Source organism: Podarcis bocagei (assembly GCF_964188305.1).
Source record: "Podarcis bocagei genome assembly, chromosome: 6".
Lineage (NCBI taxonomy): Eukaryota > Metazoa > Chordata > Lepidosauria > Squamata > Lacertidae > Podarcis > Podarcis bocagei.
Genome location: NC_138130.1, coordinates 29,920,106 through 29,981,053, shown reverse-complemented (window position 1 = coordinate 29,981,053; position 60,948 = coordinate 29,920,106). Strand labels below are relative to the sequence as shown.

General features: G+C 45.1%; 1 protein-coding gene and 2 long non-coding RNA genes across 4 annotated transcripts; 1 reads left to right on the top strand and 2 right to left on the bottom strand.

Moving 5' to 3' along the window:
• Positions 1-402: 402 nt before the first annotated feature.
• On the bottom strand, positions 403-29,845 carry LOC308589453. 2 transcript variants are annotated; one of them, XR_014009266.1, is made up of 3 exons: positions 29,184-29,845; positions 28,856-29,025; positions 403-3,078 (listed from the first exon to the last, which is right to left on the bottom strand). It is a non-coding gene; the product is annotated as an uncharacterized lncRNA (long non-coding RNA). The 2 variants fall into 2 exon arrangements; XR_014009267.1 differs by having other exon boundaries at positions 28,856-28,934.
• A 13,383-nt stretch (positions 29,846-43,228) lies between these two features.
• POU3F3 (POU class 3 homeobox 3) lies at positions 43,229-44,868 on the top strand. The gene has a single exon (XM_081199196.1). It carries the CDS (start codon positions 43,316-43,318, stop codon positions 44,675-44,677), a length of 1,362 nt encoding a protein of 453 aa, XP_081055322.1. The 5' UTR covers positions 43,229-43,315; the 3' UTR covers positions 44,678-44,868.
• Positions 44,869-53,258: 8,390 nt separating this feature from the next.
• LOC308589972 lies at positions 53,259-55,815 on the bottom strand. The gene is made up of 3 exons (XR_014009587.1): positions 55,520-55,815; positions 54,690-54,852; positions 53,259-53,646 (listed from the first exon to the last, which is right to left on the bottom strand). It is a non-coding gene; the product is annotated as an uncharacterized lncRNA (long non-coding RNA).
• Positions 55,816-60,948: the final 5,133 nt, after the last annotated feature.

The following is a 60,948-nucleotide window of genomic DNA, read 5'->3' as shown; positions in this document are numbered from 1 at the left end:
CATGCGCACAATCTTATATTCAGCTTGGAATTTCTCTGTTGTAATCACTGTGAGTAGGCAGAAGCAAATCTGTGACAACTCCTCCTTCGCTCATCATTCTTGCTAAGTTTTCCACCTCTGTGGATTTGAAATATTGTTTCTTACCTGGTCCACAGTTTCTTTTCTATTGATTCTACTTAATTTTAATTTGATTTATTAGACTTTATATCACTTTATACATTCAAAAGTCTCAGAGAGTCTTACTGCCCTGAGACCCCCAGGTATAGGGGGGTATATTAATTCAATAAATAATAATAACACAATAATCAACTTTTCAGCTGGGGAGTTAGAATCATAGAATCATAGAATCATAGAGTTGGAAGAGACCACAAGGGCCATCGAGTCCAACCCCCTGCCCTGTTCCAGTTTCACAGGTGTACGCAATAGTGTCACACTTTTGTGACAGTCTAAAAATAAGAGACTTACTTGGTAGCCCAATTCATCTAGCACAGTAAGGCTGCACTTAACCATGCACACATTTGATTTTGTGGTTTTTTTCCCCCAAAAAATTATTGATTTTCACAAAATTATAAACACACAAACAAACATAAATCATAACCTTATTAAAACTAATCTTATTAACATTGTTAAGTGACTTCCTCGTATCCCCCTAATTGGATTTCAGTGCAAATCATTTGGAAGTCATTTCCAAATCAAAATTCTTATAAACTTAACATTTGATTTTGTTGATATTTATGGGGTGCTTGTTTGTAGTATTATATGGATCTGTTGTTTTTTTATTGGTTTTAAACTTACAAAATGTATAAGTTTATAATTTTTATTTTAAAATATTTCTTTTATACATTTTCTATTTCTGCAAGATGCCTTGGGGTTTTTTGAAAAAGGTGACCAAAATTTTTAAATAACAATAATGTAATCCCCATTGAACACAAGAGGACCTGCACATAGGAATATACTGTAGAAACATGAATTAAGCTTATCCCTGTGTTATGTAATGGAGCTGTTCCAGGTGATTAATGGGTTCTTGCCCTGAAGATTAAAGCATCTTCATACACACAATGAGTGGTATTTAAATCCATTTTACTCAGAATGGACCCATTGTAACTAGTGAGCCTAACTTAGTCATGTTCAATGAGTCTACTCCGAGTAAAACTTAATTGATTATTCCCCAGTATGTTTGACAGACATGTTGTGAGCACAATTACTCATACGCCTTCTACAAGGCTTTCCATACAATTTTCCAAAACACATTTGGGATATTGCTACCCCCCCAAAAAAGTACTTTATTAAATTGCATAGAAAGAATTCGGGCTGGAAGACTGAAACGCTGGCAGATTGAAATGACAAATATGAAGAAGAAAGACAAGAGTTAGGTAGGAGTTCAGAACACTTGGCTAAAATTCAGGATTGGCCAATTATTTCCTCTTAATGCTGCATTCCAAAAATACTCAGGCCATCGCCAAAAATGATGCAACTTTGTGACAAGGAGGAGACGACTCATCACACAAGTGTGCCTATGAAAGGCCTTCTGGCTTCCGGCATCTAGTTTCATGCAAACATTTCTTGGATCTGCTTAAGACAGATAGTTGGAATCAGTTCTAGGTTTCCCAGAAGGCACAGCTCTTTTGAAAAACGAAGCATACATATTATAGTGGAATTTAAGAATAAATTGCCCAGTTCCAGTTAGACTGAAAGTATATTCTCGATTAAGATTTTAATAATGCTTAAATGGAAATCATTGACAATGGGACAGATCATCATTCTAATTACACCACAGGTAGCCTTACTTTTCCCCGTTCTTCTATTTCTGCAAGTCCATGAAGTTCATTGACACCAGGAACCTAAACATGTAACAACGAAGTTAGTTTTTATTATCTTGGACCACAAGTGCATCGTTATAATCCTGTACTAGACTGGGCACACACAGACATTTATTTTCAGGTACATGGGTTTACAATTGCAGTCAAAGTCTAGGTATTACTTCTAGGTATGTCATTAGGTGTTATTTGCAACATTGCTGGACACAATGGCCAAGCTAGACATAACACCAAGAATTTATTCCCCTTCTTTGCTTATTTGTTTTTCTGAAAAGGAGTCTTGGGGTTGGCTACAGACTAGAATGGAAGAGTTACCAGAGAATAGAAGATTACTGTTTGATTTCCTTCCATCCTGCCATTTTTACCCTCAAAATTGCACACACACAGTTATTTTTCCACATGTGGGGGAAATGACATATTCAAAGTCACAAGAGAATACATAACCTATTTTCACATGCATCCATAGGAACAGTAATAACTGCTCTCTCTCCCACTGAAGCAAAATGTATCTTTAACAGTGAATCACATTTTGTAAGCTAATAGAAATTTTAGTATATATGCCCTGTATTTCGTTTTGCCACTAGTTTCTGTTGTTATTGATGTAACCCATCCTTTACCCTTTGGGGACAAGATGGGATATAAATCCTGAAAATTAATTAGTTAGTTAGTTAGTTAAGATGTGTATCAAGTTTATCCACACACTGGCAACAATACAGTCTGCTTTTTGTTGCCACTTTCATACAAAAGGTTTCATTTGAACTTGCTGGCTTTTGGCTCAGCATAAATTCTTTGGCCCCGTGCAATAAATCATATACTACTTTCTGGACCTCAGTTACTCTGTACAATGTAAACACCAGTATTCTCCCAGACAATGTTAGACTTAAAAACCTTCACCTACTGCACAGAAGCTTATCTGAACTTCAAGGACACCGGTGATGATCTGGTTATCTGTGTCAGTTTCTTATCAAAGGACCAGTACTTTGGTTTAGCTTTGATAAGTAGAAGTGAATTTCCTTCTAATTTCTTAGTTATGTAACATATTCTGCTCTATAAAGAAAGCTCCCTTAATACATTTAACAGGGTCTTCTACACTTTGCCAAATATTCATATCCCCACATGTTTAGGCAAATTCATCTTTCAAAAACAGAACAACTTAAAAAGAAAACATGTCTTAGAGAATGATCAAGATGCTCATGCATAATGGATCCACCAATGAGGATGCGAATGTTGAATAACTTTGGAACACACAGGACTTCTGAAACTTCAAAGACCCCATGATCAGAAAACCTGGAAAGAGTTTACAAGGAAACCATAGATCATTAACAGCTTTGATTGGAAGATTTGGGTATTATAGGCAGAACTTATCAATTTTGTAGGTCAAATATCAAACTAAAATGGCCTTGATTTTAAAATGGTGTCTTGTTTTAACCATTTACAAGTGAGAACATTAATATCTGAAAAGCGAAATCACCGTTCAATAAACATCCCGAAGTGTTGTGTGCCATATTTCTATTTGGGAGGCAGTAGTTATCTGAGAGCGGCATTCAGATGCAATCAAGGGGGATCTCAGCTTCACTGAGCTCTCACATGACAGCTTGGATCATTTCGGATCCCTTCCAGCAGAGACAAAACAGCATCAAAAGCAGGAAGGCTTTTTCCCACCCTCTTATTTCCAAGGATGAAAACACAACATCATTAGTCAAATTTACTCTGAACTTCTGCCTCCTCCTGTTGATTTGTACTCAGGTTGAGTAAACATATATTTTCATCATGGTAAATAATGTAAAAAGCCTGTCAGTAACTTAATTGCTTAACGAATACTGTATTGTAGGGTGTAACCACTTTTTTTTAACTATAGTGCCGAAGTGAAGAGTCTCTCTTAATTTTATATATATATATATATATATATATATATATATATATATATATATATATATATGAAAGAAAAGAAAAACACCCATTATATCTTGGCAATAAAGAAATCTGTTCCTTGTGGAAACTTTCATTATTAGAAAATGTCAATCGAGTCTTCCCTCCCAGTTTTTGAAAAGCAAAGAAGAAAAGCCATCAAACAATTCCAAAGACAGACAAACATGAATTCTTTTTGTTGGTTGAAGATACTTTTGCTCATGCTTATGCATTTTTGGAAAATTCAGTCTATGACAAGTGATGACTCCATAATAGGAATGAAGGGCATATGATAGGCTTGGAAGCCCTGACAGTGAAAACAGCAGGTGGCCTCAAAAAGTAAGAAACAAATTTTCATCTGCAGGAGGAAGTATTTTGCATTGCATGTACAAAGAATCTCCTGTAAAGATGACTTTTTTGGCGGTGGGGATAGTCTTTGCACATGTAAGGACTTGACTTGGGAAAGCCTTGAGGGGAAAGTTTTCTTCTTGAACATATATTCTTGTTACTGGTGAAAAGACTGTGAGAGGCAGGGCTGCATGCAATTCAAGTTGTTTCTGTTCTGAGGCAAAAAAAACCTGTCTACAGTGGTGCCTCAGGTTAAGTATTTAATTCGTTCCGGAGGTCCGTACTTAACCTGAAACTGTTCTTAACCTGAAGCACCACTTTAGCTAATGGGGCCTCCTGCTGCCGCCGCACTGCCGGAGCACGATTTCTGTTCTCATCCTGAAGCAAAGTTCTTAACCTGAGGTACTATTTCTAGGTTAGCGGAGTATGTAACCTGAAGCATATGTAACCTGAACCTGAAGCGCATGTAACCCGAGGTACCACTGTAATTGGATAAGAACCTAAACTACTGAGACAAAAAAAAAGTGGAAGAGAGATTGTGGCCCAGCGGCAGAACACATATGGCACATGCAGAGCATATCAGATTCATTTCCTGGCTTCCTTTGATTTAAAAGGTATCTCAGGTAAGAGGGCGGGGGGGGTAGCTGGAAAGCTAAAATTGTGACATAATTTGTGTCTCTGATCGCCCTGGGACAAAATCTAAGAAGAGTGGATCCTTTGGGCATCTAAACAAAAAGTTTCATGCAACCTCCGCAAGATGATGAGCCAAAGAATATGGGGACCCAAAAGCAAATCTGCAAGATTAGATCTTCAGGGAGAAAAATACATAAGAGGCCAGGAGAAAACATCTGCCTGGTGCCTTGGGAAGTTACTGCCAGCCAAATTCAACATGCCTGGGCTATGTGGAATAGTGACCTGACTTGTACTAAGGACAGATGTTCATGTGGTACAATAGGTCAGCTACCTTTAAAATCTGTACGTACTGATATTAGTTCTCGCAACTACAAATATCAGGATATGTATTATTGGCTCAATAAACCCTTGTAAGATAGGCATGTATAGATTAAACTACCAATCATTATTCCTGTTTATCACAGCATTCATTCACTATGACTGCCCAACATCATTTCCAATTCAAATGGCATTTATTACCTACCCACCAGAGCCATAGCAATGCTTTACAACAGTGTGAAATTCAGCAAAAAACAAACAAACCATATATCAAATTTTAATTTGTTTTAATTTGACTTAGCATATGATGTGGCACCACTATAAGCCATAGTTCCCTAATAAATAAACCTAAATGAAATAATTGTATCCTCACACACAGAAGGAAATGGACCCATCCTAACTTTCTCCCTCACATGTTAGTTATCTATTTGCAATGACTGCTTCTCTCAGTGCAAGTTCCCTCCAGCATTTTGAGGACGTACAGTCAATGCAGATTTAATCCCTTGGGTGAAAGTAAATGTTTAGTGGGAGAGATCCCTGACTGGAGATCTCTCTTTCCTTAAGTGAAAAGCAGTCATAGTGGACGGCCAATTTGATCAACACAGCAGCAGGGTAAGGGGATGTCTAACCTTTTCCCCTGCATTGTTTTCCCAATCAAAATCTCTGTCTTTCTCTCTCCCTCTCTGTCTCTTTTATACACATAGCTACTACCTCCCCAAGTTCTTTCCTTACAACAGAGAGAGGCATTTTGATCAGGAAAATCATGCATGAAAAGGGGTTAAACACCATCTCTCTCTCAAACTATATGAAAATGATGTATAGATGGTATGCCACACCAGTAAGGATGGCAAAAATGTATAAACTGGGTCAAATACTTGTTGGTAATGTAAAGAAAAAGAAGGTACCGTATTTTTTGCTCTATAAGACGCACCAGACCACAAGACGCACCTAGTTTTTGGAGGAGGAAAACAAGAAAAAAAATATTCTGAATCTCAGAAGCCAGAACAGCAAGAGGGATCGCTGTGCAGTGAAAGAAGCAATCCCTCTTGCTGTTCTGGCTACTGGGATAGCTGCGCAGCCTGCATTCGCTCCATAAGACACACACACATTTCCCCTTACTTTTTAGGAGTCTTATAGAGCAAAAAATACGGTACTTTGTATCATATGTGGTGGGAATGTAGAGAAGTTTTTAAATTTTGGGAGATGATATATAATGAGTTAAAAAGATGTTTAAAATGACATTTGGGGGGAAAACCAGAAGCATTTTTGTCAGGGATTTTAGGACAAGATCTGCCAAGAAAAACAAAGAACTTATTTATGTATGCTACAACAGCGGCAAGAGTCTTGTTAGCACAAGGATGGAAGAATGAGGAAATCCCAACGAAAGAACAATGGCAAGAAAAACTGAGGAGCTATGCGGAATTGGCAAAGCTGACATACAAACTACGTGAGAAGGACAACAGTGACTTCAAGGAAGAATGGGGACTTTTAACAAATTATTTAAAAAGACAACAAAATGATTTGGATTCCTTGGCAGGTTTTGAATAAACACCCACAAATTTATTAGTAGAACATACGATGGATAAGGCAACGATATGTACAATTTTATAATATGCAGAGAAAATTATGTATAAACAAATCAGAGAAGGGAGTTGAGGGAAGTCTCTGGGGGGTGGGAGAGAGAGGGAGGGAGGGGAGGGAATAAAAAGAGGGGGGAAATGTAATTGGTGATGTTGATTGATAATTTGTGTTGTTAAAAGTTTTCAATAAATTTTTTTTTAAAAAAAGACACCCTCTCTCTCTCTCTCTCTCTCTCACACACACACACACACACACACCAATCAAGCTGCAACCATAAGAAGCTGCATAGTTTTTTAAGGAAGGAGGGAAGGGCGGGCAAGTGTGGGTGTAATAGGTAGCTTCACCATCTGTAAGGACTAGGCCATAGCATCCCTCTCTTAAAGCAATAGCATTACTTCCCAGCAGTCTTCAAATATAGATGTTCTTGCCTCACTTCACAGCATTCCCACCAAAATTCTGCATCCAAAATGAAATACAAAACCCAATAAATCCTACAAAGAGAAACTCCATTTTTTCAAAGTGGAGCAGACTGGGCAAATGCTAGACCCTTCACTCTACTTTTCAGGATTTGGAATTTGGTGTTCTCGCCTACTAGAATGAGTTGGAATTTAAGGGAAGGAATCTGAGTGGAAAAGGTGTATAAACGCAGGGATCCCTGAACTGATGGCTTTGGTTAAGAGCCCTGCTGGGTTAAAAAGCTGCACCCGCAACTTATGGAAGATCTTTCACAGCTTCAGTGTGTATCTTTAAAACTACTAAAGCACTCACAAAAGCACATAAATTTATTTGAATTAGCTCTACTTATTGTGCATATTTTCTTTCTTGCAATCTGCTACACCAAAGGACATAGTCAGTGCCTGCCTTCAGTAGTATGGCAGTGGTACTGCTAGCTATGTCTTGTCTTCTATCCAATGTAAATAAAAAATAAAAATTGTGGTCTCTTTCAATAATTGTTGCCCTGGATTTATTTGTGCACTGTCAACAGTGGTATGTATAAATTAAAGGTTCAAGAATCAGGCTAATGGCTAAAGGTTCTGGATAAGATATCAGACTTGGACTAATGGAAGTTGCAGCCCAAAGCATATTGAGGGCACCAACTTGGGAAAGGCTGTTCTTGCCATTGTGCTTTGCTTCAGATCTATGAAAGCCTGTCAGTGGAATGAACAGGTTTAACTTGAAATCCACAGAGTAACATCCAGACCTACACCTGTACATTGCATGCTCTCCATCCACACACTATACAAATTAGCTTGTTATTACATGGAAGCAAGCCCTATTTACCTCCTCAGAACATTCATCTGAGCAAAGTGTTTACAGCGCCAGCTTTCTTTCTCCCTTGCCCACTCTAAACCCAGATTTATGTTTGCATATTTCACACACACACACAAAGATGCTCTTTGTGTGCCATTCTGCACGTGCGTAAATTGGGTGTGCATCTTTTGTAAGCTTCTAATGCAAGCATCGAACACAAAATGAAAAGCCTTTGGCAACTATTCCCTGGAGAGGAACCACAGAAATAAATTATTAAAAATCCATCCATGTTTAAGCAGCACAGGGAAGTGAGGAAACACACAATGCTTTAGGCTGATTTTTGCTTTCATTATTTTAGCGCCCAGATGATGGGTTTTAAAAAGTATACTAGATCTCATTAGCTATTAAGTCAGATTCATTTGGGTGCTCACAAATCCAAATAAGCTATGATGCAATAGGCTTAACAGAGGCATATATGGACAGAAAAAAATATGTGTTAAACCACAAATTTCCTGTCTCAATCTGCTGTTACTAATTAAAATATGATTTCCCATTTATTTATTTATTTCAAGTACTACATGACTTTACGGGAATGTGATGAGGTAAGGACCTTTTTTAAAAATAAAAAAGGGAAGAAAGAAAAAGGAGTCATATATATCAGCTTGCTACATTTATATCCCACCTTTCCATCCAAAATGCAGCTAACAACAATAAAATCAACAATTAAATACATTAAAAAGCAGATCGCTTTGTCATCGTGCTCTGCTGCTAAATTTAACTGATCATCTGTATTACAATTCCTGCCCTCCCTCTCTTCCTTTGGGGTGTTGGTAGTGCTTCAATCTGAGCATGTGAACGTGATCACAACATAACCTTCCTTGCAAACAACAGCAATCACTACCTGCTGGCATTGCAAGAGCGAAGTTTAGCCCTCCCAGACAACTTCCTTCCATACAAGTGAACAGAGTGTTGAACTGTAAGATAATACAGCAACAGCAACTACTCTCCTGAGAGGATGCTCCATCCTCCACTCACAGGCAGTGGCATAGCACGGGTTGTCAGCACCCGGGGCTGCCTGGAGGGGTGGAAGTGAGGGAAGGACCTCATTCCATGGAGGGAGAGGTCACATCCTGGTTTGCATGGAGAAGCTGTTTTCAACAGAGCCCAGCAACAGAATCATGCAGCTGTACTGAGACAGCACCCAGAGTTGAAATTTTGTGCCCCAACAATTTTGCACCCAGGGCAACCATCTGTGTGGGCTCCATACACCACTGCTCACAGGGAGCCTATAGAGTTGCTATGTGCCCCACAGCAGAGATCACTATAATACACAGGTCTTCTTTCAGCATGACTGCTGAACGTAGCAAAATGTGACACACACATAGACACGCCATCTGTTATTTACTAATGATAAAGCAACTCTGACTGGATGGTGGCTTGAGGGACTTAACAGTGCTGTTTCATGACCCATCTCCATAGGCTTAAAACTTACGGTGAATGTTCCACCCTACCTATGTGCATGCAACATTTCTTGAGCACTGACTTCATAGTTGGAAGTTACAGTAAAGGCCATTGCCCATAGCCCATCTGCTCTGTGTGTGTGCCTGTGCGCGCGCACACATGTGCATGTACACATGTTCTTTAAATGAGTAGAGTGATTCCAGCTCATCCTACCCAGCTGGCACATGTGGAACTTGGAATTCTGTGTGCCACCCTTAGAGTCCCATGGACTGCAAGAAGATCAAACCTATCCATTCTTAGGGAAATCAGCCCTGAGTGCTCACTGGAAGGACAGATCCTGAAGCTGAGACTCCTTAGTGTGCTTTGGGTGTGATGATCAGTAGGCCTCCAAGTTCTGCTTGTACAGAGTGAGTTGGAAAGCATTCACACATGAGGAAGAGGAGCCAAGGAAAACTGCCACAGAACAAAATGCCCTGTATCTAACATCACTTTCTTATGAACCACCATCACCACCAAGGGAGATTCTGTTGCAAGGGAGACTCATTGCACCACTGACCACTCACAGATGCCACACGCCAAAAGTAGGAGCGATGGTCCAGAAAGTACACAATATTTTTTCCCCCAAGCAGAGATATTTTCCCCCACATGAATTCGGAGCCACAGTATCTGTTTCCTTTGTTATTCCTGCTAAGCCATCTGAGCCAGCAGCATTAACATCCAGAACCTGTGAGTTACAGATCTCCAAATGTCATGATTCAGAGTGCTTAACAGGCACATCTGGAAGTGTCCAGAATGTTTCTGTAATATTTCATCTAAATCTGCCATTTAAATCCACTGCTTTTTCACCCTATCCTCACTGGAGATGGGGAACGTTTTTCTGCCTCCCCTTGGTGACACCTTTCTAAGTATTTCAAAAGATGTCAACATAAACTCCTTTAATCATCCTCCTTTCTTTCTTTTTCCCCATGCTAAACATACCTAATTCCTTCAACTTTCTTTTCTATTTCACTACCCTCACAGACCTTTTATCATGTTTGTGATCCCGCTCTGAATATTCTTCCATTTTTCATCATTGTTTTTGAACTGTTGTGCAGAGAGATGAATATATTACACGATGCCAGGGACTACCAGCCGTGCTTGCGTCTTATGAACTCTTCCTGAGCCCTGGACTTACCCTTCCCAGGACTAAAATTGACCTTTAATACAAACCTCCCCATAACCTGTTTGGGATGCTGGAAACATTTGGAGCAATAAGTAGAGGGTTCCTCTGAGCCTCTGCAGACTGCACTTTCCTCACCACTCAGTTAAATGCAGCCACAATGATTTTATAAATAGTGCTATATTTTTAATATATGCACTGTAGCTGCTATCATATAACTATAATACACCCTATTCGCCAAAGAATTGATGCTTTTGAATTATGGTGCTGGAGGAGACTCCTGAGAGTCCCATGGACTGCAAGAAGATCAAACCTATCCATTCTTAAGGAAATCAGCCCTGAGTACTGAAAGGAAGGACAGATCCTGAAGCTGAGGCTCCAATACTTTGGCCCCCTCATGAGAAGACTCCCTGGAAAAGACCCTGATGTTGGGAAAGATGGAGGGCACAAGGAGAAGGGGACGACAGCATGAGATGGTTGGACAGTGTTCTCGAAGCTACTAACATGAGTTTGACCAAACTGCTAGAGGCAGTGGGAGACAGGAGTGCCTGGAGTGCTCTGGTCCATGGGGTCACGAAGAGTCAGACACGACTAAATGATTAAACAACAACAACAACAACACACCCTAAGGATCAAAAACAGTATTTTGAACTGTGCTCAGAATCAACAGCCAATTTATAACCTTGGCAAGGTATGTTTCAGTCTGCCTGCTCCAAGGATGGGCTGATGTGCATAGCTAGATGCTTATGTAGATAGAAATATGATTTTAAAAGTCTGATAGATTAAGAAATTGGCACCATACTTACACAAGCAGCTCCCCAAAATATTTTTCTGACAGAGTTTATTCACTCTTGTTTTCATTGTAGTTTTATGTTTGGCTTGCAAATTGGAAAAGTGTATCTTATTAAACGCAAGACTTGGTTCCGCCTATGTTAATAAATAAATAAAAAGTTGTTGAAAACAAAATGAAAAATCCTGACTTCCCCTGTTTATGATGATCAAATGAGTCTTTCATATTGCATCTTATACTTCACCATTTTGAAAGCTAGTTACAGATACCACAACGTAGTAAGTAATCAAAGACTTACTTCATATTTATTTTACTAAAAAAAAAAAAGTCATGCCACTTATCTTGTATTAACAGTTCTCTTAGGTAGCATAAGCTTACTTAATTACTACTGAAGAAGATTATGGATGAAATAAAGAAAAGATTTTCTCTTTTACCCCTCCCTCTAAAAAACAAAACAAAGGACAAACCTACACGCTCTTCCAACAGAAAACAGGACGTTCTGATCCCTTTTGCACATGCAAAAATGGAATAGTTAATTTTGCAAATTTGATAGGAACTGATTACCTGGAATTACTCTAAGTATCCATTTCAGGCCCTAAAAAGGGAATTATTTGGGGCGGGGAGCTTAGGACTGAAAAGAAATGCTGGATTCTTATTATTCCTTAAAATCAGCTATGCACGCACAACATCATTAACAAGTGTACAAAGTATGCATGCATGTATTTCGACTGATGTGATAGACAATAGTAGTTGTGGCCTGTCATACCATCCGTCTGCATATTAAACAGTCCCCAAGTACACATTGACACAGCAGACCTTAATAGCTTGGAAGCCGTAACAATCTATTGAGTCAATAATTGGCATGTTAAAGAGCATCTTGTACTCCATCAGTGTTTTAGCTAATTTGCTTATCTATCTATCTATCTCCTCACCTACCTAAATACATCGTATAGCTAATTTAGAGCTTATACTTCAGCTCCATCCTTTTACACGTTGCACTTTTTGCTTTCGTGGGATATTTCTGAATAACAGGAGTACGCTGCATGAGGGTTTATATATAAAAGGGGGCCTGTTCTAACAACTTATATCACACCTACCTTGCTAGTAGTCACATTTGAGCTTTGTCTAGGCATGCATCCAGGCCATTTCTATTTTGTGGGTGGGATTCAGTTGCATAAAAGAAAATTCAGGTTGCGCTGTTAAAATGGATTTGGTGTTCTTGCACAACATAGCTGCTTCCCCCCCACACACAAAAAAACCACAACCTGATGTTTTACAGAAATTAAAATGATGGGGAAATGCACTGAAAAGTGTGGGGAAATAGTTGCATGGTGTGACATGGTATAATCTCTGTGCAAGCAAATCAGAGTTGATGCTTAATAAACAGCCAACATCATACAGCCTTCCTGCAAACTTTGTGCAAACAGAAACCAAGATGAATTCTCAATAAACAGGTTGTATGGAAACGGGCAAGGAAAAGGTTTCCTTTTATCATTTTCCTCACTCACAGCTGGCCACTTGGCCTGATTTAAATCTCTTGAAATCAATAAGACATATCCTGTTCACATACATAGAAAGCAAATGTGCTGCTGTGGCTACATGTATTGATTTAGCGGGTGGCAACCTCATTCAGACCCCAGATCAACCATGAAACTTGATCCGTAGCAAGTCCTTTCTCAGCCTAACCTACGGAAATGAGCAGCCTAACTTACCTCGCAGGCTTAGTGTAAAGCAGAAATGAACTCTTGGAGGAAAGGAAGGATGAAATTGGGTAAATGAAGCTCGTCTTGGATCAGTCTTGGAGGACTGTGGCTCGCTAATTATTAAATATACATCCCGATAAGAAGGTTAAGCAAATGAATTTTGTTTATCCTTTCTAAATATAACAAACAAGAGCTAAGCTATTTCTGAAATATTCAAATGTAAGGGGAAATAGAAGTATGATTTAAAAGGAAAGATAACTAAACAGAGAAACTATATAGCATTAATATTAAAAAGAAAGAGTGTCATTCCCCAACACTGCACCATGTTCAAACTAGCACTTATTGTAATCACAAAACATATATATCCTGCTTGCCGGTTGCAGAAAAACACGCACGCACCCTTCTCCTTTGCATTGCTTATAATAAGAGCAGCAATAATATGGGTACTGCACAAATAGACACTATCACTTTTCACACATACATTTCAAATTGCTTTTTTAGGTGCATAGTCAACCCTATTATGCACATTTTGCCAACAGGAAAATAATAATAATCTCGGATACATTTTGTGACTTGTCTGAAGCTGGGAGAAGTGTTATAAGGGTCCTTCATATCTTGCTTGTGTTGATTTATATTTTGTGTGTGTGTGCAAAACGTTTATGTACATTTCCCCCAATTTACACCACCCTTTATGAGGAAATAATCAGATGTAAATGCTTAAATCTTTCCCAAAAAAAAAGAAGTTCACACCTTTCTCTCTCTCTCTCTCTCATTCAAAGTAAAGGTAAAGGTACCCCTGACCATTAGGTCCAGTCGCGGACGACTCTGGGGTTGCACGCTCATCTCGCTCTATAGACCGAGAAGCCGGTGTTTGTCCGCAGACAGCTTCCGGGTCATGTGGCCATCATGACTAAGCCGCTTCTGGCGAACCAGAGCAGCACACAGAAATCCTGTTTACCATCCCGCTGGAGTGGTACCTATTTATCTACTTGCACTTGACGTGCTTTCAAACTGCTAGGTGGGCAGGAGCTGGGACTGAACAACGGGAGCTTGCCCCGTCGTGGGGATTCAAAGCACCGACATTCTGATCGGCAAGCCCTAGGCTCTGTGGTTTAGACTACAGCACCACCCGCATCCCATTCGCTCTCATTAAAGCTACCCACAAAAACTTTGCCCAAACATGAATCTTGCCAATACTCCAACTTTCCGGCTGTGTTTTTGGGCACAGTTGACTCCAAGTTTCTAATTTTGTCTGTTTTGAAAACTCCTGTCTTGAATCCCTTCACTGGACCCTCCACCTTAGCCTCCTTTGCTCATCATAGTGGTTTGTTAACCTAGCAGCAGGGATGGCAATACGATTCTCTTGGTATTGAGCTCTGGGCAAGGGTGACCTCAGAAGCCTGAGCAGGTTGGAAGTAGCAAGTGTTGTTTTTAACCTGGCTGATGTCCTGCCTGAAATGAGAACATACTCCAGGGTCTCTTGGCCACAACATAGGGCTCTCTTCCTCTTCCTCTTCTTCTCTCTCTCTCCCTCCCACCCAGTGGCTTAGTCAGGTTAGAGGCAGCTTGCAAAGATGGTGACACTCTTGGCCAACTGGGTGCCAGTCAGTGTTGAGCAAGAATCCTGGCCTTGCTACTGCCAGTAATACAATTTTCCTCCAGGCCCAGATACTGAACTTTAGAATGGCATGAATAAACGACTGCTATTGTGCTGAACTGAAGATGACCACATTCTCAAGAATAATGATAGTTGTTTGGGGAGGGAGTGTAAAACTTGCTCTAACCTAAGGGATGAGTTGACTCAGGATTACTGCATTCATAACCCACCGCCCATACTTGGACATCTGCCATTATTTTATTTATTTAAGTTTATTCATATTTCTGTACATTTGTACAACCTCATCCTGCTTGCCCTGTGAAGACAGTGGCTTGTGGTACATTTTAAATGAAACAATAGGCAGTCTGCAGGATGTTGAGTCTGCATTTAAATGCAGGAGAAAAGTAGTATGCATGGGAGACAGCCTGGGGTGGAGGGCTACAAGGCCAATTTGTCCTTGTTGTGTCAGAAGCTGATGGGGATCCATGCAATCTACTTTTCCATGGAGGAATCCTTGCAGTTCTATTTTTCTACAGGGCTTCATCATGCCTTTGATATTGCAAACTAAGCACAGGCCATACCTATGAATGCAAAAAAAAGTATTAAAAATTAACATATTGTCTGCTTAATCTACCCTGTGCTTTACATGCCCAAAATACCAGAGAGAAAGAATTCAGTGAATCCATAATGCAAATAAAAAATAAAAAATACTCCTTTTTCCCATTTCCCCATTGGGCTAAGTCTGGACTTCACTCATCATTGAAGCGATATATGGCAGAAGCTTCCTGTATGAAGGAGGCAGGCAGGTGGAGGGTGTTTCAATTAAGGGCCAAACTAGGCATGGAGCAGAAGACACATGATTCGGTTCTCCCATGGTTTGTTTCTTTAAGGACCATTGCTCAGTGTAAGACCTTTTGGATCTTTAATTCAGCCTCTGGTACTGCCAGCTAGGACTGGGAAACACTTATGTCTGAGCCTCTGTAAGTCAATATAGACAGTACTGAGCCACATAGAACCATGTTGTGACTAGGAATAAGGCAGCTTACTGTACCTATGTTTTTAAAATGTAATAGAAGCTGCTTGGGGGAGGGGGGCTGAATCCAATCAGGTCTATGATATGCCTGTGCTGTTAAAAAAATTCATTCAGGAAGCATTATCACTTATTTGCGCCATTTTGTCCAGTAAACACCCTCTGCTTCCAAGCTGTTTGCCCTAAGGAGAGAAACTAGGATGTGCTCATGTGGTCCAGAAGGCAGATCAAGAATGCAGCCAGGTTTTATGTTTTATGGATAGCTATACCCATTGATAATAGATGTGAAGGCAGCTAGATTATGATACCCGCCACCACTTTTCCCCCCAAACCTTTCTGAAATGTTATTGTCTGCCATTAACATCAATAATCCCTCTTGTAGTAATATTATGGCAATTCCCCACCAACCAAATTAAGGGAAAGCTAAGTATAATGATTTTTTTTCACTGGTGCATTTTAAGATTGATCGTGTGAGATATCAAAAGTCAAAGTTCTTCAGACACCTATTAATATGAAAATTGGCGCTGCATATATTATGGTAAAGATGACAGATTATTTCTGGTCGGTATCTCTAATGCTATATAATACCTGGTCAGTATTTAACCGGTCAGGGGGGTTCCTCTGGCTCACAGGCACAACAAGACCCAGAAGGGATCCTAATTTGGCCAAAGGTCATTATTCCCCAGTCACACCCAGCTGCCCTACACGTGACATCATATGACCCCAGGTAAAGTGGGTATAGCCACTGCTCCAAAGGAGCAATCAAGAGCCTTAAATGCTCCTCTTTTCAGCCTATCTTGAATTCAAGCAGGTCTGCAAATGGCAAAGTTCCACTGCAATCATGATGCTGCCAAGTGATTGACAGGTACAGGTGCCCCCACCCAGCTGTGTAAGTGGACCATGGGGCTGGGTAAAATCAGCATCCAAACTGCTGCCTCAGTCCTGTTCCCGTCATCTAAAGGTAAAGGCAAACAGTTATGTCTGCAGTTATCATGCCCAAGTGTCAAGCACATGCAGTCTCCCATACTTTCTCCTCTGGCTTGACGAAGAGAAGATCAGATGCTTTTACTTCTTCTTTTTTTAAAAAAATATATAATAATAATAATAATGGAGTATTATGTTTAAATACAGGCCTTTTGTTAACTATTGTTTAGGGAAACAAGTCAGGACCAGCAACCGAGGTTTGAAGTTAGCTTAAATTTGCACAGCTTTTGGACTTTGTGGCTATGTTTGTACATAGCACTAAACCATGATTTAGGTGGGTAACTTAGAATCATAGAATTGTAGAGTTGAGAGAGACTACTTGTGGCCTTTGGGACTTCAACTGGTTGCTCTTCCCTAGTTTAAGGTTACACACACAAACATGAAGCAGATGATGTGAGTCTCAGGCTCGTGAACTATCCTCTCCCCTTTCCTTCTCCCACAAAGCTGAGAGAAGGCTTTTGACAGAATTCATTTCAAAATCCAAAAAAAACCCACCTTGATTTGTCATTGCCTATGAACCAGCGATGGTGGTTTAAAACAAATTCTGATTAATTAAACAAGCCAGACAGCCACAAATCTCTGTTCTGATCTCTGGTTCAGGTGTAATGACAAGCCAGCTTTCATGGGAAGTGAAATGAACTTTTTCCTTCCCGCTCATGCTTAGTGTCACATGAGAAGTGGGGCAACAAGTAACTGTGGTTAGTTGGAAATGGAAACAAAAGCTTCTGATCTCCTCACAGCCACACAGGAGGAGGACAGAAAGAGCCTGATGTTCATGTATGCAATAGGTAAAGGTAAAGGTACCCCTGCCCGTACGGGCCAGTCTTGACAGACTCTAGGATTGTGCGCTCATCTCACTCTAGAGGCCGGGAGCCAGCGCTGTCTGCAGACACTTCCGGGTCACGTGGCCAGCATGACAAAGCTGCTCTGGCGAACCGGCACCAGAGCAGCACACGGAAACGCCGTTTACCTTCCCGCTATAAAGCGGTACCTATTTATTTACTTGCACTTAAGGGTGCTTTTGAACTGCTAGGTGGGCAGGAGCTGGGACCGAATGACGGGAGCTCACCCCGCCGCGGGGATTCGAACCGCCGACCATGCGATTGGCAAGTCCTAGGCGCTGAGGTTTTACCCACAGCGCCACCCGCATCCCCATGTATGCAATGCTAAACCTCAATTCAGTGATACATCCAAACAGAGTCATTGCTAAATGTGCTAAGAGTGGTTTCAACACACATTCCATTCATTCTGAGGCTCCCACCCCCAAAGAAAGACAATGTGTGCTCATACCACTTCTAACATGCTGGGAATGTCTGTTCTCCCACTAATCTAGACTAATTTGGCAAATTTCTCAATTTCTCTTTCTGAAAAATGGAAATTCAAAATTACCTTACCCACGAAACTGTTGAGGATGGAAATGATAAAGAATACGAAATACTTTGCAATTAAAAGGGCTCAATGAATTAATAACTTGGATTCAACAACAAAAATATCCTTCGCTATAAGAATTAAATGTGAGTTTTGGACCATGGCATAGCTATATGCTCTACAGAAAGCTTAACCAGACCTTTCTCTTTTGTACGAAATATTGTTTATTGGTCTGCATTGTTTTCCATATCATGCTAAAACAGCTTTCATATTTCACCCTTCATTACAGTTTTCCATTGCATGTATTAGATAAGGCAAGGACAATTTTTGCTGCTGTTTATCTGTCGATCTATCTATCCATCCATCCATGATCCAACTGTCCATTCTGTACTAATAATCATGGTCACTGAACATCCAGTCTGCTTCACAGGGTGATGAAAATGAGTTCTCTAGCATTACTGTAAAACGTACGTTTTAAGTGGGTTAATAAGGACCGGGAGACAGTTTCAACCAGCAGGTTATTTGCCTTCAATAAATTGATTCCTTCTTCCTTTACACACCCTGTGCATTGGGCAAGTGTAATTGAAGGCATCTGTTTCGTTACTAGATATACATTTGCCAAGAAGCTGGACAGCAATATCCATTTGGTATTCACAGAAAGTACTTGCAGAACAATAATGACAATAATTGCCTCTGATTCTTGTGTTTACAACATTGCCAAAGAATCATTAGGGCCTTATTTATAGATAATGCTTATTAATCACATGGATTTGAATTCTGGAATGTATTAGATTAATATTCTTTTGTAGCCTAGTTCTGCCCTGATGCTGTGAAAAGCATTTGCTGAAGGCAATTCACCAGAATAACTTATGGGGGGGAAGTTAAATACAGCTGGTAATCTGCAGGTGACAGATAAAGAGCATAGGTGTGTGTGAGAGAGTGTGTGTGTGTCTCAGTTAGTACTACATCAAATGGTTGGTGTGGAATTGTCTTTACAAAGGCCTTCCTCACAGAAGTTTTCAGAAATAGCAACTGGTGCATAACACTGTGGCCAAACTGCTTTAAGCCCCTGCCATGGCTTTTGGTTTTTTAGAGTACAATTAAAATTGCTGCTCGTGGCTTTTAAAAGCCCTATAACATTTGGGATCGGGATATTGAAAGGATAGCTTTATGCCACATGAACTCGTCTACCCACTGAGATTGTCAGTGGAGGTCTTAGTGGAGGTCCTATTCAGAGTGCGTCTCTCAGAGACACCAATGGAAGTATGATGGGAAAGGTAGTGGGTACTCAAACCCAATCTGGACTTTGGCCATGTTTGGGTAAAGGTAAAGGTAAAGGGACCCCTGACCATTAGGTCCAGTCGTGGCCGACTCTGGGGTTGCGGCGCTCATCTCGCTTTACTGGCCGAGGGAGCCGGCATACAGCTTCCAGGTCATGTGGCCAGCATGACTAAGCCGCTTCTGGCGAACCAGAGCAGCACACAGAAACGCCGTTTACCTTCCCGCCAGAGTGGTATCTATTTATCTACTTGCACTTTGACGTGCTTTCGAACTGCTAGGTTGGCAGGAGCAGGGACCGAGCAACGGGAGCTCACCCCGTCACGGGGATTCAAACCACCGACCTTCTGATCGGCAAGCCCTAGGCCCTGTGGTTTAACCCATAGCGCCACCCGTGGTACCCCGTCTCATTTAAAGAAACAGTAGCATAAGAAACTGTCACAAAGGTTAAGGATGCAGCCCCTCCCCACCCCCATTGCTCAGAGGGGTGCAGCTGGCAGTGGTATGAGATGGGGGGCTGTGGCAGCAGCTAGGTTTTGGAAATCCATCCCCCAGGAGATTCTCCCTCCCACTTTACAGGCTTTCTGATATTCAGTGGAAACTTACGTTTCATCAGTAGGGCTGCTTCTCCATTATTCATAGGTGGCCCAAGCTGGGAGGAAGCATCCCCCTAACTAGCCTGCTGTCCTCAGATGCTGTGGAGGATACTATCCCAATGCCAGCGTTGAAGTAACTGGCAGTCCAGTTAGCATATATACGTATGTAGAATGGGAGAGTACCTTCTTGTCCTTTCCCTCAGGCAGCAAAATGTCTTGAGCCAGTCCTGCTCATGAGGACTTTGATTGGCAGGGAATTTCTCCTCATTCATTATTTTGATATTTGAGTTTGTTTGGTATTTGTGTGTGCGTGCATTGTTTTTTTGTTTGTTATGTTAATTTATTTTTGTTACTTTTTGATTGATTATTGTACTGCCTCTGTGTGTGTTTTAATTTAATGTTTGCATGCTGCTTTGAAGGCCTTCGGTGGGGGAAAAGCTGTCAAACATATTTTTTTATATATGAACTGTTCTAAAAGCTAAATACTCCTTCACACATTTCATTCTTCCTAATCAGAGGGAGAGATTATAATGCAACATCATGAATCAAGTCTGCACCGGCACATAGAATGGACTGCTAACCCGTGCATCAGTTAAAGAAGTTCTTGTGGTGCTTCTTTTTTGAACGTAGAACTTATCTCTGTGTTGGAAAAATATTACGTATAAAGCTGCTCTAACCACATTGGACTGGATTCAACTAACAAATCCAACTAGCAGAAGCCAGAACACAGACTTCCGCTAGTGCATTGGGGCTTACCTCACTTTCCTTCCCCCCACCATTTGCCACATACACACACCTAATTTTCTCGGGGGGGGGCATCCAGGAGAACCCCCCCCCCCCGAATAGTTTACCCAGAGAGGAGACAGAGTCTTGTTCCATCTGGCAAGCTGAAAATCTTGTGCTCATGAAACAATTGTCATAGCACTATGGTGAATTCCTCTCCTTATTAATTTCAAAGTCGCATTGCGTCGCATTGAACTTACTCCCTTGTAAAGTGTGCATTATGGCCCTAAAAGCCCAAACCAAGACTATATTCCATGAAATAAAAGCAGTCCAAGAAGCCTTAGATCATTTATGCAAGTGAAGCCCCACCGACTGCTACTCTGGGACTTCCCTATTTAGAACGATATGACTATTTTATTGTTGTGGACTGAACAACTCTATATATCTCTAGCCATGGGTAGGCAAAGTAAGGCCCGGGGGCTGGATCTGGCCCAATCACCTTCTAAATCCAGCCTGCAGACAGTCCGGCAATCAGTGTGTGTTTACATGAGCAGAATGTGTCCTTTTTATTTAAAATGCATCTCTGGGTTATTTGTGGGGCATAGAAATTCATTCTTCTTTTTTCAAAATATAGTCTGGCCCCCCACAAGATCTGAGGGACAGTGGACTGGCCCCTGTTGAAAAAGTTTGCTAGCCCCTGCTCTAAGCAATCCCTGTTGAATTAAAGCATTGTATAGGATTGAAGTCTTAATTGTTCTCTTATAGCCTGATCCTATACGTGTTGACCTGGGAGTAAGCCTCACTGCATTCCATGAAACTTATCCCTGATATTGTTTACTTGGGGGAGTAAGTGCCATTCAACTCAATAACATTTGCTGATAAGTAAACATGCACACAAACTCATTCTGAAAGAGAAGTGGAAAGATCATGTTATTTGTGCATGTTATATTAGGATCTACTTTGATGTTAGATGTGTAAATGTTAGACAGTCAATGAGGTGTGGTGGTTAGAGTGTTAGACTAGGACCTGGGAGATGAATTCAAGTCCCGACAGGAACATGAAACTCACTGGGTGAGTCCCCAGCTCTCAGCCTAAACTCTCAGACAAAGTTGTTGTGATGATAATATAGAGAGGGGGAGAGAGCCGTGTATGCCAGCTACCATGAGCTACTTGGAGCACAGGTGAGCTACAAATCCAAGAAAAAATAAATATATTGAAGCAAGCTATTATTTTAAGGATGACTTATCTAATATGTTTATACTTTTATAGGGTAGATAGATTATAGATATATAAATTATCCTGCATATATTATGGACTGTTTTGTTTTTAAAGAGGTCCCTGGCAGATATGTCAGAAGTTTCCAAACATAGAAGCATGCGGTGTCACAGGTCATAGGCTCTACTTGTTAAAAGTCCCAAACATTTTTTTTTTAAAAAAAAGAAATAAGCATTACAAATTATGCTCGAATAATCTGTTGAAGTGGATACAGGATCAGAATTTATATATATATATATATATATATATGGGCTTGAATTTGAAAACAGCCATGGTAACCGAGTGGCATTGGGCAAGTCAAGGCCTCTCAGAGAAATGGACATAGTAAAGCTCTGTTTCACAGTTTTGCTGTTAGGATAAGGTTTTTGCATACAAAAAGTGCTTGTTAAACTACTAGCCATAATGAGTAAGGGAAAAGAAATAAGGAGGAATTAAAGCTGCAACATGCAACAAGCAATCTGAATATCAGCTGTGTGAATTTAAATTTTCCTTTGTCACTGGTTCTTAATATGCTGGGGGGGGGTCTCTAACCCCAAGGCTACTGCAGAACCTGCCGTGCTTTTTTGCTTTTTTTGGTGTGCAGTCAGCGCCTGAAATTTGCATTTAAACAAATGACATAGAGAACAATGTACCATGTCTTCTTTTTTTCCTCCCCCGTGAGACTGTTCTTCAAGTATAATGTAAAGAACTGCTAACTTTAAAATTACATTTCTGTCTGCCTTTTTAACCTACTGTTGTGACAAGTAATAACTGACTTCTTTAACCAAAAGAATTTGGGAAGGGGAAAAAAATTATTCTAGACCTGATTCATCTTGTTTACAGTGAGCGCTTTATAATGAATGTTTCACCTGAGTAGTCAGTCACATGCCTTAAAAAAGAATAAAAATGCAAATCTTTCAAAATACAAACATTGAGGAGAAAAAGAAAATGTTGTTCAATGCTTTCCTTTTTAAACGCATGATGTCTGCGGGGGATATTTGTTATTTACCATATACCCTAAACTACATTAACTTATACCATACACCTGGTTTAAAATATGTTGACATGAACGTAAGATCGATTAATTGCGTATAACTTGCTCACTGATAGTCTAAATGCCTATGGCCAGAATAGCTCCGTTGCCCCAAGGGAAAGTTCAGTTGGCAGAACATGAGACTCTTGATCTCAGGGCTGTGAGTTTGAACCCCACATTGAGCAAAGGAACCCCACATTGCAGGGAGTTGGTCTAGATAATTCTCAGCATCCCTTCCAACTCTATGATTCAGAATGGGGAGCCAGAGACCCTCCAAACATTATTGGACTCCATCTGGCTGTATCCCTGAACACTGGAGAAGCTGGCTGAGGCTGATGAGAGCTGGGAGGACCATCGCTTCCCAATCCCTGACATACGACATGGTGATCTGCTATCCAAACTGGAGGTGCCCACTGGGGAAGTACAAGGCCCTGGCGCCCCAGTAGCTCTTTAGGTTCTAGTCTCAGGATGTAGTTTCATGAATGCATTCAGGCTTCCTAGGAATCCCAGCCATTTTGCTTAGAACAAAAATGAGTTTGATGAAGACCTAGAGCACACAACTCAGAGTCAACTCTAGAAAACAACAGTGTGTAAATATTGTTTCTTGATTACTTTCACACTTCTGATGAAGGTGAACAGGTCTGAAATTTTAGCCATCCTTCAGGTCTGGGTCTGTATTTTCATATATCTAAGCAAAACTCCATAATGTCAGTAAATTTGATTAATTCACATATTGCATGTGGCACTGCCTCCCCCCCCCCCAAACCTTGTTTTTGGCTATTAGCTTCCCACCCCTAAAACACACTGACACAACTGGTAACTAAAATTAACTAAAAATAAAAAATCCCGCACAGTTGGAAGTTCCACTAGCAAGCGTTCTGTATTCATTTCTATGTATGTCACCAACATCATACAAATGAGATTGACCTTGCAATCAAAAAGAAGTGTTCAGGAGATAGGATGATATTAGCAATGCTCTTTCATTATGTGTAATGTTAGCTTTTTATTCTGAAATTGTTCAGACCAAATTGGTATCCCAGACCAAACAAACATTTACTTGAAAATCAGTGGAACTTGCTTCATGTCTTAGGCTGATCATCACTTGTTATATTCTTCCATAAGTTCCATCAATATGTACTTTCATTATTTAGAAGACAGGAACAAATTCTGACCTGTGTGTTTTTAGCTTTGCCATGTGAGTACATGTACATTACATTACAACATCCAGGTTTAAGGCCCTATGTAAGGTTTGCCTGCCTTTTGCAGAAATTTTAAACTGCTTTGCACCCCATCAAGATTGAAATCTTGTATCTACTTATTTGGGAGTGAGTTCCATTGAACTGAATGCCTTACTTTTGAGTAAACATAGATAGTATCCATGGGGGAAGGGGAAGTCAAATCTTACATGTGAATCCTTGAAAACAGACTTGTTCTTAAATGCAATATTAGAAAGTGATCTCAAAAATAAAATACTTTCATGTATGCTGATTTTGAGTCATTCAAATTGCTAAAATTGGTGCTAGATGGGTTCTAAACGGTTTCTGCTTGCATGCATGAGATGAGCACTGGAATAAACAGCAAACCAATTTGTTTAAGTGAACCCACAATGATGTTGCTACACTTCATTTTATATATAGGGAGTCTGAAAAATTAAGCAAATTCTCTGTAACTGGACAGCCTGACATAAAGCATACATCTACCGATTTATCTATCCTAAAATCCCAGGTTGTCAAAATTGTTGCAGTAACATTACAACCACAAAATAGAGGCCACGGTAAAAGCTAGAGAAAGTTAACCATAGCAAAATCAAATGGAATGCATTTTCAAATGAAAACTCTTTCTCTGAATATTGGTAACACTAGGCTCTGAAGGCTTCCCAAAGTAGAGAACTTCAAAGAGCTGGGCCTAAATAGAGAACACACTATGGAATTATGGGACCTGCAGTTGTCCTCTTTCCCAAATCTCAGTGGTCAGGAGGAAAAACAGGCCTTAAGATAAACAGGTTTGAAACCGTTATAGGTTAAAACAAATACTTCGAAATGAATGCAGCTTGAAGACTCTGGCATAAAACAGAATGGGCTTCAAATAAATGATTTATTTCCTCATAGTGATATTTTAGTTTCTGACAGTGCAAAGAAGACTAATTCAGCATGGATTTGTATGTGTTATGTGAGACAGAGTATTACTTTTCAGAATCAAATTTTCCCCCATTTAAAAAAAAATACACAATATTTCAGTTACTGGGGGGAATGTAAATACGACTGCTAAATTGATGTTTTATCTGTAAAAGGGCAAAATAATTGTGGTTTTAATCTCCTAAATGTATAAAGTGATTGCTTAATTTCTTTCTGTGTGTGTGTATTCTAGATGCTAAAATGTTATAATTTGTGCCTTCTTTTATTTAATAGGTTTAGCATAAATGTCTCTTTTTGTTGTTCCTTAATAGGATTTCCCCTGAATATAATATTATATAATTTTACCATTTATAAGAATTTAAATAACTTTTTAAAATCACAAATAAGGTTCATATTCCAAACAGATATTATGTTTTGCTAATGGATGTAATTGTATTTATACACACACACACATATAGATGCTGAGAAGCTACAGATATGATACTGCAAAGAGTTTGTTTTCTCTTCCCTCATGGCCCTCCACTTTAATTCCAAATCTGGTGAACAGGACATTTGTGAAAGTTAGTGAGCATACTCTTTGACAGAACCAATAAATGTTTAAATACAGAATGTGTTTACATCCTGCATGTAGGTTTAAAAATATAAAGAACACTTTTACTGTATAGAAAATATAATCTGCACTAACAAGCAAGAAAATGTGATGTCGCTAAAGAGAATACACACACACACACACACACACACACACACACACACAGTTCTGTTTCCCAATCTACAAGCTAAAACAAACCTTGTCCAAATGAATGGGATTAAATTAGTTTAAACCCAAATACACTATTTTAACTATGCTGTGGATCTGGCTGTATGTATTGGTGAAATGCAATATAAACCACTAAAATGCTTTTCTTTTTTTGTCTTTTTCTTTTTGTTCATCCAAATCCGATCATGTTTTTGCAGAAGCAAATATTTCTTACAGTGTGCCACATCATGTGATACTATCTTGTTAGATTTGAGCCCTCTGCCTCCTTGCAGCAGGTCTTTGCACGTGTTCCCCTTTCTATTGTCGTTTCTGCTTGCTTCCTAAATAAAACCTTTACGTAAAGGAGACGAGTGCCCAGGGCCACTCTTGTAAATACTTTCTGTGAGCTTAACACCATGACACTGAGTTCCTAATGCTTTGACTAAACACACTCACTGACAAGGAAGACAAACCTCAAGTGAAATTCTATGCACACATACGTGGAATAAAAAAAAATCTGCAGTGTTTATTTTCCAGAAAATATGTTTAGGTCTGAGAAGCCAGATCATCAAGGCATGATTCTCTTAGATTTCAGCAGGATAAAGATAAGGCCCCAACTGTGACCCTATTGAAACACTGTGGCTGGAGTGCTGAGTGGAACCAAAAGTTTCTCTTCCAGCTCAAAGAAGTATCATGTTGCTTTTAACAGTTAAGTCCAGAGGAAACTAGTCCTACCTAATGAATACATACATAAAGGAGCTAGGCTTAAATCTACAAGACCAATAAAGGCCAGAAAGTGATGCAAATGAACAGTGATATCATGAGTACACCTAATAAGAACACAAGGCCATCCCACTGGAATCAATGGCAAAATTCTGATTGTCAGCGTTCTGGATTTAACCTTTGAGCCATTTTGCTGGAAGCTCTTGCTGCGATCACTTTGCTACTATAAGGAGCATTAAACTTAAAAATAATAATCATAATTGCAAATGCACTTTTTTTAAACCTCATAACCTAGATCCACATTTTGCTGTGAAATACATTAACAAAAAAGTGTTCTCTTCCTTTGTGGTGGTTGCAACATATGACAGCATATTAAGCAATGTATCGTATTGAGGCCACTACTTACTGATGAATTTCAGTTAATTGGTTTATAGCCGTAATGTACAAAAATAATGTGCTGCACTATAAATATATTACATATAGGGAGCGGGGGAATATTGGATATTACACATAATAAGGTGTATCTATATACAGTATGTAAGATAACATGCCATCCCTTTCTACATAAGTCTAATTATAAAATACATTCTATAATATTTGTTACATTATGGATAGTATAAGAATGGATTGGAGTGTGGTGTTTGTGTTCATTGACTCCTCCAAATTCTTTTCCTTCTAGTGAAGTGTAAAATAAAATTAAGCATCACCATCCAACACATATTTAGACATGCTTTTGGCTTAAGGACCCCAAATTCTGTGCTGGATTGTTGCCAATTTTTACTGCTTCTAATATTGTGTCATTCTTACTACATTTGACTTTCAAAGGTTTGTGGGGTTTTATTTTAAAAAAAATCAAGACTGTGATACTAAGCCACTCAACTTGGAAATAAATTACATTTAAATCAATGGGAACTACTCCCCAGTCAAAGTGTTAAGATCAAGGTGTCAAGATATGGTTCCATATATCTTTTAAAAATATGGCAAAATGTTGAATCAAACTGATGGAATCCAAAGTGAGGTATTTACAGATAAGAAAAAGGTAGCTAAAGTGGAGTGGGGTGAAGTTCTGATTAATTTTAAATACAATACATTTCAAATATTAATATTTCCCATGATTTATTCACTGGCTTCCATGTGTCATTTCAAGTTAGTTGCACTTCATATTTCAAAGGAAAAATATGGCGTCGTCCCCCCCTCAGTACAACTGTTCTGTTAATTCATTTTGTAATATCTGTGTGGTTAAAGCAAACGGATCTGCACTAAATTACTTATGCCAGAACCATGCTGAATGTATCAGGATATGCAAGTTTACATTATTTTCTTATGCATTTTTTTTTCTTCCCACCTATGTTATCTAGCCTAATTGTGAGATCTGCTTATTTATTTATTTTATATGTGTTTGGGTGTAGAATGAAGTTGGGTATACCCTTCTGTAAGTTAACAGCTCTATTTAAATTAGTCATAAATATGAGAATGCTAGCCTCATTCACACTTATCTTACTAAATAAGCACCTTGTTGAATTCATTATTAAATTTCTACTACTACTCCTTAGTGACTGTGTGATTGCCTCAAAAATGTAGCTGAAAAAACTCAGTGAGATGTTTCATATATCCTTGGTTACTGAGATTAGATCATTTTTTTTCTTGATGCCCGAAGGTAAATTACTTCAATATAATTTCTAAATAAATGAGTAAGGACTAACTCTAAGATCAGACCCTGCTAGGATATATATGCAGCCAAGCATAATGCAAATATGGCTAGCCTTAAGTGGAAAATGTGTCTTAAAAGGTTGGAAAGTTAATGTTAACCAGTGAACAAGTGCCAGCAACTTTATGATAATTACTACCTGCCAAATTATTTGCTAATATATACTAGAAAAAAATACATATCTAAGCATTGAATAATTTTATAATTAGACAATGGGAAAATTACAAATGCATTTTTTAAAGTATTTTCCCTCAAAGGTGGCATGCAGATAGAATTACAAAGCTGTGATCTGTTTCAATGCAGAACTATGTTTAATATGTAACAGGTAAGTCTTTGTCTATCCTTCCCTGTACTTTGGATTTTAAAACAAAATAATACACATTATATATACTTATCTGGAAGCAACTCACAAATTATTTTCATGATTGAAATAAATCATAGATTTATTTGTAAGTGAGAGTAAATGCAATATTTCCATATATGAGCTATAAAATGTTCTCCACATTTCTACCAAGTCTTCAAACGCCACAACTTTAAAACGCAGATATAGATATATAGATATATTAAAAAAAACTCTAGCATACCAACACAAAAATCAAATGTCTCCTTTTCCATTTAGTGTTTTTATGTCATTAAAAGCTCACAAGCAAAGCAAATGTACAACAAAACAGAATAAATTGGGGAAAAGGGGGGGGGGTTGTTGGTTTTAAAAAAAACTTACTGAACACACAGGAAATGAAGGATTTTCTTCCACAATGATACCAACCTTCTAGGTAGTTCCTGGGTTAACAGATCAGCCCCTGTCAAGGAGAAACTAGTGAAGTCTCCTTTGATATATATAGAGAGAGAAATAGATGCCTGCAGTTGGGGATCGGGAGAGGAGGAGGATGGCTGGGAGGCGGGGGGGGGGGGAGAGAGAGAGAGTGCAGTCAAACTTGGGTACCAAATTTTAGGGAAGGGCTGCTTTTTTAAATGATGCGGGGTGGGGGGATGGGAGGAGATGGAGAGGGGAATCGTCGGGATCAGAGGAGCGCTTCCCACTCGCCTACCTCTCCCGGTCCATCTCCATCACCATCTTCACACGCGAGCGCGCACACACACGCCCCTCTTCCGCCACTTATCCGCGCGCATCCTCTGCTCTAAAAGAGAGGCGCCAGGTGGCGGGGAGCGGGGGGGGGGGACGGGGCGCTAAGGCCACTTCTTCTTAATGATCCGTCATCAGCCGGGGTGACTCGCGCGCGGCGGCGGCGGCGGCGGCGAGCCGAGTCCCGGGACTGCGCGCCTCGCGCCTCTGCTCTAGGAGAACCGCCCAGCCCAGCCTAGCCTAGCCTAGCCGACGGCTGGGGTTAGAGGCGGCGGCGGCAGGCAGAAGCGAGCGGCAAGAGCGGCGGCAAGATTCCTCGGCTGAGGCGGGAGCGAAGCGGCTGCAGAGCGGCAGCAGGCAGGCGGGCTAGTCGGTCCAATGGTCCGGCTGGATTGCGAGCGGAGAGAAGGCGGGAAGGGGAACGGCAGGCTGTGTGTGTGTGTGTGTGTGTGTGTGTGTGTGTGTGTGTGTGTGTGTGTTCTTTCCCCCCTTCCTTCTTTGGTTCCCCTCACCCTCCCTCAGGTAAAACGCAGACTCCCCTCCCCCACGCTCAGACCTCGGTCTTTCCTGACGGGGGGGGGGGGCACCGCCGCCGCCACCACCACCACCCTCGACCCTGAGGAAACCAAGATCGAAGGCGGCGGCAACGGGAGCTGGGGGGGGGAGGGGAAGGGGAAGGAGGCGTCCGAGGCAGCGCGCGCGTGTGTGGTGGTGGGGTGTGTGGCGGAGAGGGAAGGTGGCGGAGAATTGAACTCTGGAAAGTAAACCAGCCCAAATGGGAGACTCAGGTTGGCCAATTGGTTGCGTCGTCGCTTTGGGCGGGAGGTGCGGGGTGGGGGGGAGAGAGAGTGAGAGAGCGCGAGGGAAAGATGCGTTGGCAACATCGCGTGTGGGGATGTGGCGGGGGTGGGGTGGCGGGAGGAGGGGGCTCCTCGCCTTTCCTGAGGCGGTGGGGGTGGGGTGGGGCTACCTGGCACGCCGCGCGCGCTAGTTTTCCCTCAGCGAGGTGTTTAGTTTGACTGGACTGGCGCTGTCTGTCGGGGGAAAGCTTATCTTCCCGCTTGCCTGCCTGCCTGCCTGCCTGCCTTGCTCTCCCGCCCGCTCGCTCGCTGCTGCCTCTCTTTCCCTCTCGCAGCCCAGAAGCCTCCAGCAAGGGTCAGGCAGAGCCCAGGAAAGCAATTAAAGGCGCATCTGCCGCTCTTGTTTGCCTTTCCGTTGTCCGAGGAGGTCCGGCTACTGCCAGCTCCCTGAGGGATGGACGGCTTCCCTCCCTGGAGGGACGGGGGTGGAGAGACTGAGGGAGAGAAAGCGGAGATTAAATCCAAAAGATTAAAGTGAAAGTCTGCCTTTCCTTCCCCCTCCCGTCAACACACACACACGAGGGAGACACGGTTTTTCATTTCTTTATTGTTTAAAGGGTTTCCAGCGAGAAGACTCCACAGCTCTCCACACTCACAGCCCGCCTCTCCTCAGCCCGCGCTCCTCTAATGTCTGGTGTTCGCAGAGGACTAGTCTCTTGGCGCCCGCCGTCATTCCCCTCATCCGCCTTCTGGCAACTTCACTGCGAAGAAACACCAGCGGCGAGGCGTCGGTCTTGGGCTGGCTGGCTTCGCTCTCAGCCTCAGGATACCGAAGGCAGGCGGAGGGGAAGAAAGGGGGGGGAGGAAGGGGCCCGGCCTTTTCGCCGCCGCCATTGCCCCCTTCCACGGTGGCACCGGTGGGAAACCTCGACTAAATAACAGCTGGGGAGAAGGGAAGCCTCACAGAGAAGGCTGGGGGGATGTTATTTCCCGCCGCTTTGGAAGTGGGAGCTCCGAGACGTGGAGACTAATTGGCCCCTGACAGCAGCCCTTCTATAGAGAGGCTCTGTGGAAAGGAAGAAGGCGGCCTGTGGCAGCAGCGCGCGGGTGGGTATCTGTCCGCGCAGGGCAAGCGCGATACCTTTAAAAGATTTGTGAGCCTCGAAGAAAAAATAAATAACAGAGAAGAAAGGAAGGCAGGAGGAGCAGATTACTTTAAGCGTTCCGTTTGTCGGCGATCCAATTTTATTAGGATTTACTCTAATTTGCGCCGCGCATCCCTGGGGAAATAATGCCTTGATTAATGTAATCCTGCGCTGGGGTCCCTCCACAAATGCCCTTCTCCCTGGAGAAGCCTCCTGTTTGACAAACAAAAAACAGAGCAGCAACTCTTGCAATCTGCACTCACCTTTAGGAGCTGGGCGGGGATTGCGGCCGGGGGGGGGGATTGGGCGGGAGAGAAAAGTCGCCTCTTCAGACGCGGTGGCAACATTTTTAGAAGAAGGAGCGGGGGGACGACCGCAATCCTGGCCTCCTGTTTGTGCGCACGCCCGTCAGCGCGCCCAGGCGGCAACCCCAAGAATTGTGCAGCCCCAGAACGGCTTTCTTCTTCTTCTTCTTCTTCTTCTTCTTCTTCTTCTTCTTCTTCTTCTTCTTCTTCTTCTTCTTCTTCTTCTTCTTCTTCTCCTCCTCCTCCTCCTCCTCCTCCTCCTCCTCCTCCTCCCCCCTCTACCCCCAACCACACACATATCCCATATCCCCTCGCTTAACTCTATCGATGTCCCTTTTGTCACACACACCCTTCACACCATTGGTTGGTATGTGGGTGTCTCCAGCACCACCACAAGCACAGCAGGTCCCTCAGCAAAACGATCTCAGCTCTCCTGGTCCAGAAATCAGCTACGGCCAATAATACTTCCTGCCCTGCTGCCAGAAGCAGCAGTCTGCGGCAGAATAGCCTTCCCGGCAGCCTGCTCCACTGGCAGCAGGGCGGGTGGGTGGAACAAAACCGGGGGGGGGGGGGCGTTCAGGTAAGCTGAGGAACCCGTTCCAGTTCCTCCTGTTATAACACACAGAAACGCGCACAGGTCCACTGGGGCTCCCTCAACTTTCAAGAACAAGCTCGGCTACCGCCTCCTACACTCGCTAGTCTTGGTACAGGCCAGTCGCCACAAATGAGGCCTGAGGAAAACATTGTGCTTTTGTTTTCTGAGGGAAAGCAAACCTTTCTGAGGCTGCCTTCCATGCGCTTCTTCACAGAAGCCGAGCGCCAGTTTGGGGTTTTGAAATCTACCCTCTCCCTCCTTAAAAATAAAAAAGAGTGGGGGGTGGACAGAGAAAAAAGAGGAAAAGCCCATTGGGGCCCAACCCACCCCGCCTTGAAAAGGCTATTCTGGCGAGCTGGGAGAAGCAGCGCGCGGTTGGCGTTCATGGCGCCGTGACAAAGCCTGAGAAAGACGAACTCCCCTCACAAAAGGGGTGTGTGTGTGTGTGTGTGTGTGTGTGTGTAGAGTTGCCACCCTGTTCAAAGCAACAGCGTGTGGGGAGAACGAGGCTGAAGAGAGAGGACTCCATCGACTCCACCAGGTGGTCTCACATTGCCCTTCTCACCCAAATGGGCCTTTCCCGCCGATTTGGCCCCTGCCCCGCCGCTCCGCTCGCAGCGCCTCCGCGCTGCCTCCTCTGCTCCAGGCCGCCCTGCCATTTCTGAGCAGCTCGGCGGGGCTGGAGGTGAAAGTGGTGGCCAGGAGAAGGAGAAGAAGAAGAATCTGGCCGGGGGGGGGACGGGGAGAGGCAGCAGTGGCTGCTAGCCAGAGAAAGACCACAGTCCTGCGCCTCTCTCTGTAGAGAGGCAGAAGTTAAAAGCAATTCACACCGATTCATCTTAGCACGGGGGGGGGGGGTTAATGGACTAGATTCACAACAATAGAAACATGTGCAACTGCAAAAAAAAAAATATTTTAAAGAGAGAGAGCGCACCACGGTAAAGCCCTGTCATCTTCAGGAGGGTGGTTGTTGCCTACTCTGAGTAAAAGCGGGATTGGCTAGCCATTCTTAAAACAGAAATTCAGAAAGCCTCTCGCCACCTCAGGTTCCTTCCTTTCTCCCCAGCTAGTTAGCTGCAGAATAACAACGTTTTTGTTCCTGGCCAAACTTGAGAAGGGGAGGAATCCGCCAGAGAGGAAGGAACTATTCTTTGATCCTAACTTTTTGTTGTTGTTCCATAGGTCTTCTTGGAGTTCACCAAATATGGTGGCTAGTTTTTTTCCCTAGCAGCGTTTATATTACCCAGTTCCTACCTCTTCTCGAACTGTATGTACATATATATGCATTTGGAGGGGAGAGGTTAGCCTGAGAGGGCTGAGAATCGCAGCCGTGTCTTGCTTTCGACTGGGGTGGCGGCGGCGCTGGCAAGAGGCCCCCCGCCACCCCCATCTCCTCCCCACCCCAGCAGCAAAGGCTCCCCCTCCTCTCGCCTTCCCGGAAGGCGAGCAGGCGGCCTGAGCGCGTTCCTGTGAAATTCCAAAAAGAGCAGCCTTTAGCTTGACCTACTGCAGTCTGAACCGAGATCCTCAGACAATAGGCAAGTTCAAATGTCAAATTAAAAAGAAAAGAAAAAGAAAATCTAATAATAATAAGCGGGGCTGCCTAACTTCGTCGGTGCCTCTTTTCCAACGTGCCACACACAACACCAACAAAAATACAGCATTTCATAAGCCCCAAACTGCCATCGTTCTGCGCCTTGAAACAAAACAAAAAAATCTTCAACTCACCCCACTATGTAATGCATATTAATGTTGCTTTTTCCTTTAAAAAAAAAACCGTGGGGGAAGCCTATTGAGGTGGCAGCTCCGCAGCTCACAATGATCTCCAGCCTCTAAGAATACAGGGTTGCAAATTCGCTGCTCTCCCTCCCCCCCCCCCAGCCCGGCCCGTTTTAAAGAGACTGATACTTTCAGCCTCCTTTGTATCACGTCCGTACCTGGGCGATTAGAAACGCCCCACAACCACCTCCCTTCCGTGGGAGTGGGGTGTGGGGAACTCCCTCGCCCTATGGATTTTTATTTTCATTATTTCATTTCTTTGGAAGCGCCGAAGGGTTCATTTCCATCTCGGGCCAGGCGAGCGCGCCCGCCCGCATTCAGCCGGTTTCAAAAGCCAAGAGGAGGAGATATTGTTCCATCTATTCGCCGGCTAACTTTTCCATTCCGCCCGGCACGTTTGAGGTGGCGGCTTCATCAACCCCCCCCCCACCCCACCCCCTTGCTCGCCTCTTCTTCCCCACCCCACCCCCCACCCGCGTTTGCCTCCCAAGGACAATCGCATTGCGTAATGGCAAGGAGCGAGCATCCCCAAAAAGGTGCCTTTTCTTCTCCTCGAGCCCCATTCGTGGCCTGCTCAGCTCCTGCCTTCCTACTTCTAATTTATTACACGACCCGAAAGGCTTTTGTTGGGCGCAAAACAATAAACAAAGCTCTGCCTGGGGCTCTCACAATGAGATGTATGGATAAAAAGAGCAGGCCTGTCCCACTGTTGTTTTCTTATGGTGCCTGACACTCTTTCAACGTAACAGGGATGTATTTTTTTCTCTCCCTCGCGCGCGCACACACCCTTGCCCCAACTCCCTCACCCACCCCCACCTCCTTACTTCCCCCAGATTAGCAACTCTCATCCTCCTCCTAGTACTAAACCATCATCGACCAGCCCGGCTACGAAGAACTCTGAACTGTAAAGTTGGGGAGCAGCATCCCAAAAGGCCCAGTCTAGGAAGCTGAACTGGAGACAGGCGCAACTTGACCGTCACCATCATTCACTCCGAAAGAAGATACTTTAAAAATTAAAAAATAGGCATTTGAACACTAAGAAGGAACTTGGCTCTCCGAGGCTACTGGACACTTCGTGGTCCTTGCATTTAAGGCTGCAATCCTAACGTGTCTGCGCAGAAGTAAGTCCTGTTGAATTTCAATGGGGCTGACTCCCGAGTAGGTGGGATTACGATTGCAGCCTAAGCGGATGAATCCTCAGGACGGCAAATGCCTGCTAACAATTTGACAACGCTCCTCCTCTATTTATGTTGTAAATGAGTTTACAACCGGGTAAAATAATAAATACATCATTTATAGCATTGGTATTTTCTTATCTTGTTTTTTTATAGGCGCTCTTTCCCTCGTGTGTGTGTGTGTGTGTGTGTGTGTGTGTGTGTGTGTGTGTATGTGTGTGCGGCACATGCATAAGTAACTCCTGCCAAATGGACTTGTTGCTGTGGGGTTTTTTTATTTTTCATTTTTTGCATCCAGGAGGTTCTGTTTGCTTTTACCCTCTTTTGATGTAGGCGGCCAGGAATAAGGCTGAAGGGTTATGGGTTCCTCCCCGCCACATATACATGAGAAAGTTTCACTCGAAGGCGGGGGGAAAGGAAGGAGAAAAGACAGATCAAGAACTAAGCTGGGACAGGATGGAAGGAGGGGAACGGGAGGGGTGGGGAGGAAAGGCCAATGTTTTCCAGATACCAGATATTAAAAACTGCTGCTCCGATCCAAAATCGCGTGTTCAGGCACTCATCAGCTGCATAATTAACAGCGATAAATGATGCTGGCGTTTGTGAAGAAAATTGCGTTCAGGAAACACACCACAATAGTCTGGGGTATTGTCATCGCTTCCCCTGCCAGATCCGTCAGTGTGGAAACTTGTGTAAGCGACCCGAAGCGCAACTAACAAGCCTATCCAAGAGTTTTGAAATTCGACTTGGTCACCTTCAGCCGGGGAAAGGGCTGGTGGGGAGCTATCTCAGACTCGCCCCATTAAGGAAAGCGGAGCAGTGTCTTACGTTCTTTCCTTTCCCTCCCGCCTGGTATGCAAACAGTACTTCTGAAACACCCTTTCATATATCCACACAGCAATTCCCGTTTCTGTTCTCTTAAGGAACCGGGTGGAAGATTTGCAGCGCAATCCTGTAGGCGGAAGTGAGTCCCACTGAGACCAATGAGGCTCACGCCCAGGGGAATGCGTGCAGGATCTTTGCCTTAGCCGAGGAGGCCAAGATTGAGAGAGTGAGTTCATGGTACCTCTTTCCTATCAGGAACGCGGCGGCCCTACCAAGTGTCGCAGGTGTCGAAAGACAGCCTGTAAGAAAGTTAACAGGAACAAAAGTCACGGAGAGACGGCAAGGGTCTCAACAGCCCTTGCCCAAGAGCCGCTTTCTCCAACCACCTGCCCTCGCTCAGGCCACTGGAAGTGGGAGGGGAACCGGCAGAAGGAACCAGGAACCGGACAACACGTTGACCTTCCAAGCTCCGAGTTTTTATGGGGGAGTATCTGAACCCCACAGAGATGGTGCAAACCTCTGGATCGGGGCAGCCTGCGAGACCCTGGCGAGAAGGGCAACCCTTCTGTGGGTTTTGCATCTACTGCTCATCTTAGCAGTGCTGCTTTCCTCTCTATCCTCAGGGACAAGGGAGTAGCCTAGGAAAACTCTGGGCGCCTGATTCATTTGGGGGAATACTTCTCCAGGTACAGAATAGCAAACAAACGTTACAATGTGCTGGAAAAAGCCCCGCCGATGCCTTTCCCAGCTCTCCAGGGGGCCTTAAACTTCCTCGGTCTGGTAGAACCCTGCAGCACACCTCTTTCCACCAAACATGCCCGCTTCCTCTTCATTCTTTTACTTCTTAATGTTAAACTGGTTCCTTTTATTTAGGTGAAACTGAGATCTCGGTTAGCAGCGTGCTCCAAATCACCACTTTATAGCCAGTGACTGATGACTCTCTGAGAAGTTTCCCACAAGTTTCCCATTACTGCTGGGTTCCTGGGTTTCCCGTTGCTGGGGGTTATGACAGCTCTATATAAATTCTAGGTTTGGGTTATTTTATTTTATTTTTAAAAAATAATAACAACGAAAACCCTGCATATTATTCTTTTTTTCCCCAGCCTCCTTTCCCCCTCTTGCGGTCAGAGGAAGAGGGCAGGAAGACGAACGCCCTTGAGATTACGCACAAACACGGACGTATAAATATATATATACACACATATATCAGAAGCTGGGGTACGCGGAACCTACCCTTTCCGCTGCTTCTAACAACTTTTTGCTAGACATCAACTGCCGCTCAGCAAAAGTGTCTTCGACTTTCCCCCGCTCGAGAGCCGCGTCAGTGCGCCCCCTGCCGACCGGCACCGGCCCTGTCTCTCTCTCTCTTTCTGTTCGAGCACTTCGAAAGTTCTATTTTGTTCAGCAAACCGTATCTTATAAAATTAACGACAACCAATAAAATTAGCGTATATGTTACGACTGTCCAAAACAAAATAAAGTTAGTTTTAGTTGAAGCTGGGGGGGGGGGAGGTGGAGGGGGGAGGGAAAGCTCCGCTTTTTGGCTTCTCTTCTCCTTGGCTGGACCGAGGCCCTTTTATCTAAAGCCCAGTGCACAAACATATAGCTTAATGTGACTAGTGTTCTTCCTTTATTTCTTTCTCTATGGCAACCAATATGTTCCGCTCAGAAATGTTCCCCCATCAAGGAAACAAATGATCTTGAGCGAGCAGCTTTACGCGGCATCTGTTCCAATGGAGCACACAGAGTTAACCCCAGTCAAAAGGGAAGCTCAGCGCGTCAACAAGAAGGGGGAAATGAGCGGTGCTTCTACACCCCCATCTGAAACCGACACCTCCCCACTTCGACGAGAGCCCTCTCGCCCATTTGCTAGCGGCCGTTGCGCTATTATTATTAATAATATTAATAGCAATAACAGTAGTAATAAGAATCAGAAAAATCCGAGTCAGGGCTTGCGTTGCGAAGGGGGCTCTCTGGAGATAACAAGGCTGGGGGGGGGGGAGAAACGAGATTTAAGAAGAGGGCAATGCATGAATTCCCGCAGAAAAGAAAAGAAACAAAAAATGAGGAAAGGCGGCCCAGAACTGGATTTATAGAAAAGCGAGTGAAGTTCTCTAGGACACCCACAGCCAGCCATCTCCAACACCAACAACAAAAACAGCACTGTTTAAAAATAAAATATGTGGCACAAGAAAAAGAGTTTTTCTAGGTAGTTAGATGGAATCCAGCCTAGGGAAGAAAGGCTAAAAAGGGCCTGGATTGTGGGGTGTTGTGGTTTTTTCCAGGGAGGCCGGGCCGGGGGGGTGTCGCCTGTATCAGGGGCAAAAGAGACAACGTGAATCCTGCTTCCTTCTAATACTCCGGCCCCAGCCTCCTTAGAGAATAAAATGAAGGGATGTCCTGGTTAGTTTTGATTGATTATACTCTTTCTGATGGACTTTCACTACAGAGCTGTAGATGTTGTGCTTAACCGCCTGTTCCCTAGTTACAACATTAACCCTCTCGGCGCATCACCGGCCGCTGGCCTCCTCCTCTTCCTCCTCCTCCTCTTCCTCCAACCCCAGTTTTATTTTCCTCGGGGTCACAGCAGGTGCCTATAAGGGGGTCCCTCTCTGCCTTGCCTGGACCCCTTGGGCGCAGAAGGAGAGAGGGGGGAACAACAACATCACAAACAACAACAACCACGTTCCAAGTCATCTTCCAATCCCTTTCCCCTCAGAAGAGTTACACACCAGTGCCACCCCCCCCCAAAAAAAGTACAGCAGTAGCTAGCAGCGAGGGGTGGCTTCAGTTCGCTAGAATGACTCCAGGTTAATGTTCCACTAAGGTGTCTGAGAGGAGAGTATCTATCTTTGAAACAAAAACAAATTGTGGCGGGGAGGGAGTTTTGTTCCATCCAGGGAGTTCCCAGTCTTGCCCCAAACACAAGCGCACCCAGGCGCGCTTTCAGAAGACATTTATGGGAAAGGAACGGAGAGAGAGGTAAAACAAGTGGAAAAGAGGGAGGAAAAGAGAAACGCAAACTTACCAAAAGGAGCTCCGAGACTTGGAAGATTTGTATTTTAAGTGCTTGGGAGTGGTTTTTTGGCTATGAGATTAGTAGACGAGGAGAAAATTCGTGTTCTCAACTGCAGCGAAAAGATCCCGGGTAAGATTCTCCTTCGCACTGATTCCACTAAGCCCAGCTCCCCACTAGTCTATTATTTTCACCAAAATATATGAAAATTTATGCAAATGAAAATCAGCACTAACTGTTCTCCCCTTGTTATACTTTGGATTTCCACACACACACCCCTCAGACAAAGCAATCACACTCTACGAGGAAAGGGGAGTGGGGGGTGGGGAATGAATTGTTGAGGGATGAAGAAGATTAACTTTGAATTTTAAATAAATAAATAACACACACACACACACCCAAAAAAATCCCCTCTAAACTCAACCAAGAAGATAGTTTGTTTAATGGGTAAACAATATTTGGGGGGGATTTCCCCCAAAAAACTTTATTATTATTATTATTGTCGTCGTCGTTGTTATTGTTATTATTACTATTATTGAAGTGGGTCTGCAGAGGCGCTATCGCGTTTCATCGGGCCACCTGAGACGGCTTTTGAAAGCGTGTACTGTGAAATTCATAGCAGTAATTTAGACAAAATCCTCACTGTATATTAATGAAAGACGGCCCCATGGCACCGTTCCTATCCTCCCCATTCAGTGTAAACAAAACCACGAGACTCACTCGGTTTTTTGAGCCTGATCCAAGCAAAATCGGCTGGAAAAGAAAACATGGGGTTCTGGCACGGACTATTCAAACCGACTGCACCTGGAGATCTCCGATTTATTCAATGAAATCTGTGTTAGATCCCTTCATCTGTATGTGTATATCTAAAAGGCGGAAAAGTCTGGGAGACACAGGGGACACAAAGGAGAAGAATTCTGGATGTTTAGGCTTTCAGTTACCAGAGCTCTTCAGATCTGTATACTTCACCTTAATGGTTTTTCTAAACCTACCTAAGATGGTATCTTTTACTGTACAAGCAGGAGCTGGACCGAGTCCTAAATAAATGCTAGCAGCCTCCAGCTAATCTGCCCATCACGCCAGCTCCGCATACCTTCCTCGCTAGCGGGGATATGTATGCAGTTCGTGCTGTACACTGAAATTCACCTAAGCTGGGTTCTTCTGTGGTGAAATTATGAACAAGAGGGAGGGGCGGGGGGCGTTGTGTTGCACATCTTAATGTAAACACGCCGGTGCATATTTTCACGGGGGGGGGGAGAGAGAGAGAGAGAGAGACCCACGCGCGCACAGCTTATACACTCACAAATGTGGAAGGGGACCCACGCTCTGAGTGCCTGGCCACAGGCTGTGTGTGTGTGTGGTGTGTGTGTGTGTGTGTGTGTGTGTGTGTGTGTGTGTGTAAGCACAACAGCGCACAAACACGCAACCGTCATTAGCCAAGATGCGTTCCTTGAATGTCCGAATGGTGTTATTTCACTGGAATTCCCCGAGGAGTGTTCAATTTGCCCTTGTTTGGGTTGCCACTTTCTCTTTTTTCCTTGGTTCACTGAGGTTGCCTCTGTGCAGCGTTTCCGCTTGGTCGCATCGTTCTCTCTCTCTCTCTCCCTCCCTCCCTCCCTCCTTCCCTCCCTCCCTTTCTCACTCTCTCTTCCGCCCACCTTAACTCTTTCGGCTGGACTAGCAATAATAAAATGTTTCATAGAGTCAAGTCTATATCCTACAAAATGCTACCGGCGTCGGTGTTATTTTTATACACACACACACACATCATGGTTGCATTTATATAGTGATAGGGAATAGAGCCATTTGGAGAGGCATTGCGTTGTTTGAAATGAACCACCAAAATTATTATTTTTTGAAAAAGCACCGTGGGATTAACGTAATTTAAAATAGACAAATGGTTAAAAGAAGCTTTCTGGGTATTCTTGAAAGGTAAGGCATCCTTTTGCTTGGAGAGGCCTCGGAGCGCTGCGTGCATCCATACTCCCTCAGTTGGGGGGTGGAGAGAGAGAGATGAGGGGCATTGTACTTCCCATAAGATGCGGAATAACCGAGGCTGTAAAACAAAGACGTGTGGGGCCGGTTGCCTGCAACGAGGAGGAGGAGAGCCGGCCGCCTGAGCCTCTCTGTCCGGCGCAGGCTTTTCAGTGGGAACTGCCATGGCTTAAGGAGGGCTGCTGGCGATTGCACCTTTGTGCCTCTGGGAAGCGGGGGTGGGGGGAGCAGATGCAGAAACAGGCACATGAAACAGGGCAGGAAGGGGAGGGAGGGAAAACTTTGGAAGATACCAGGGAGAGCGCTCCGGGTTTGTTGTTTCTTTCTTCCTTTCTTTAGGCTGGGGGCTTTGTGAATACAGGCAGCCCTTGTGTGCCACGGCTGGTTGCAGATAATACGGCTTAAGCGCGCCCATAAGAGGAATCATATGCATGCAAGTAAAATAAGTACAGTGTTAGATAGTGGGTTTTCCTCTCTTCCGCCACCCCCCAACACACACACACACACACACTCCTTTCTTCCCTTCCCCCTTTTTCTCTCATTGCTCCCCCCCTTTCTCCCGCCTCCCTCTTCTCAGCTCAATGCCGGGAGAACTCAGATTTATTCACTGGGCTCTAAGAGTTAAGATGTTGTGAGTAGGAAGGAGAGAGAGAGAGAGAGAGAGAGAGAGAGAGAGAGAGAGAGAGAGAGAGAGAGAGACCAAAGGAGGGGTGGTGATGGAGAGAAGAGAAGGGGGGCAGGGCAGTTTTCCAAGCCTCCACGACACTTTGCCTAAATTAAAAAGCAACCAATCGGAACGGCCGGAAGGGGGGCCTCGCGTCCTGAGCCAGTCATCGCGGGCCTGCCAATCACTCAGCGGGTAGCCAATCAGCGGGGGCCCTCGCGCTCGACTTCCTTGTATTTGGGAAAGTGTGGTGGTGCGCGCGCTCTCGGCGGAGGGTAAACATTCGACAGTCCCCGCTCTGTGAGGGAGGGACAGAGAGAGAGCTGTCAGAGGGAGAGAAAGGGAAGGAGAGGAGGAGGAGGAGGAAGGGGGGAGGAGGAGGAGGAAGGGGGGAGAAAGAGGAGGAGGAGGCGGCGGCAGCAGCAGCAGCAGCGAGGGAAGAGCAGAGCAGAGCAGAGCGGCTTGTACTCCAGCACCAGCAGAAGAGCACGCTTCACGAGCCTGGCAGCCAACTTCCCCCGCGGAGTTCGCGGCTCAAGGATACCATCTCTGCGCGCCCACCCTCACGCGGCTCCCCTGCGCCCAGCCGCTTCCTCCTCCTCCCGGAGACGACCGCTGGATCTTCGTCACCCTCGTCATCCCTTTCGAATTACAGAGAACTCTGCGATTTTAAACTTTTCTTGGCGAGAGGAGAGAGAGGGAAGGGTGACCAAAGAGATATTGTCGAACTTGCTTTCTTTTATCATGTGAGGAGGAGGACGACGACGACTGGGGCAACAACTCACACCCACCAAGCCATCCCTTCCCCAAAGAGAAAAAGCGCGGGGGGGGGGGGGAGAAGGGAAAGGAAGCGACATGTCTTCTCCAGATTCCCGCAAGAAGGTGGCCCGAGCAGGACTCTTGTTTCCGAGGGACCCGGGCGCATCGGCCGGGCGTCAACTCTGAGGCGATGCGTCGCCCGCAGCTCCGTCGCCTCGTCCGCCGCCGCCTTCGCCAGCATCGCCAGAAGTTTTCTTAGGACATAAACAAAACTTGCGCGCGAGAGAGAGAGAGAGGAGAGAGGGGGGACGAAAGCCAGAGAAAGAAAGAAAGAAACAGAAGCGCCGCGAAAGAGAGAGACCGAGAGACAGTGTGTGCGAGGGGACGTGCGTGAGGGGCGAAAGAAAGGAGCCCACACGCACTCATTCACCCCATACAAAGCCTTACAGGAGGGGGGAGAAGGGGGAGAAGAGAAACTTTCTCTGTGAGGGGAAAGAAAACAGCAGCGGCAGCAGCAGCAACAACAACAACCCAGAAACTGTGAGGGGAGAAAATATGCTCCTGAGGGAGTGAAGGAGGGAAGCCAAAAGGGGAGTTGTTGTTGCCGACCTCGCTCCCTCCCTCCCCTCGGCGGTTCCCGCTCTTTTTTTTTCTCCTTTCCTCCCTCCTTCTACCAATATCTAGGGAGAGGGATTCAGTAATGTCTTTCTCGCCGCTGAGGCAACCCCGAACAGGTGAATCGCAATAAGGGGCCGGCGAAGGAGAAGAAGCGGCCGCGCGTGTGTGTCTGTCTGCGTGTGGCGAGTGTTTCCCCTCAGAGCAGCCGCGAGCCCAGGAGGAGCGGCGGCGGCGGCGCGCGCACCCGCGCGCAAGGAGCCCGCCTCGGGGCCGGCCGGCCGGCGGGCCGGGCAGGCTGAGGAGAGCTGAGGAAACAGCCGAGCCGGGCGGGATTCTGGTGGCGCGCTACTGGGCTGCGGCGGCAGCGGCGGCGGCGGCTTGTGGCGAGCGCAGTGGAGGGGTCGACAGGAAAGCGTCGGCGATGGCTACGGCGGCGTCTAACCCTTACCTGGCCACCAACAGCATCCTGTCGGCGGGCTCCATCGTGCACTCGGACGGCGGCGGCATGCAGCCGGGCAGCGTGGCCGTCACGTCGGTGTCGGGCGGCGGCTACCGCGGCGACCCTTCGTCCGTCAAGATGGTCCAGAGCGACTTCATGCAGGGCGCCATGGCGGCCAGCAACGGCGGCCATATGCTGAGCCACGCGCACCAGTGGGTCACCGCGCTGCCCCACGCCGCCGCCGCCGCCGCAGCTGCCGCCGCCGCCGCCGTGGAAGCCGGCTCTCCCTGGGCCAGCAGCCCGGTCGGCATGACGGGGAGCCCGCAGCAGCAGCAACAGCAGCAGCAACAGCAACAGCAGCAGCAGCAGCAGCCCGACGTGAAGGGAGGCGGCGGCGGCGGCGGCGGGCGGGACGACCTGCACTCGGGCGCGGCGCTGCACCACCGGCCGCCGCACCTGGGCCCGCCGCACCAGGGCCACTGGGGCGCCGGCGCCGGCGCGCACCTGCCCTCCATGGCCAGCCAGCAGCAGCAGCAGCCTCTGCTGTACTCGCAGCCCGGCGGCTTCACGGTCAACGGCATGCTGAGCCCTCCGCCGGGCAGCCAGAGCCTGGTGCACCCGGGCTTGGTGCGGGGAGACACGCCCGAGCTGGGAGAGCACCCCGGCCATCACCATCACCACCATCACCACCCGCACCCGCACCCGCACCACGGGGGAGGCGGCGGCGGGGGAGGCGGAGGCGGGGGAGGCAGCCTGAACAGCCACGACCCGCACTCGGACGAGGACACGCCGACCTCGGACGACCTGGAGCAGTTCGCCAAGCAGTTCAAGCAGCGCCGGATCAAGCTGGGCTTCACGCAGGCCGACGTGGGCTTGGCGCTGGGCACCCTGTACGGCAACGTCTTCTCGCAGACCACCATCTGCCGCTTCGAGGCTCTGCAGCTGAGCTTCAAGAACATGTGCAAGCTGAAACCTTTGTTGAACAAGTGGCTGGAGGAAGCCGACTCGTCGACGGGCAGCCCCACCAGCATCGACAAGATCGCGGCTCAGGGCCGCAAGAGGAAGAAGCGGACCTCCATCGAGGTGAGTGTCAAGGGGGCCTTGGAGAGCCACTTCTTGAAATGCCCCAAGCCCTCGGCGCAGGAGATTACGAACCTAGCGGACAGCCTGCAGCTGGAGAAGGAGGTGGTCAGGGTTTGGTTTTGCAACCGCAGGCAGAAAGAGAAGCGCATGACCCCCCCGGGGATCCAGCAGCAGACGCCCGACGACGTCTACTCGCAGGTCGGCAACGTGAACTCCGATACGCCGCCGCCCCACCACGGACTCCAGGCGAGCGTGCAGTGAGGGGGGTGGTGTGCGGTGGGGAGGTGGAGGGGGAACGGACAACAAAACAAAAATACAAAAAAGACAGTCGCCATCATCACCATCAACGACAGCAACGCCACAAATTTTAAATAAAAAAAAAGTGTGAAAGGGATTCTTAGGGAGAAGACAGAAGGGCAGGCAGGCAGGCAGAGGGAGAGGTGAGCAAGGCGGTGGGGGGGGGGAGAGAGAAGGGGTGGGGGAGGGGAGGGGGAGAAGGAAGGCGAAGACGCACACAAGGACAGCGACACGCACCTACAGCCCAGACCCAGGCTCCTTGGCTTGCTTTATTTTAAACACACATATCTGGAACACTTAGCGTTCTTCATTGCTGAGAGATAGTTGGAGATCCTTCCTTGCTACGGCGAGAAAGGGAGCGTTGTGGAGACCCAAACGCGCACACAAACACACAAACAAACCCACAACCCCGGATGTTGTTCCTTTCTGTAGCGACTCCACAACAGCAGATCTAAATTATGCCCTGCTGTTATCGTTGTGGCAGCGATCGTACAGCACCCAGCTTCTTCTGCGCTCCCATCTCTCTCTCTTTCTCTCTCTCTCTCTCCTCCTCCTTCTCCGAGCCCCCCCCCCCACTCACCACGAGCCCCTTGAAAAGGACTTTCCTGCGAGGTTCACCGAAACTTTTCTCTCTATCTCACCCCCCGCCACACACACACACTTTTTAAATAAAATACGTAAAATGAAAATGTCAAAAGAGGGTAGGCCCCAAGCAGGAGAAAAAACAATGCTAGCATATGTTCTTTGAGTTCCAGAGCTATTGGGAGGGGGGGTTGTTTGTTTGTTTGTTTATTTGTTTACCCAAACTACGTTAATTTGGTTCAGGGAAGGAGTCTACTTTCGAAGGAGAAGCATTATTTTGAAAACAATAACAAAAGAGAAAAACCGGTAGCTTTTTTCCTAGGTTTAGGGAAAGGAGAGGGGGGGGGGGAATAACGCAGGCAGCACTAAATGAAAAGCCAAGCAGACTGGATAGAAAAAAAACAAATTTATATATTATAATCTAGAGAAAGAGAGCGAGCGAGAGAAAGATGGGAGGAGGGGGAATAAAGAAAGAAAGAACCGCCCGCAAATAGAAGGATGACCCTGAAAAGAAAGAGGTTGGAGGGAGGGGCTCCTACCCGGAGGGGGGGGAGAGAGGCAAAGCGAGGTTGTTGGTCCTTAAAACTTGGAGCTCCGTAGAAGGATTTTGCATGAATTAAGGGAAACAGCGACATAAAGGGAATAATTCAGGGCTGTTCCTGATGGCTGCCAATCATCCTGGAAGATTAATTTTAAAAAGTTCACTGCTAATATTTTTTTTATTAATATTTTTTATTTCTGGACTAATTCAGATAAAGGGATTTAAAAGGAACTGGGCATCTGCAGCTGCACTTATCTGAACTTCTCTCTCCTAAATCCGTTGCCAACTTGATTGAGCGGGTGCTGTGGAAGTGATTATATAACACTGCCATTTCCTCGCAGTGTTTTTGGTAGGTTTTAATAAACAGACTTTTCAACAAACAAACAAAAAGAAAAAAAGAGAAAAAAAGACAGCAATAGAGAAATGTTTAGATCCGTTGTTGATCTAAAAAAAAATTTGCTTTATATTTTCATTAAATGACTTCTTTTAATATTTTATTCAGAATACCTATGAACTGCTGCAAAACGGTAATTTATTTTTTCCCCAGATCTTGTATTACGTGTTTTTTTCAGACGAGCACAAATTTAAAAAAATGAAATGAAAAAAAAAATACGGACAGCTATTAGGTAATAAGGGTATCTTTTGATGTGATAATTTGATTGTAATTTAATTTGAGTAGTGATTCCGTAAGAGCTGATTGAGAAAATAAATTTGTTAGAATGAAATAGTCTTTGTCTGATGCATACGAAATTGTGTCGAGTTAAGTTTTCTTAAGAAATACTGAAAACCTTCCAAATGAGAGACTCAACGATAGAACCAACCTGTGTTCTGTATAGTCTGTTTGTGGTGTGTGTTTTTAACAGGGAACGGAGGAGAAACCCTCCGCCCCCCTCCATTTACTATTGGCCAGGTTAGCTTTTTTAGAAGTAGGTCAACTCCTTATAAATGCATATATAGTTCCACGGTATTTTTAGATCAATGTATTGAGAGTGTGTAATGGGATTATAAACCAAGACTTTAGAACAGAAGGCCATTGTCTGACTCCTCATTTAAGTTGCAACCCTAGCTCAGAAGATATCCCCTATCAGGTGATATAAGCGATCATCTGCAACAGTTTAACTCCCCGTCCCTTTTCCAAAATATAATGCATAGGATGCTTTTTTTAAAAAAAAAAGACTATATGTTATTGGGAAACATTTTATGTGTGTAACTTTTTATTTAATTTAAACGCTATAATTTAAGAAAAGGTACTTCTAAATGTGTGTGTTGGTGTGCATACAGAAAGAGAAGGAAGTACTCACGAGTTTTAGCCAGGGTTCTGGTAGTTTGCCATTGTTGTGTTGTTGCTTTAGGGATGCGTGCAGGATGTGGACTGGGCGCAGGTGTTAAGTGCTTGCCCTCAACTCTATACAGCAGCCATACCAGTTATAATAAACGTGAGCGTTGGTGAAGTTAAGGATATCAGTAGCTGCACTACTGAGAAGCACTGTTTGTTATTGTTATAGCCATTGACGTATACAGAGCAGAGGAGTCAGGAGAGGTTTGAAAAGTTCAAACCCACCTTTGGAAACCTGCATTTCGGTTGTGGTACCCAGATAAGATAGCTAGTCCCACGGCGCGCACTGTGTAGAAACAGAAAAATATGGGGTGGGAGGTTGAAGCTGATGAAGAAGAACATAAGGTTTCAATCGAGCGTTAGTTCCTTTCCTTTCACTTGATGTGTGGTATAATGGTTTAGAACCAGGAAATAATATTAACTCCTTTTCAATAAGTCTCAATTTTAGGTCAAGTCAAAGCCAGCTAAATAGCCGAGTCCTAAAATGCATTGTTTTTAAATCCAAATTAAACCACAAGCATGTTGATAGTCAACAAAGAGGGGGCGGGAGACAGTTTTTGAGGAGTGTGGGAAGCTAGTGCAGAATTTTACCTCTTTTAGGTGGTCCAAGGGAAGGGGGCACCGAAAATGGGGGGTGGGGAGAGAGAGAAAGAACTAGGCTCCAACAATTTCATTCCACGCGAGGGAAATAAGAAAAAACAGGCTTCCCAATAGGGAGGCCACGAAGTTGCTTATACTTGTTGGGAAATATCAGCATGTGAGATAGAATCCTATTTTTCACACTAGAGGAATGAGTGGCGTGGGGTGTTGTTGTTGTTTTAAAAAAAATCAGGACAGAGATCTGTTTACATGTCTTAGTTGTTGTTGTTTGGTTAATGGGTTGGGATGAGAACAAAGGGGGTAATAGTGAGCCTCAAGCTCTTTTCTGTTAGAAAGGTAATATTTGCAACTGCTTTGTAAGGTCAGTCGCTTTTTCGGAAGCAGGTATTTTGCAAAATATGCCCATCTCTGTATCCTTATAACGCAGAAAGGTGAATCTACCAAGGTGATTTGCTATTCTTCTTCTTCTCTCCTCCCGCCCCCCACGTCTTCAAATTGAACCCTCTGAATGTATATAGGAGCTTCAGGGTTACAAGGCCACGGGACGCATAAACGAGAGGCTTTAGTTAAGGGTTATATAATATGTAAATAATGAAAATAACGTTCTATATCACCAAATCTCTAAATTACCCTAAGCACTGTATTCACGTGTAAATCCAGTATTCTGTGGTTGTTGGGTCCCTTAAGCTTTCCCCCATATTCCTCCTCTCTGAAAGGAGAGAGGAGTAAAAAAATTTTTTTTTGAAAAGTTGTATTTAAGCAGTCCGCGTGATTCTGAAATATAATAATTTACGTTCCCTTTTCTGAAGCCTTTTCCTACCTCTTCTCCCCCTCCCCCAATTTCTCGAGTTGCCTAGTTGACTTCTAATCACAACCGCGTTCAAATCCCTAGCCAATAAATAATTTCCAAGTGTATTTAAACTAGTCGCTCCACTGTTGTTGACCGCATTTTTTAAAAAAAATTAAGCAACAAGCTCCACCATGCATTTTAAATCACAGCGGCTTGCCTTTAAAAAAAAGAAAAAGGAAAATAGTTTCCATGTAGCGTTTGCATATTGCTATGGTCTGAACTTGTTTTGTATGAACATTTTTCAACTGAACCTATAAGAACAATCGGCTCTAATAAGAAATGCAGTATATATTATTGATAGTTCTATCAATAAGTGTCATATTTTCCTTAAGTTTAACACTGATATTTGTTTTTTTTAAGAGTATATATTTGTAAAATATTTATCCTGTCAAAAGCAACAATATATTGTTGTATTTATTGGTTTATTTTTGTAATAAATGATCAGCACCTTCAAGCTAAAGACAAAACGACATTTTTATATCTTCATAGAGATTGTCAGCGTGTGTGTGTGTGTGTGTGTGTAGCGCGCACACTCACACACGCGCACCTTTTAAGACGCAGACATATTTGCATATAAATAGAAGAAAAATAAATCTGCGAGTGGCAGCTTTTAGCGATAAAGCGGGGAGCCTCCTTGGACGCTTGCAGTTGAGTTTGCATGGAGTTCCAGGGTGATTAATCAAACTCTAAAATGGATGCAACAAGTCTTGGCCTTGGCTGCAGGCTTGGAATGAATTATTTAGGATATGGACCAAATTTCACAAGTCCCAGCCTCTGGCTGTTTCAAGGAAATTGGTCTATAGTGGCAAGATGGAAAGGCGAAAAGGAACCAAAGTGCGGCGGGTGGGTGGAGGGAGGGCGGCTGGGGAAAGATGCACAAATATTTGTCCTTTACTGTTGGGGGGGAGGAAATGCTTAAAACTGGGTGCAAGCTTCCGGTAGCGCGAGAGAAGATCTCCTTGGTGGTGTTGATGTCTCAGCTGCAGGGAGATGCGGTGTTGACTGACAGGCAGTCTTCAGCTAGCCAGTCAGCCGCTGACAACTTGACCCAGAGTGACACAAACTCCCTTTTTCCTAGCCTGCCAGATTAATGGATGTGAGGCTGGAGGGGTGCGCGCGCGCGCGCCTGTTTCGGGCAGAAGTGGCGGGGTGGGGTGTTTTTTTGGGGGGGACGGGACGGACAGACGGCGACACGCAATCCATAGTTCTCTAAAATCCATGGACTCCTAACAGGGGTGGGTTGTTGGGCCACTTGAGCCTGTGGGGGGGGGGAGAGGGGGGTCGTTAATACTGCAGTTATATATGTATACACAATCACCTGGGAGTAAGCGCCATTGAAATAGGATTTATTTCTAGCTGGACGTGAGAAGGATTGCTCTGTGAAGGTTTTCCTGGTTGCGCTCACAGGCGGAGAGCGTTGCTCCGGCTCTTTGGCCGGCTCCTTTTGCCTCTGCAAGCGAGTCCTGCTCCCTCTCTAACCCTTGGTCATTGCAAGTGACGTCACGACTCCCCATTCTCCTTCCGTCCAGGGGCTTGAGAGACTCACAGCGCAATCCTATGCAGGTCTGCGCAGGTAAGCGTCTATAGGATGGCAGTCTAAAGGAAACCAGGGCGGAGGCTGCCGCCTCCTTTAGCCTGTTCTCCTAGGGACGGGGAGAATGAAGGGAAGGAATAGCAATTGCCGGAGCAGATCTTTCATTAATAATGATGATGAAATCCTTACAAGGAAGTGAACGCCTTTGAACTTTGTGGATTCGCTTCCTAGTAAATACTGCATGCGTTCAGGTGTAAGCCGTTTCTTAAAACCCTACAGTTAAGGCGGAGCAGTGAGCTTCATTGAAAAGGAGAGCAGGTCTTCTTCCTGGGGTGTTAAAACCCAAACACTCATCGCTGTTTAACAAGGCGGCGTGGTTCACAGATGTCAGTCTGCGAGCAGACTAAGCCTGCTGCAACCCTACAAGAACTTACTTGAGAGCAAGCCTCACTGAACTCCCCTGATTTGCATTCCGGCGCTGGGTGGCGAGAGGTGGTTGGCTACTTTCCCGAGTGTTTAATGCTCTTTTGTAGTCACAGCATGGAAGGTTAAAGAGGGTGTAAAAGGTCAGATATTCTCGTTCCTTCAATGCCAGGTTATGGACGTCAGTGTCATTCTAAAGAGCTTTCCTGTTGGTGAATAGGCGCCATGGGTGGCGCTCACTCTGGATTGATGGATCCGGCGCAAAGATTGAACGGGTCTTCCTTCTTTCAGTCCAGTAACATTAGTCTTATTTCCAAGGCCTCTTGTGTTTAGGCTACAGAATTGGGTTAGATCTCTTTTGCCGGGAGGACTGTGCAACCCTCCGGCTGTGTTTTAAGTATTTCAGTGAAAATGCCTGCCTGCGTGCGTGTGTTAGTGTGAGAGAGGGGGGGGGGAGGAAATACCCTGCGCAGTTTGAGTAATGTGTGGCTAAGATCAGGTGGATGAATGGGCTTGCTTGGAAGTGCAATGGGCCTTGGCGCGCGCGTTAAGAAGCAGGGAGGGAGGGAGGGAGACAGAGAGAAAGGTGGGGAGGGGGTGTGGGGATCTCAAGGAAGGAGGAGAAGAGAGGAAGTGCTGAGGACCCAGCGGCCATCTGGACTCAGGATGCGGGGGGGGGGGGTGCGCGCGCGCTTTGGGTACTGGATTGTGAAGAAAGCTCTCCCCGCTGTCCCCCGAGGTGGCGAGCAATGAGCTCATTCTGCTTGGGGTCTAGGCGTGTGTGTGTGTGTGTGTAGTGGGGGGGCACGGTGCATAATTTTCCCCTCCCTGCTTCTGCCTGGCTGGCTTGCTGGCCAGAAGTGGCAGCTGCTGCCCTCTCCCACAAGTTGATTCTGCTCGTGGCGACCATTCAGCCAAACGCAGGATCCTTTTCTCAGAGATTTAAATTTCGCGGATGAATTACCATAAACGGGTTGCTTAGCAACTAAATTGAAGCCGGGCTAAGAACATGCAAGCCTCTCCTTTTCCTCCCCACCCCTTTTTTTGTATTCTCATTAATAAAAGAGCCACTCTCTGACACAGCAACCTGACTTTGGATCACTGCAACTTCTGTAAAAGCCACCGGTGAATACAAGCCGGCTGCACCATTTAATTACAGATCAGAATGGCTTGAAATGGGATGTTTTTGTTAATGTATCTGCCTAAACAGGCTTTGAGTTGCGGGGCGAGGGAGTGCGTTTGTGTTTAAAAGGATTTTTCCAGAGGAGTCATAATCTATGTGGAATGGGGATGGATACTAGGGTGGGTGTGACAGATGAAACTTTTCTCTTGGCTAATATCCAAACTTGTCTCCATCTCACCACCACTTCCACCCCGTTTCTCTCTCCCTAATATCAGAAATCGGTAGAATATTTGGACATACAGGGATCCTGTAACAGTTGTGGAGGATCCACTGAAGAAAGCAAGAGTCTTTGCACACCTACAAAGGCTTGTGGGGTGGACTGCAGAAGCCCCCAAATGCACAAAATCTTTAAAGTGTGGTGGGATTTCCTCCCAACTCCTAGATTTTTATTTTTAGTTTTTTAGTTTTAAGCATCACTGACGACGCGCTCCTTTCAGTTATTCCTTGCAATGGTTCGGTTGTTTTCCATCGAATGCATAGTTGACAATCTGCCTTGCCATTTCTTTTTCCATTCGTATCAGTGTGTACAACTTTGTTAAAAGCTCTGGGCTCATTTTCTCTGCCCTTTTAGAGAGAGAGAGAGAACTGCTTTCAACTTTTACTCCAGCGAGGGGTGGGGTTGTAAACTTGAGTCCCTCCCTTGCAAAGAGCTCGACTTTCCCTCGCAGGTAATTAACCTACTTCTAGCTCAGTATTCTTTTATAACGGCTTTTCAACTCATCCGGATGAGTCCATACAGAGGGTAGGTCCTTGGGCTAACACAGGTTAAAAGAAAACCAGCAGTTGCCCATTTCCTTCTGGCACAGGCTGTCGTAAAAACAGGAGGAAACTGGATGAGTTTTAGCAGGCATCCCCAAACTCGGCCCTCCAGCTGTTTTGGGACTACAACTCCCATCATCCCTAGCTAACAGGACCAGTGGTCAGGGATGATGGGAGTTGTAGTCCCTAAACAGCTGGAGGGCCGAGTTTGGGGATGCCTGATTTTAGGAACGTTATCAGTAGTTCTAGCGTACTGAGGAGAGATGTACGTTCGTCCCTTCCTCTCTCTACGCTGGAGGAACAGAAAATGAGCTTGGTGGCAATGAAAGGGAAGGCCGCTGCTCTGGGAAATCCTTTTGCGTGCAGAAGATCCCAGATCCAATCCCTGGCGTCTCCAGTTAGGACTGGGAAAGACTCCCTGGCCTGACATATGTGGAGTCCCTTAGGAGAAAGCATGCGTTGGGAATGAAGGGCTGACTCTTTAAAACCAATATAATTTTACCACCCTTTTGAGACTGTAGGACCAGAGAAGAATATACAGCAGAGTCACGGGCGTAGCCAGGATTTTTGTTGGGAGGGGCAGGCCTCTTGTGGGGGGGGCAGAACCTCAGTTAGCTATGCATTTTTCTTTATTTATATTTATTTAAGGGGGCAGCTGTCCCTCCTTGCACCCCCCCCCTTAGCTACGCCCATGAGCAGAGTTACAATCCGGGATGCAGTTTGAGAGAACTCCGCCCGAGGTTTAACTGATTTTAATCTTAGAACAGATTGCTTGGGAGGAACGAGCCACAACTGAGGGGGGGGCGTGGGGGGTCTAACTCCCAAGCGTTTAGAATTGATGTGTAAACCCATAATCCACTTCTCTCCACCACCATCCCCACACCCCAGTGTTTGAGTCTGCAGTTAGATGTCCAGAGTTCTCAGAAACTTTGCATCAGCGCCAATCCTTCACACGCGCCTCGGTAAGCGCCTGGTAGGATTGCGACCAGATTCTCCCCACCGCCGTGGTCCTAAATTGCACTAGTCCCTCTCTGGATGTGTATATAAAACAGCTGAGATCTGAAGCAAGTGTTGGAGGAAAAGAGCTGTTTCTGTTGACGTAGACTTGGGCCTCAGTTCTGCACTCTGATAAAATAAAATAAAAATAAATAAAAAGTAGTGATCTTTAAGCTGCTAAATGAGGAGCAGAGGTTACAGTCTTGGACCACAGTGGGATGTTTTTCTTAAGTGTGCTTGGAAAGTTCCGGCTGCCAAATGCACAGGTCTGGGTGGTGTGGGATGATTTATGCACAAAAAGGTTCCCTGCGCTGTGAAACGAGGTTCTGGAGTCTCAGGACGGCGCCCTTCGTGAGAGACCTGAGCGCGCTTCCTTACCTCGATTTCATTTCATCGCGCTTTTAATTTATTTTTAAAGAGTTCTTTCATTCCACCTTCTCATGCAGCAGCTTGAAAAAGGACTGCGCTTGGAAACCAGCTCCCTAGATGCAAGTCCGGTCAAGAAAGCACACAGTTTCTCTGTGGCATATTTATTTAATTTTTTTGCTCACCTTAAGTACTCGGCTCATCTGCAAGCCCGGGGAACCCACGGCTGTTCCCTGTGTGGGATGCAAAAGGAAAGTCCAGCCAAAGTTCACCCGCAGAATTACATGTCCCTTTAGGAAAAGGGCGCGGGGGGGGGCGCGCGCAATGGGGAGAAGCATTATTTCCATAAACGATAAGTAAGGGATAAGGTAATGCTTAAAAGAAATATAGGGGAGAACTTAAGGATTTTTTGTTGGGGGGGGATATTATTGTACCTCGTGTCTAGGGCTAACCTTTCCCTATTGAAATGGAATTATTTAAAGAGGGGAAGCAGAGAGAGGAACGGGAGGGAACCGCAGAGCTGCTATATTTACGTCCCCCAAACCAACATTCAAACAACTTGAGGCTCTCGGGCTGACAGCACGTTTCTATGTACAGTAACCTTTTTGTTATTCGTTCTGGAAAGCCTGGCTGCCGGGGCTGCTGCTGCCAGCGGTTCCACAGACCTCCTTCCTCCAACCCAGCGGAGAACAGTTGAGTGTTTGCTCAGGAGCTCCGAGCTTCACGTCGAGCTAGAGAGAAGGCGGAGGCATGAAAAGAAAAAGAGAGGTGGAGGGGAGAGAAAAAAAAGTGAGGGGGGTCCTCACCTGGAAAGTTTCAGCTGCATCAAGCTGAGCGCTTCTCTCTAGGAGGCCGTTTGTGAAGAAAAGTTGGAGGCAGCGTTTAATCTCATTGTTTCAAGCCCCTCTTGAGTTGTGTGGATCAAAGCTTGCCAGGGGAGCTAGAGACGCGGGGACGCCATAAACCCTCCTGTGCGGGCGATAGATATGTACATAGAATATATAGTTCTCGCGCGCAAGGCTCCCTGACCTGCAGGGGAAGTTGCCACCGCCGGCGCATTTGCCACCACAACACCCATGGCATTTCTGGGAAATGTGAGCCGGAGATCTTCCCGGCGGACTGCCGAGGATTAGAATCCACCTCCTATCATTCCACATTCCCATCGGGGTTTATGGGCCCGGTCGCTAGAATCCACCCAGGCTGATTTCAAGAGGGTTAGTTTCCCAACAGTGTTTAGACTCGGATTCCAGACAGTCCCAGTGTTCAGCTTTTTAAGTTTTGTTGCTGCTGCTGCTGCTGCTGCTGTTGTCGCCGTCGTTGCAGCAAAGAGTTTTGTGGTACCTTAAAGCGGAGCACCTTTTATTGTGGCCTAAGCTTCCGCAGACTAGATCCCACTTCATCAAATCGGAGTTTGTGTGTGTGTGTGTTTAGTAAACTCTACTTCGATGCGTTTCCCGTTCTTTCTTGCTAGTACTGTATTCAGAACTCTTATGAAGGACATTAAATCAATAAACGAAAATTGGCCCCTAAACCCAGCGAGGAATGTACCCACAAAATTAGAAAGAGGAGGGAGCGCCTTTGCTGAGAATTCTTTCAAACAAGCAGGCCAGGAGACACGACTCTTCTGCACGTTTACCTGAGAGTAAGCCCCAGTTTGATCCATGGCCTCTGACTTTACAGGCAGAGATCTCCCAGGTCACCCGTTCTAATGGGTAGCCGAACCCAACATGAAATGCAAATCTTTCCTGGGCCTCCTGCTGCCCCACCATCTCAGACCTCCCGCATCTTTGCCTGCTTGCTCCCAGCTACCCCTCCTTCGTGCTCCGTGGGTCACCACTTACCTATAGTGACGAATGTATGCTGATGTGGTGGGTGACTGGCGTGGGGAGGGAGAGATCCATATATGCACTTCACATTTTTTTCAGTCTATAAATATCTATAACAGTCTAGAGTGACAGGCTCTCCTATGAAACGTACTATTGTTGTTGTTGTTGTCGTCGTCGTTGTTATTATTATTATTATTATTATTATTATTATTATTATTATTATTAATTGGAGATATCGAAGAACTGGACTGGGGAGAGTTGAAATGTCTTGAGTAGCGGGAAGGGAGGAAGCAAATAAATTAATCAATAGTCCTGCCCCCCCCCTTCATCTCAGCACTTTTGCATTACAGTGGTACCTCGGGTTAAGTACTTCATTCGTTCCGGAGCTCCGTACTTAACCTGAAACTGTTCTTAACCTGAGGTACCAGGCTAATGGGGCCTCCCGCTGCCGCCGCCGTGCGATTTCTGTTCTCATCCTGAAGCAAAGTTCTTAACCTGAAGCACTATTTCTGGATTAGCGGAGTCTGTAACCTGAAGCGTCTGTCACCTGAAGCGTCTGTAACCCGAGGTACCACTGTATTGTGATTGTGTCTTTGCAATCGCCTGAACTCTCTTCTGAGTAAACAGGCGTTGAGCTGGGCTGCAAAGTAGACTGTTTTGATGGCTTGGGAGGCAGGTCATTGGAGCCAGGTTTATATTTTGCCACTTCATCCCTCTTTTTTCTCTTAAAAAAAAGGAAAAGTGTCATGCATATTCGGGGGCGTAACGCGGGGTGTCTTCGGGACTCAGGATGAATGATTCTGAGCTTCAGGTTGGAGACGAGTGATGACCTCTGCAAGTGTGGGACCTGTGGGTGTGTCCGTGTCGCTTGGCTGGTAAAGCCTAACCCTGGGGAGCGCAACCTCTGGAAACAATCCCTGCCACTTTCCTTGCCTAGCTTTGAACCGCGACTGACCTGTGTTTCCTTACGGGGATGTGTCCTTAAGAGAGCAGCAGCAGTCGAAACCCAGCACAATCCCTCCCAATTTTGCTAGCTTCCAGCGACAATCCCTCTCTCTCCGTGCTGCGCAGCAAGCTTTTCTGTCTTTGGGTAGCAAGCCCTGTCCCGAGGAGGAGAAGGAAAGCAATTTCCAGAAAGGCAGGGTAGCAAAAAACAAATAACACTAAAAAAACAACAACCCACAAACACAACCTTGTACTGTAGCGCAGTAACGACCAACAAATTTATTGCGACATTAACCCGTTTTGCAAAGTGGTTGAGAGAGAAACCGTGGATTGGATGGAGGATGGAGACTCCTAGGCAGGATGGAGAACGGTGGAATTGACTGAGAGCCTGGCGGTGGCGCGAGGGTAATGTCTTAGAGCCCCCACAAGGAACCCGCATCCTCAGTAGTCAAGGGTCTTCAACTTAGGGCACAAAGCAAGCCACACACATAAATAGGGAATCGGGCTTGCATGCAGGAAGGAGTTAATACAGAGCGTAGCTTATTAGCCTTCCTGGCGTTCCCCCTCTTTCTAGATCTTTATTTATCTGAGGCCTGAGGTTAAGGACACATGCTGGGACCGAACGACTGTATTTCTAGGGGAAAGGGGTTCTCCCCAGAGCTAAGCTTCATAAAGTGTGGTTTGGATATTAGTCTTCGATTTTCCCGTTTCGGGCTGACGGGCCCATAGGTTTCTCCGCAACTGGTCATCTTCCAGACTTGAGGATCGCGGCATTATTACGCGTCTAACTCTGCTAAGGAGGAAAGAAGGTGTGTATCTTTGGGTGGGGAGGTCTGTCCTGCTGTCTCATAAAAACACGGGCGGGGGGCGGGGGCGTTTCCCTTGAAGAGAAATCGCTCGGATGTCTGGAGAGGGAACGCGGAAAGCAGCTGTGAAGAATGGAAGCCACAATTAAGCACCAGGCGGCTTGTGGTGGCACCTTCAAATGTACACGTCTACTCGTGGGTAAGTCCTTTCAGTCAAACTCTGGAAAGGCTGCAATCTGAGGTCAACTCACCTAGGAGTAAGTCCCATCTGAACTCAATGAAACTTCCTGCTAGGCTGTTCAATGAGGCTTATATATTCCCCATATGACTTGGAAATAAGTCCCACTCAATCGATCCAAGGAGACTTAGGTCAGGCATTCAATAATAGTGGTTCTTATGTTTCCTGCCCTCCGTCCCGTTTTCTCTCCATCCTAATTCAATCCCGAGACTCCTTCCAGGGTGGGCCTGTTTATGGGCAGCGACCCTGGTATGGTCTGCTCCATCTATTAGACTCCTGTAGATTGTGCAGCCACTGAAAATCCCTGCATGGATCCCTCTATTTCTGTAATGGGTTCAATCCAAAGCCTATGTCTGCCAGATTGTCCAATGAAACGTGAGGAATCTGGCTATTGACTGGCTGGGATGTGCCAGGAGCTCTGGTGGTTTCTCTCCAGGGATTGACTCCTGATCTTCTTGCACATGCGGGCAGGAAGACCACAATTTTGCAAAGCCTTGTAGAAGAATGAGTCCTCAGCTCTGACCTGTGGCCACCTACTCGCGAAATTTCAAGCTAGGAAATGGTTGGCTTCTGCTTTGATGTTCTTCATAATCATTGACTGTTCCTGGACGAGAAGATTCCAGAGCTGTGGAGTCCTCCTTTGTGAGACGACAGGAGGCGAACCAACACAACTAACCAAAGAGGAAACGGAAGCCGGGGTTGCGATGGGGGTTAGAAAGATGTGATTGCAGTTGCTAGGCAGGGATTTGGGCTGTAGATCAAACGACAGGAGCGTTTCGCGAGCGCCCTTTGACTTCCGATGAGCTGTGATCCGAAATCAATTCTCCCCGCCGGTTGTCTGCACGCCCACTGGACGCTTCGCGCGCCAGCCACAAGTCTGCGCCCGAGTAGGGCAAATTCTAGTTGTTTTTTTAAAAATAATAATAATAATTATTATTATTATTATTATTATTATTATTATTATTATTATTATTATTATTACAGTATTATTATTCCAGTTTTGGCCCGTACTCTATTGCCAGCATGACAAATGGTTATAGCAAAGCCTCATCGGGAGATAACTCGTGTGTGTGCTAAGGATGTTCGGCAACTCCGACACCAGAAAAAGCTGCGCTGCCAGGAACTTGTCTAGTTGTCCTCGCTTGGAATAACTTCTTTTGTTTTCTTGATTAGTTCATTCCGCAGATTTTCTGATCATCATTTCTCTGTCCAAAAAAAAAAAAAAAGAGGGAGAAAGGACGTTTCCTAATATGTAGCCTAGAATCATCGAGGGGCCTGGAATGGGGAGGTTATAATCTCTCAGTTCAGTTTAATGAAGAATTATATCCTGCACCACCAATGGACTTCAGGGAGCAAAAGAAAGGTTTCGGCTTCCCACCTTTATCGCCCACCCGCCCACCCTCCTGCCACACCGCCATCTCTCATCATACTCCATTTCTGCCCTCTCTGCCTGCTGTTACAGCCACCAGTTTAGCTCCTCTGATCATTGTGCCACCCAGCTCCATGGAAAGCGACCATAGTTTGTGTGGGAATGTTAAGGAAGGTAGGAGAGGATATATTGTTTTGATATTTTCCCTCCTCACTCACGTTAGTGAGTGAACAGCAGAGCACATTCCCTTTGCAACTTATTGGAAGCAAGTTGATGCTTCGTTAGAATCATTTAATGAAGCAATCCAGTCTGGATTGCCCAGTCTGGATTGTTCCTGGTAAGTTTCCCCCTTTATTTCCCTCTTAAAACAACAACAACAACAACAACAACAACAACAACAACAACAACAACAACAACAACAACAACAACACAGTCTTCTTTAAAAGGATAAAGTTTTACTCACATTCAGTTCACAGCAGTAATCTGAAGGCAGGCATCTCAGACTTTCTGCTTGTGCGCTCCATCCTATGTGAAGTTGAGCCATGCGCTAGCTAAGAGCCAGGACAGAGAGAGTCCAAGAGTAAGAAAGTAAGAGTAAGAGTTCAAGAGATGGTTGCGTGGCCAGCCCTTTTATCTGGTCAGCTAGGGTCACGCCTCTCTACTTGGTCACACACAGGGGGAGGAAGCTCCAGAGCAGGTGTGACAGGAAGTCTTCCCTGTCTGGAGCCACATTCCTCCGTGTGTCCATTCTAGGAAACAGGAAAATGTTGTACTTGACTGCTCTAGGAATAAGACACCCCACAGTTTGGCCTTGACTTTCTAAAGGAGATGGGGGTCTCCCACTTTAGCCAATGGCTAAAGACGGGTCTAGGGGAAGGGGGCGGCCCTGGACTCCCGCCTTGTCCATTTCTTCGCCTGGCCAAGTCTTCTGATTCCCTTCCCCTAGACTTTCCATCTTCGTTTGGGCGTGCACGTATTTCTGAGTTTTCCTCAGAGGGATGGCAATTTTCCCTCTTCTCCTTGAATATTTGCGTCTCGGATGAAGTGCTTGTTGGTCTGAACAATCATACAAATGACATCTCTCCCCTGCATTGAAGAAAAATAAAAGATTTTTTTTTGTAAAAAAATCGTAATTTTGAACGAGTTTAATTTTGTTTTTTGTTGTTTTGTTTTGTTTTTTAAAAGCAGGCTGCAAGCGCACACGTTTCTCGGAAGCAATCCCCACTGAACTCCTTGGGACTTGCTTTAGAATCAGGCATAGGATCGGGTTGCGCGTCATCCAGAAGCTTCTCATCTAACCCTCTCAGGTGTTACTTTCTCTGCTCCCAGCTTCACTAGCTCCCGCTTGCTTTTCAAAGCACTGAAGAAGAAACCTCCAGGTAGTACGTTGTGCTGTAGCAAAGTTTGACTTGACTATCACGCTCCTGGCACTAGCGCCATTTAGGAGCGCTGCCTATAGGCTGCAGTCCCTCCCGCCATCCTATGAACTAAGCCCCATTGAGCCCAGTGGGACTTACTTCCGCGTAAATGTGCAAAAGATCGCGCTGTTAGCCTGCATCTCTAAGCCTACTTAGGGTGCAAGCATATCCCATTGGATTCCATATCCATCACAAGATGGTGCCGAAAGGTTGCGCTTCCCACACGCATTTGCAGGAGAAGTAATCCTGTTTAACTCAGGGACGCTTTCTGCCGCATAAACAAGTCACCCCACTCCCAGTCACGAAGAGACCAAGCCTTGCTTCCTAAAGAATAAGAACATGCCTTTTTGAGAAGAACACTGGATGGGTTCTATGTGGCAGCTCTCTGTCTCTCCTGCCCGCCCGCCCCCGCCCCCAAAATATCGTAGCGCTCAGGGCAATTGGGAACGATCTCCTTTCCAAG

Coding starts and splice junctions, on each gene's coding strand:
- POU3F3 (XM_081199196.1), top strand. CDS start 43,316: ATGGCTACGGCGGCGTCTAACCCTTACCTGGCCACCAACAGCATCCTG.